A 72,089-nucleotide genomic window follows, 5' to 3' on the forward strand; every position below is an offset into this window, starting at 1 on the left:
GCTGTAATACACTATCATAAACTCAATAGTTTAAGAAGAGAAATCTATTTCTAGAAGCTCCAGTAGCATCGATGCTGCCACCTTCCCCAATGGGAAAGAAAAAAAATGAGAGGACTGAGTTGGTGTAAGTAAACTCAACCTTCACCTCCACATAGCATGATGCTAAATGTCAGTTAAGGTTACTAAAGCCGGGAAAAGCAGGCTTTCCACATAGCAGCAAAAGAAGTGACCTCATAAGGATGTAAATTTTAATGAATCTGTTCTGCTTTGTGGAAGAGCAGTAATAGAGGAAGAGGAAAGTTATTGCTTTTCCTTTGCAGCTCCCTGCTCTTAGTTGTTTCTCTCCGAGAGTGTATGGCTCTAACTCTTAAAATAGAAAAGCAGTGTTGGATTCTTGTAACCAAATTCGACTAGCACTCCACATAATGCTTATTCTTTAGAAGAGACGATAGGATTTTATTTGGTCAACGTTTACCTGCACTCTCTTGTTTCCAAGGTTAAATGCAAGGATGCAACACTTTGATAGTAATAATTTTGTAAAGATAAAAAGCTACTAAATCTGTTGCAAGCTGTGTGACATGCTTCATGTAAGAAGATTTTGTGGATGACATTCACCTTGACAACTCCATGTCACTAGTGAGGGGATAGGTGACATACCCAGGAGACACACTGTGAGAACAGGCAGCCTTCAAGTCAGTCTTATCTAATAGTCAAGTGGATTGTTTTGTTTGTATGTATGTTTGTGTGTGTGTGTGTGTGTGAGGGGGTCTTACAACCTGCGTGTATTGCTCTATATCTTTTCCTGTGTATGTGACGTGGTCTCTCTCACTAAACATGAAGCTTGCCACTTCACCGAGGTTGGCTGGCTAGGAAGGTCCTGAGATCTGTTTATCACTGTCTCCCAACTCTGAGGTTAGAAGCACATGTGGCCATACCCAGTTTTCACATAGGTGTTGGAAATTTGAAGTCAGATCTTCCTATGTTTACAGCATATTCTTTTATCTACTGAGTCACCTCCCTAATTCCTCAAAATGGGTCATAAACACATCAATTCACAGGCCATATTCTACCAAGAAAACTTTGAGTTATTTAGTGGAACAGATACTTGCAGAAAATAGTTCAAACATCTCATTATTAATTGCTTTACTAAGTCATAAGTGGACTGGAGACACTGTTCTGCAGTTAAGAGCACTGACTGCTCTTCCAGAGGACCTAGGTTGAATTCCCAGCACTGCCATGGCAGCCCATAACTGCCTATAATTCCAGTTCAGGGTATCTGATGTCTTCCTCTGACCTCTACAAGCACCAGAAACGCATGTGCTATATAGACATACATGCAGACAACACACACACACACACACACACACACACACACACACACACGACAGATATAAATCTAAAAATAATTTAATTTGCTTTATTAAGTCATAACTTTCTCATCCCAAAGTTTATCTATTTCCTTTAAGTGTATATGGTGATTGCCTGGGAGTAGAGAGGAGTAGGTGTTCTAAGGATTAATTACCTGATCCATGCTCTTAGTTTTTGCCATCTAACTGAAGAAACTGGAAGAGGTTTGGTATGAGACCAGCTGTGCAAAGTTTGCAGACGCACATATGATTTCAATTAGAAGACGATGTCAAACTTATGCTGTCAATGCAACTAGAGTAGAATTTCAAAATGAACATTGCAGATCCCATTAAATATTTGAATGAGTAACTAGGTTACAATTCTAATTTCATCTGTCTCTTTAAAGAAAATCAAATAATCTCAGTGCTTAAATAAGGGACCAATTTCACTTGTAAAATTACCCATAGGAAAGCATCAGTAATGAGCACAAATGCCATTTCCATGAGATAACAATTATATCAGAATTTCTTTTCTGTTTTCCCACAGGCAGAAAAATTCACAAATGAGAATAATGTATTATATATTTTTATGCACAGAAAGATGCTATTGGCATGTCTTGATTCTCGAACAGGAGGAATTGAATTCCTTAGATGATTTTGACACGATCCTTCTTGAGAACTAAAACAAATTCACACATGTGAAAGAGAGCACCAAAGCTTCCTGTCTCCAGCTGATGCTAACTACACAAATGCACTGCAAGTGCAGACTTTCTACTGAGTTTGAAACCATAGGGTGTATGTAGGTGGAGACTGCTTGCTTGTTTCCCAGTCGCCCAGCCCAAATAAACACAGAAACTATATTAACTGCAACACTGTTTGATCTATGAGCTCAGGATTCTTATTAACTAACTCTTAATATCTTAAATTAACCTATTTCTTTTAATCTGTGCATTGCCACGAGGCTGTGGCCTACCAGTAAGGTTCTGGAGGTGGCATCTTTTTCCTCTGGCAGCTATATGGCATCTCCTTCACTCTACCTACTTTCTATATCTCTGTTCGGATTTTCCGCTTGGCTTTTTTCTGCTAAGCCATTGGTCAAAACGTCTTTATTCATTAACCAATGGTAATAAAACATATTCATAGCATACAAAGGAGAATCCCACATCAGCATTCCTGGTGAGGATCCCCTCTGTCACATGATCCCCAGTACGATCTCAGTTTAAGAAAACAACACTGGTCCACACTTTCAAAATAAACTATGCTTTGAGGAAAATATTTTATAATTTTGATTTGGATTCATTGATAACTTACACTGAGTGAGTAATTAGAGCAAAGATAATTAATTTTATATGTTTCCCAGTATTTGAATTATATCAAGGCCTTTCTTCCATGGCAAGTGGCACATAACCAAGTGTGTACTTTACGTACCAAAGGAGGAAATCTAAGATTAGAAGATAACACATTGAGTATGAAGGAATAGATATCAGTCTCAGCATTTGCTCTGTGCAGTATGCCGTGCTTTGTTTCATGTGAATCATGCAGTTTAACTGTCACAGCAGGAGTTAAGTAATAGGTATCATTTCCATCTTGAATTAATAGAAGAAAATAAAGCTGTAACTGGTGAGTGAATATTCCCATATTCACATAACAAACACATGACAGACCTAGTCTGTAAACAGATCTGTAAGCCTTGGAGCTCAAATTCCCAATTTTTTGGTCACACTTCTTAGGAAATTCATTACTGAAACATCTAGAATTCTATTTTGTGGCCAATGGCATATGTTATTTCTGTGTAGTGGTTTTCTATGTCTGCAGAAGATGTTAACAGCAGTGTGACATACTTACACATATCCTGTGGCATTTGAAGAGCTGTATCCTTTAAACATATTTCAGTTGTGAACATGTAGAAACACAAAGTGAATTTGAAAAGACCTACTTCCCAAAACAAGGGTCTTCCCTCAAGTTCATTATAAATGCTTTGCAAAAGCAAAAAAAAAAAAAGCATAGTCAGTATCAGTGGGATACAACCATGTCTATTGAGGTGGTCACATAATTTATTGCAGTTTTCCTAGTTCAAATGTCGAGTAAGTCATAGAAACATGGGTCTTGAGTGCAGTCGTTAGATCGTGTGGACACAGATAAGCATCACTTAAAGACAGCCCTCACCATCTACCAGAGCACCAGACCCTGTCCAGATGAGTTGTTCTCTAGGTTCTCTCTCCTTCTGATATTAAGAACAAGTCAATGATTTTATTGTCAATGTTCTGTGGACTAGAAGAGATCATTTGTGCCAAGCGATTATCCTTCAAGAACTGTTTGCAAAAGTTGCAGTAATTTGATTTCATACAGTACTTTTAATTTTGATTATCATTCAGTTGAGTAAGTATTCTCATATCCTTTCTCATATGAAGAACGTTGTAGTTCAAGAATGCTTGGAGTTAGACAGTTCAGTGTAGACAACCTTTCATATTCTTTAAAGGGACAGCAGCTTAATTTTCTGGTTAAACACACATGTGTGCTGCCCTCTTCCCTGCTGTGCTTGGCTCTTCTTCTTAGCTTGTTTTCAGACAAAAGCGCTAGGAAGCTATTAAGAAACCTACACTACCATTTGCATCCACAGGTCCTTGACTTCCATCTTTGTCCTGTTGTCATTATCATTGCTTCTTGGTTTAAACATTTGAGAAGAAGCTTCTCATTTATTTTAGAAATTGTTCAGCCTTTTATCCCAGCACTTGAGAAGCAGAGGCAGGCAGATCACTGTGAACTGGAGGCCAGCCTGGTCTACAAGAGATAGTTCCAGGACAGCTAGGACTGTTACACAGAGAAATCCTGTCTCTAAAAAGAGAGAGAGAATAAAAGAGAAAAGAGAAATTATTCTAGCTTTAGCTCTGTTATGTAATAAAATGCCCAAAAAGCAGCTTAGGTGAGAGGTGGGTCTTTAGCTTACAATTCCATGCTACTACCCATTACTGTGGGGGAAATTAAGGCAGTAGAAGCTTGAGACAGCTGGACACATTGCTTCTACAGTTAAAAGGCAGAAAGATGCTGGGCAGTGGTGGCACAAATCTTTAATCCTAGCATTGGGGAGGCAGAGACAGGTGAAACATTGTGAGTTCTATGCCAGCCTTGTCTACAGAGTGAGTTCCTGAACATCCAGGATTACACAGAGGAACCAGGTCTCAAAACACAAAATCAAAAACAGAACAGAAAATAAACAAAGCAGAAAAATAAATGCTGGCACTCTTAAGCTTACTTGCTTATCCTCTGCTAGATCTCTCTATTGTAATATAGTTAAGAACCCGTGCCTAGGGGATGATGGTTCCCATGGTGGGATGGGTTTCCTATTAGCTTAAATAAGAGAATTCTCCATTAACATACTTACAGCTCAACCCTATGTAGACAGTCCCTCATTTTACTATCTTCCCAGGCAAGTCTAGACTGTGTCAAGCTGATGTTAAGGCTTAGCCATCACAGAACTTTGTGTCACTTACTACATCTAGCATTTCTTTGGTTTTTCCACAGTGCTAAGTGCTTGATGAAGATTGATTGATTTACCCTGTGCTCTTATCCTACCATAGATTGGAGATATCAGCATATAAATACAATTCTTACTTCAAAGCAAATAAAAGATAGTTAATTCCAGAGTCAAATATGAATGATCATGGTCTGGGAACACAAGTGTAGGTTGCAGCAGATTCCATGTTCCAATGTGGAAGCAGTTGCATGCAGTTTTTAGAGCAACATGACAAATCCCCACATCAGGATGCTTGTTAAATATGTTCTTGGAAATATTAAGTAGGTGATTACAGAAAAGTGAAAAAAAAACTCATTTGTAGATCTTCCAATGATATGTGATGACATTCTCAGCTCATTGGTGGAAAAGTAGAGTTCTATTAATATATTCCAAGACTCCTTTGATGTGGGAGTCCCTTCTGTGTGCTGTGATTACCATTAATAAATAAAGAAACTGCTTTGGACCTATAGCAAGGCAGAACTTACATAGGCAGGGAAAGCTAGGCTGAATGCTGGGAGAAAGAAGGGCAGAATCAGAGAGATGACATGGAGCCGCCACTGGAGACAGATGTGCTGAAACTTTATTGTTACGCCAAGACCTCGTGGTGGATTCACAGATTAATGGAGATGGGTTAAATTAATATGTAAGTGTTAGCAAATAAGAAACTACAGCTAATGGGCCAAGCAGTGATTTAATTAATACAGTTTCTGTATGATTATTTTTGAGTCTAAGATAGCCAGGCGGCCAGGAACCAACAAGCAGGTCTTCCTCCAAAAGTCTTTTATCTGTTATGACATCAGGACTTTATCTCCTTCAGCTCCTACAAGGGATGGGTGAGCAGCAAAGGATGGCAGTTTAGTAGGATAAGACAGTCCAATATAAAGTTAATTAGGCTCTTGGTCTGCAACATTGTAGCATTCCATTGTCTCCACATCATTCAAGTTCTCATTAGTCATTCAACTTCTTTCCAAAGTCAGTCAAACTTTCCCTAATTCAGAGGGAAGATTAGAAACACACACACACACACACACACACACACACACACTTGCACACACATACATACACATGTACATATATACTAAACACATGGAAGAGTTGTAAAAACTGTGCTGATGATTAAAATGCTGTACTTTACAAATGACTAGAGGCTGAAATAATTTGTATGGTTTCTGAAAAGATGGCAAAGAAGTTGGCACTGGATTTGCATGAAGAAATCTTTGGAATATTCATATTAATATTCATGTATTTACAATGGAAATTTACAATGGAAAGAGAGGCTCCTGAGGCCCACCCATAGCTGAAAATTCCCTATAACCCATGGATGACCCCATGCCTAAGAACATATAGGCAATACTAATTGGATGCAGGAATATACGATACTAAATACAAAGTTATAAAAGGAGTAACTAGTATTGGGAGAGAGATGTGATGGAGACTCTGAGCAGCATTGGTGGTGGTGAAATAAGAGTAGTTATGATCAAGATTCATTATGTACATGTATGGAATTTTCAATGAAAACAAAAATAAAGACTATAAAAAGAAAAATATTGATAAATTAAAGAAAATGCAGAGTGGTAAAGTAATGGATTAAACTTGGAAGAACTAACAATATGACTCAACATATAAACAATATGAAATCTTTCTTGTAGTCGGTGATAACAGAAAAACTTGGGGAAAATTTCAAGGTTTGACTACTTATCCTGGCACCAGTCTGATATTTATATGAAAGTAAAGGTGAAAAGTTATGTCTTATGTAACCTTTTAGTTTAAAGTATTGTCAGAATTATTCACTGTTGAGGGCTATATTTGACTTTGAGCAAATATAAATAATAGATTAAATACTAGGTCTGTCTTGCCCAAGGAAAATTTGAGGAGTAAGCATCAATGACGGGAGTAGGAGCTTTGCAATGTGTTCAAGGATTTGCCCTCTTTCTAACTTCTTGACTTAGCCTTCTAACTTTGTACCTTTCTTCTGCACAGTGGCAATATGGCTGCCCCATTACCAGGTATTATATCAGCACACCAAGCATGAAGAATAAAATTGCAGCAGGCTTCTCTCTTTATTTTTTTAAATCTATATGTATGTCTCTGTGTGGGTGTTTGCCATGTGTGTGGAAGTATCTGAAAGCCAGAGGAGCCCCTGAAGCTGAAGTTACAGGTTGTTATGAACCTTCTAATAATGGGTGCTAAAAACTGAACTGAGTTCTTCTGGGAGAGCATTAGGCACTTTTAATTACTGAGCCACCTCTCCAGCCCAGATTTCTTTCTTTACTTGAAAAGAATGCCAGTATCATAGATGGAGATTGGCAGCTCATTAGTTAAAGAGGTAAATGTCAACAGGATACCTTACTGTCTCAATCAAAATGCTTTATCAGTAAGTAAGATGGAGGAAAAGATACTGGATTGGTTCTAACAATGAATGACACAATGATCTTCAAACCTTATTACAGTACAGGTAATAACTATGACTTGGGAAATGTGTTAGATTCACCTTGACATGTCTGTTGCCATTTTGAAGTTACTATGATTGTCCAGAATGACCCCACCTGTATTTCCCATGGAGTTTCTTACAAAACTAAATACACAACAGAATGATGTGTGGAGACTTACAGCAAGGCTCTGGTCCCAGAGGCGTGGTTGACTCTTTACTTCCACCTTAAGATAAAATGGGTACATTCTAGGATGAAACAACTTTTGTCCTAAGCCATAAATATGGCACCAATTTGTGGGGAGCAGTGAGACCCCAGATCCTGGATTTCTTGGAAACAACTTGTTTTCCCCTGATCTGAGTGCCTACAGCTGCTCTGAGCACGAGACCTTCAGGAGTTCGTGATGGCAGGAGAGTGGTTTCTCGTGGGTTTGGCTGAGGTGTGGCTATCTCTATATATTCTGTCCTTGAACACAATAAAGGGAGCATTCTTGGGGCTTTGGTATCAGTGTTAAAAGGTGTGTATTCTCAACCTCCAGTCCCTTGCCCGAAGCTCGCGAACTGGGTTCTAGCGCACACAGCACAGACATGAGGGCGCGGTGCGCAGCACCAATTTTCTCCCAAATGTAGAGGTTTGATTTCCTAGTGTTGGAAAAAAAAAAGAATTATGTTGGTGTTCCTCAAGTAACACTGAACCAAACAAAAGCAGCTCAGTGAGACAGTTCTTTTTGCCAAAAAAAGATGATCGAGAACCCACAGTGGGCTAGCAAGGTCACAGGGACAGAAGTTCACATGGCTTTTATTCTAACATAGTTAGCGCCTGTGTCTTTTCCCTACTGTCTAAGGTCCATCCTCATAGTCATTCATAATTGACTTGTTAAAAAAAATCAGTGCATGTTCTTTCCCAATCCAGCTGGAGTTGATGAGCTCCCATTAGCTCAGGTAAACTGTTCAGTGGATGAACCCTTTATGGTCTTGACTTCTTTGCTCATATTCTCATTCCTTCTACTCTTCAACTGGACCTTGGGAGCTCAATCTAGTGCTCTGATGTGGGACTCTGCCTCTGTTTCCATCTCTTGTTAGATGAAGGTTCTATGGTGATATTTAAGATAATCATCAGTCTGGCCACTGGCGGTGGCACTGGGATTTATCTTTACTTCATGTACTGGCTTTGGGGTATACTGTTCTCAGCCTCAGTAGTAGGGAGGGCCTTGGACTTTCCCTCAAAGTAAAGTGCCCCTTACTCTCTCTTAAAATTAGAGGGGAGTGGGGTGGAATGGTGTGTGGAGGGAATTGGAGGAGGGGAGGGAGTAGGAATTTGAATGGGAATTTTTTTGTTAAAAAAATCTAATAATCCAACCTGGCTAGGCTCCCACGAAGCCAGAGCATGAAGTAGGATCAAAACCCAGTGCCATTGTCCTTCGCTTCTCATCAGCCCTCATTGTCCGCCGTATTCAGAGAGTCCGGTTTTATCCCATGCTTTTTCAGTCCCAGTCCAGCTAGACCTGGATGGAGGGGGGAGGACCTTGGACTTTCCACAGGGCAGGGAACCCTGACTGCTCTTCGGACTGGAGAGGATCGGGGAGAGGAGTAGGGAGAAGGGGGAGAGGAGTGGGAGGAGGGGGAGCGAAATGGGAGGCTGGGAGGAGGCGGGAATTTTTTTTTCAATATAAAAAAAAAAGACTTCCAAACCAAAAAAAAAAAATCTAATAATTAAAAAAGAAAACAAATAAAAAAACAGTGCAAAGGAAATTATGAAAGGGTGGGATTCGGTAGGCCCTTTATTTAAAGCAAAGCTTTGCTAGGTTGTGGAAATAGTTAAAACATTTCTATAAAGGCTCTACTATGTAGGGAGGTAAAGCGATTTGCATAAAGATCTTACAAGGAAGAAGAGATAGAAATTTTGTATTTCTTTTCCTAAACATGTGTTTTACAATGTTTGACAAAAAAGACTAATATTTAATGTTTCTTATACTAGTACCATAACTCTATCAACATGCTCCCCTATGTCTTCACTCCAGTAAATTGCATTCTGTGTAAACTTTGATATTTCTATTTCTTATTTTCCGGCTTATTCTGGCACCATTGAACTTGGCTTTTCTGGATTTTTTTCTCAGAATATATTTTGTGCGCATCACCCTCTATTTACTGTATGACACTAGGCAAAGGGGATATAGAAATTGATATGAAGTATAGAATGCCTTATTTACATATTTTTATTAGGTTTACTACACCTGTCCTGTCTGACTCTGCTGTCATGTGTTACTAGCAACTATTAGTTGTTGTGCAGGAACTCCACATAGAACTTAAACCCGCTGGAGTGTTCAGCTCAGTGTGAGGGACCGATAAATGGCCAAAGAGAGATGAATGTGGACCACTAATTCTTCACTGGCTTTCTAGGCTGGTAAAATGCAGATGTCATTTTCACAATGTGCTAGTCTTCATAGTTAGTTCTTGAAACACCTGCTGTTGAGTAATTGCCATCAAAATTTTCTTCCTTCCTTGCCGCTGAGGTGGATGGCTCCCAATGCCTCTTTCATTTTTCCTTCTCACTAACGCAGCTGAGTCCCAAAGCAAAGGTATTTTCTGAATCAGAATGCCTGTCCTGGATGAAAATGTACTTTACTTTTCATGTAGAGCAGTGGTTCTCAACCTTCTTAATGTTACGACCCTTTAATACAGTTGCTCGGGTTATAACCATTAATAATGATAAAATATTTTCAATGTTACTTTCTAATTGTAATTTTTCTACTGTTATAAATTGTAATGCACATTTCTCTGTTTTCTGATGGTCATAGACAACCTCTGTGAAAAGGTCATTTGACTCCCAAAAGGGTCACAACTCAAACATTGTGAATTGCTAGTGTAAAGTGTATCTCTACATACACTGTTACACTTCTGCATCACCCCTACGAGGATGCAATTCATTTGCTCTGTGGGACTTAAAGAATCCTTGGGGAAATACATAAGTAATAGAGGTTTTTGTTGGCCAGTGATTTGTTTCATGATAAAATTCACAATCACAATGGCCTGTAAGTTAAAATATGGTGCTACCACAAGGGTAACATTTGAAAGCTTTTGTAATTCAAGACTTAAATCACTTTCTTAGAGAATAGTTACATCATTCCCTTAAAGTATTTTTCATAGAAATTTAGCATTTTCTTCTCACAGTTACAAATCTTATAAAGAACGATTGATCAAATGAATTCACATTCTCTGGATTAATGGAAAGAAAAGCCCAGCTATTGATTAGTCTTTCTGTAGTCATTGTTTCAATTCTAATAGAGGAGACAGTTCATTTTCTGAAATGGACATACAAAAACACAATCTATTGGCATTGAAATAGTTTCTTACAGAGAGTGGGAATACAGTTACTGTTGTATGACTGCATATCATAGCACACAAAGAAAGGAAGAACTCAGTAGAACCTAAGCCAAATAGTACTTCCAAACAGAAGAGACTAGACAAAAAGTTCTAATGACTATACTGCTGGACACAGAAATTAAGAAGATGCTACTTACTAAGTGGCTTAACTGTCTTGTTTCTGATGTGTGTCATTTTGCATTCAGTTTGACTTGACTATTATCATTTTGACTTATATCTAACAATAGCATAATAGGAAACAATAATAAGTGATCTCTCTCTCTCTCTTTCTCTCTCTCTTTCTTTCCCACCTCCCCCTGACCAGGATGGTTACATCTTCATACTGGAAATGGAAATAAGGATTTAGTTACATATGGCAGATACTGAACTTTGGTGAAACTTCCCCTCAATTAGCTATGATTACAGTTGAACCATTTTATTTATTTGCTGAAATTATCAAAGTATTCAGAAACTGGTAGGCTTCTACAGCTGCCAGTGATGGATTAAATAAGAATGGTCCCCATAGGCTGATATATTTAACTGCCAGAGAGTGTTATTATTTAAAAGGATTAGAAGTACTGAGCAGTATGGCCTTATAGGGGGTAGGGTTTGAAGTTTCAAAAGGCCATGCCAAGTTCAGAATCTCTCTGCCTATGGATTATGATATAGTTCTCAACCGCTGTTCTTACTTGCATGCTGCCATGTTCTCCATCATGATGATAATGGACTAAACCTCTAAAATGGTAAGCAATGCCCCCAATTAAATGCTTTCTCTTATAACAGTTTCCTTGGTCATGGTATCTCCTCACAGTGCTAGAAGAGAGATTAAGATACTGGCCTTGTCTGGATGAGGGTCCCATGAGCTCAGAATCCTGGATATATCTCTTGAGTCTTTGAGTTTTCTCTTGGGATTTTTTTATTGTTCCATAGTATCTTTGGCAATTATTCTATGCTAAGAAAGGCTGACGTTTTAGTACTAACATCAGAGACTTACTAAAAATATAAGGTGTTGTACTCCTATTTTACTATAGGTCAGTAGGTGGGACCTAAATAATTCCCAAAATATTGGGAAGCTCACACACAGAAAATAAAGACATGGAGTTTATGTTATCCATACTTTTTAGGAATAAAACATGTTGAACATATAGATCATAATCTTCCTACCTGATACTTCTAACTCAGAATAGCCACTTGACTGATCTCTTATACCCATGACTTTATTTTAGTATGCTATTCATTTTATGACTAGATAAAGTTTTCCTGTCCTCTGCTCCCTAAACTTTTTTTCATGCTGCTGTTTAATGCATATTTTTGGATAACATTTCTTGATTTAGGTGGTCTGCATTCTCATTGCACTAGGTTCCTATGAACAGAATTGCAGTCCACACTGTATTAATGCAGGGTCTGCATGTTAGAGGTATTTCATAACATTGTGCTGAATCTTTATTGGTCTCTTTTTACTTTTACATTATGGAAATAAATCACATTTCAATAAGATTAAACTATAAAAAAGATTGAGGCTGGGTTTTAAATAATACTGTTTCTATTATAAGAGAAAATTAATTAAATACAATTCATAGCCTAAAAATGCTTAAAGACAGAAGTATATTTTAAAATAGAGCATTAATATGCAGTTATTTTAGTTAATAGTCCAAATAACCTCAGAGATAAGTGTATGTGAGAAATTTTATCTAAAATAGTAACTTTATTACATATCTACTTGGTATTTGTATTGGAAATATCTCAAAGAAATACAAATAAAAGGATATAATAAGAAACTCTGGAAGAAACTTCTAATATGTCTCTTTGTGAGCTGCACATAGAGATGATGATACAAATTTGACATTGTAGCCAACTCATAGGTTTTAGAAGACAATGATGCATCAACAATAAATGACTATGTATAGACACAGCAGACTAGGATTAGGCAGCTCAGCTCTCTCTCCAAGAAAGTAGTTACTGCTGAGCTGCCAGAAATGAATTTCATTCAGCCTCAAACAAAAACCAGATGCTTTTGTGTGTTTCTCAGTTTGAATCAAGAATATCCCATCTTCTTAGTAGTTTTGAGCTAATGACTGAAAAGATTGATTAGTTAGCCTCGTTTCTGTCACTAATACCCAAAGGGATGAACTTTATTAAGAGAGTCTCATCTGGCTATTTACCTTACAGATTTGGGGACTGAAAATCTGAGATCTGTTTGCTTCATCAATTTGGTCTGTAATGAGGGCTTTCCTAGTTTTATTATGCCACAATACATGACCTCATAGAGGTGTCAAGAGTAGGTTATATTTGTAAATGTATAAGAGCAAGTAATGAGAACAGAGCCCATGGATTTGAAAGAGAGCAAGGAATTGTATATGGGTGGGTTTGGAGGGAGGAAAGTGAAGGGAGCAATGCCGTAATTATATTAATCTCAAAAGGTCCTTCCTCAAAACACACTATTAAGTGTGTGTGTGTGTGTGTGTGTGTGTGTGTGTGTGTGTGTATGAGAGAGAGAGAGAGAGAGAGAGAGAGAGAGAGAGGAAGGTTGAATATGAAGCTTAGAGACTTCACTTATAAACTTAATCCTATAACAATCTACTCTCATGAGAATGATCTATGATTAACAAGATTACCAACCAATGGCATAATTACCTTCCCCTACCTCCCCACAAATCTTAGTTTAGAAATTGGGGGCCAGGCGTACAGCACATGTACTTTTGAGGAAACATTCAAGTTGAGCCATAGAATTGTTGTTATAATAGGTCCTCTCAGTCCTACCCACCCTTGTTGCAACGAGTTATCTCTTCTCCGGGAATTCTCACTGGCCTGAAAGAGACATTTTATATTCTGGGTTGATTTTCCATTCCATCAGCTTTATTTCTCTCACAAGTTATTCCCTTATCAACTTTATGCTCTTCTGTATATGATTTGGCACCTGCTTACTGGCAAAATATTCTGAAAAAAATAAGAGGACACTAATGGACAATGACAAAAATGGTCAAACTTGGAGGTACCTAGTTACTACTTAGTGTGGGTGGTGTGGCCTTTGGTCTGGCTCACTTCACTTGCTTCAGTTAACACAACTGCAAATCCATCCCTGCCCCAGTGCTCTCTGTTGAATAGGCTGAGGTATCTGTTTCACCTGCATCCCTGGGGTAGTTTCCTCCCAGCTTTGGTTTCTGAGAACAGTCCACAATGACCTCCTGGGTGCAATCCTGGAGTCTTGGAGCCTGTTTCCAGGGAGAGTTTCATATTCAGAGCAGTACTTTCAAATGTTAGCCAGACACTCAGACATGTGGATTTATAGTAAGCCTTTGATAAACAGATATATCCCAGTGTCTGTACTGACTTAGTATTTTTTTATTTTTGTTTTGGATATATTATATTTTCATGTCTAAAACTAGTTTACAGGATAAGAGCGTTCATCATGGAATTTTTCAGTATGCACCTGCATGTGCACACAGACAGACAGACAGACACACACACACATACCCAATTTTAGTCGATTCTCTGTTATCCTCCTGTTTTATTTCCCCACCAAACCCTTTTGTTCCTAGCATTCCCCTCTCTACTTTACCCTATTGTCCTCCTTATCTTCTGCCTTCAAACTTAAAAAGCAAAACATTTTCATTGCCTCTTTCAATTTTTATTTTTCTGGCTTTTTCCAATATTTATTTCCACAGGGATGCATTTACTTCAGAGATTAAGGACTCAAATATGAGAGAGAACTCAGTATTTGACTTTCTGGGACTAAGTTATTCTGGTTAATATAATGTTTCCCGGTTCCATACATTTCTTTAATTTCATAGTTTATTTTAAACTGGAATGCGTGCATCTTCTCCTTTCCCTTCTGTGCCATTCTTCATAGAGATCCTTTGCTAAGCAACTGGTATGCTTAGTCTCACAGAATTTGCAAGCCACACACCACTTTTCATACATTTGACCTTGTAGTTTGCTCTGAATATGTCTCCAATCTCTCACTCAGGATGCCACAGCAAACTGCTATAGCCTAGGTAACTTACAACCAACAAAATAGTATTTTCCATAGTTCTGATGGAATTCCAAGATCAAAATGCTGGCAAATTTGACATCTTATAAGAATTCGATTCCTCACCAAGGAACATCCTTCTGTGCTCATAGAAGACACAATGAAGGACATTTTAAAAAACAAAACAAAACAAAAACCCAACAGCACTGATCTCATTTTTTTCAGGCTCTGGCTTCATGACCTAGTTACCCCCAAGGGCTCCACCTGTTCACACTACCTCCATTGCGTCAAGACTTCAACAATACATCAAGGGAGCACAGCCATTCAGACATCATGATCTATCTTCCAGTGTACCTGAAGACTTCACCTTTCCCGTGAATTCTTAGTATAATCATTTTCATTTGAAACTTTTTAATTGTGTCCTGTAAATGATCTTATCATATCTGTTCTGCTGCACTATATCTAGGATATGCGTCTGGATTTATATTTATCTTACAGAAATATGGAAGCAAGCGCATAATAAATTATTGGAAGAAGAATATAGTAATTTAAGAAGGCATCTTTAATTTGAGACAATACCTAAGTGCGTATGTTCAGAAAGCAGTTGGGGATGAGACTTTCAATATACAGACTTGAGTGTCATTATTTCTTAGCACCTCAAGAAAATTTTAGAAAGCATAATTGGAGCTTAGTCTATTGTGAAATACATGCTGGAAAACAACAGTGTATGCATAGATTGTGCGAAGTTAAATGATTTGGAAAAACTCTAAGTGGGAAATTTCTAGCTATGTTCCTATAGTCCAGTAACCAGTTTCCTAGAAGTAAGAATAATGACAAATGTGACTAGGCCATCTCCAATGAGGTTTCAGTTTATTTTATTATTTTATTTATTTATTTATTTTTCTAAAAATGTGTAGCTCAGGCTGGCCTTGAACTCATGATCCTCCTGCCTTTGCCTCCTTCAGCCAATCCTACCTGCATGTGCCACCACAACCGGTGAGGTTTCATTTTAAAAGTAATTTGATTTTGTTTATTTTAATTAATGCATATGACTTAATCACGATTTCTAAAACATAAGTTGGGCTGTAATACTGGGTGTAGCTTGAGCATAGGAGACGTTCAAGCCCACTCCCACAGTGACACACTTCCTCCAACAAGGCCACACCTCCTAGTAGTGCCACTACCTTGATGGCCATTTTCTTTCAGACTACCACATTTCACTCCCTGGTCCCCAAATGTTTGTAACCATATAATGCAAAAATTCATTCAGTCCAACTTCAAAAGTCCACGTAATTTATCACAGTCTCAAACTTATTTAAAGTTTATTTTTTTAAACATTTTTCTCCACTCATATACAGGACAATAAAAATAAAACAAAAAAAATTAAAAAAAAGAAAACAGAAAAATAGTAGCCTTTTTAGAGATTCCTGAAAGTTCTTAACTATAATACCATACTAAATCAAAATTAAAAAAGAGATGACATACTTCCAACATATAATGAGACTGGATATACATTACCATTTCAAAGTATAGGGAAGGAAGTATAGTAAGGAAATACTGGCAAACTCCGAAGTCTGCATCTCCCTGTTTGATGTCAAAATGCTTGTCTAATCTCCAACTCCTTTCAGTTTTGTTGATTGCAACATACTTCTTTCTCTTGGGCTGGCTCCACTCCTCATTATTAGCTCTCCCCTGCAGGTATCCTATAACTCTGGTATCTCCAAAATTTTGGTGTCTCTAGGTCAAACTAGGCTTTACCTCAACAGCTTTATGAGTAGTTTATAAAAGTATAATAAATACAAAATTAGTTGCACATATTTAAAATGCAAATCTTTGTAAGTTTTGATACACATGACTTTTTATGCAGTAGAAACATGAATATAATAAAAGTAATGAACATATCAATTGCTTCCCAGAGTATCTTTTTTTTGTTAAAGTTACTTTTTTTTATTTTAATTTTTATTTTTTATTTTAACAAGTTTCCACCTCCTCCCAGCCTCCCATTTCCCTCCCCCTCCTCCCAACCTTCTCCCCCTCCTCCCACCCTTCTCCCCCTCCCCCCATTCCTTTCCCCCTCCCTCTCCAGTCCAAAGAGCAGTCAGGGTTTTCTGCCCTGTGGTAAGTCCTAGGTCCTCCCCCCTCCGTCCATATCTAGGAAGGTGAACATCCAAACTGGCTATGCTCCCACAAAGCCAGCACATTAAGCAGGATCAAAACCCCGTGCCATTGTCCTTTGTGTCTCATCAGCCCTCATTGTTCGCCATGTTCAGAGAGTCCAGTTTTGGGGAAACAGGAGGATTGGGATAAAGGAAGGTTGCACAGGGGAGCATGGAACCACAATTCTTAGTTAAGGGAGCCACTTTAGGGTTGACAAGAGACCTGACCCTAGAGGGGCTCCCAGGTGCCCAAGCCGAGGTCCCCAGTTAGTTCCTTGGGCAGCTGAGGATAGGGAACCTGAAATGACCCTATCCTAGAGCAATACTGACGAATATCTTGCATATCATCATAGAACCTTCATCTGGTGATGGATGGAGATAGAGACAGAGACCCACACTGGAGCACTGGACTGAGCTCCCAAGGTCCCAATGAGGAGCAGAAGGAGGGAGAACATGAGCAAAGAAGTCGGGACCACGAGGGGTGCACCCACCCACTGAGACAGTGGAGCTGATCTATTGGGAGCTCACCAAGGCCAGCTGGACTGTGACTGAAAAAGCATGGGACAAAACTGGATTCCCAGAGTATCTTTGTGGTGCTTTGTGGCTCTTTTTCCCCACCATCTGCTTGCTCGGCCAACTATCATGCAGCCATCAAACACTGTCATTTTATTAGATAGATGTTGTGGAATATTACATAAACAGTAATATTAGAGTGTTCTTTTTTAACCTGGCTAAGTTCATTATATATAACTTGATATGTATTCATGCTGTATAGTATGACAGTACATTATTCCTCCATATTTGTGAATAACAGTCACCTGTTCAGAAATATTTGACTTCCTTTTAGGTTTTAGTTATTACAAATAAAACTTCCATGTAATGTCTCACATAGATATGTACTTGCATATGGTTTTTATTTTGCATTAATACTTATCAGCATGATAAATGTGATTTACTTTCTAAGACTTGAGTGAGCAAACTTTTCTCCAAAGCTGGTGTCTTACATTTCATCTCTAACAACAGTATGTGGACTTTCCAGTTGCTGCAAATACTTTCATAGATTTTGGACAATCATTACTTTTGTGTCTTCTAATGGAAATGTGATGGTATTTAATTGTTGCTTTAATTTGCATTTCTACCAGAACTGGTCATATTAACATTTTTTCTTAAGCTTATTTTCTAACTACATACTTGTTCAAGTTTTTATTTATTTAGAAGTTTTTAATGAATAAGATTGTTATATAAAATAATGAGCTTCATAATGAAGCTTTCATACAAGTGTAAAACGCAGATGCATATGATTTCAATCATGATTACCATTATTCCCTCTTGATCCACCTCCTCTTTTCAGCTAAGTCCCATTCTACTCTTCTACTTTCATGACTTTTTGTTTATTTTTTTATGACTCAATGAATTTCATTAAGTTTGTTTCCAGGAGCTTGGCTAATGGGTTATTCTAGGAGTACGAACAACTTGACTGGGCTACAACAGTATAAAGCATCTCTCTGTCCCACAGCAGGGTTTACTTGCCTAAGGATCTCAGGGCATTCTCCAACAACTACCCCTTCACCCAGCTCTTACCTAATTTCTGAGTCTTATAGGTAACCGGAATATTTAATTTTACCTGTGATAACACTATTTTATTACTTAACAGTATTTTGCTATTTGATATTTCTTATTTTAACTGCCAAGGCTACTGCCTATATTGATTTAAAACTGATCTAAAAATTGTTTCTCCGTATGCTTTCTTAAGCAGGAATCATTCAGATCGGAAAATGTTTTGATAATGGTAAGAACAAGTGAGGCTGGACAAAAACCCACTAAACATTTTCTTAGTTGCGAACCTTTAGGTGCTTATTGTTTATTTAAAAGTAAATAAATATATGAACATTATATTTAATATTGATAAGTAAAACTTGACCAATGAAATCCTTAAAAAGATGAGGCCACTGTGGTCTGTTGAGTTCCTTTAAGGAGATTGTAGCATCTGGAATCTGGAATCGGGTAGTACATTAAAAGACCACCATCAAAGGTTGGAAATGGCACCATTAAAAAATTATAAGCAGAAGCTTATAAATTTTTATCACCTACTGCTTTTAATTAACCTTTAGAAGCTATTCATGTCTGAATGCACAGGTCCTGGCTTCTGAATAGTGGGGATTTCATACAGCTGTGCTGGTTAATCAGGATTAGTGGCTTCCTCTCTTCCACAGTGTGCCTATGACATTTCATTTCAAAAACACCGTTTCTATTCAGGGAACCACTAACTGAGTATAAAGATGGGCACTAGAAACAAAAAAGGTCTTTTTACTTTTATTTTTTAATTTACTTTTATTTGTTTATTTATTTATAGAAGGAAAGAAAGAAAACATATGTTCAATGGTGTGAGTGTAGAGGTCAGAGGGACAACCTTTGGAGGTCAGTTCTTTCTAAAATAAAGTCCTTTGATTATTGATATTTTTCTCTTTACCCCCAGACATTTAATAAAATTGCTAATTTTTAATGTGATTATGATAATTACATCAGCAATCAGAAAGCACTCTAGCAAAATCTATTTGAAACCTTTTGCAAGCACATAAAATACATCTTCCACAGTCAGTTTCGGAGCTTGTGTCCAAAGGAAAAAAAAAAACCTAGTGTTTTAAAGTAAATTAAATAGACAGTATTTTGGTTTTCTACTACTTCACATAAATATAGTTTCTCAAGGCAGAAGTGTAGGCACTTCTTGGGCAATCTTCTGCTTTGGGACTGACAGGATGTCACAGAACGGCCAGTTGTCATGAACTCTCATTTAGAGACCCAACTAGGAAAACTCTGCTTCTGGCCTTACTTGTAGTGCTGATAGCATTTGTTTCCATGTGCTTATGGGCCCAAATTCTTAGTTCTAGGGGTTGTGTGTGAATGTCTCTTTACCAAGATGGAACTGATAAAAATCTACCATAATGGAAAAGGCAGCATCTATTGTATTTACCATATTCTACTGGCTGGAAGCAAGGGGCTGATCTTAATAGCAACCTCAGAAAAGAGAGACAAACTTGATATGAGTACTAGGAAGCAAGGGCCATGACATTGCACCGAGGAGAACCTGGCATATATAACATCCACATTAACTGATAATTCATATTATTAGTTTGATCAGCAATATAGTGTGCTAAATAAATATGGGTTTAGATTCAGGTAGAACCATCATGTAAATCTAGTTTCCATAGAAACTGGATGTATGGGCTTGGTTAAAACATTTAACTGTCTCTTTTTACTGTTTTCTTCATCCATAAGGCGGAGAGAGAAATGAAGAACAAAATCAAATGTGATAATGGATGAGACATACTTATCACAGTGGGTGGCATGAAATGAGTTCACTTAATGACAGTAGCTAATCGTAACAATAATGGTAATTATAGTAGTATTGGTGGTAGGAATGACAATATCTCCTCCCAACACTTACTAGTTGAAAATAGATGTCTTTCTCCATTTCTCTTACCCATAGGTGGAGATTTCTTCAAAACATATTTTATATGCATTCCTAAAGAAACCAGTTATCATATGCTTGCCTGGAAAATATTCTTTCAAAAGGGAAAGAAAGTGTGTGTGGGGGGGGGGGGCGTTGTGTGCTATGAGTGTAGCTGTTCACAGAGGCAGCAGATCATACTGAAGTTGGAGTAACAGGTGGCTATGAATTTCCTGGTGTGGACGTTTGATATTTAACTCAAGTCCTCTATAGAGCAGCACATGCTTCTAACCGTCTCCTCAGTCCGAGCATACATTATAAATATTATATATATGCATATATATGAGTTACTTAACGTATTGAAGTAGATGAAATGCAGTATGGAATTTCGTGATCATCAGTTAAGTTACCATGTATACACCCAAAATGGACTTGGAATGACATGCATTAGTGTCATCAGGAGCTGTGGTACCTGGTGGGCATTGTGCTATATAACCCAGAATTTCTCAAAGGAGGATGAACACCAGTGTTAGTTATGTAGACTTTGGAAGTTTCACTCACCAAATATTGTACACAATATCTTGCAAATCTGGTAGGATTCATGAAAATGATTGACTCTGAAAAAAACTCACATTTTTTTAGGACTTATTTTAACATCATCTAGACTCTTATCTGTTTTTTCTCTACCAAAATCATGCCCAGTAACTATTCAAAAATCAGCAAAAAGAAGGATTTATAGAAGTTATCGTTCCCAATGTTCTGCTCTTAGAAATCATAGAGACCATACCCAGACTGTCAGCTGTGCCATCTGGGCATCTTTCAAAGCAAGTTACCTGGCTTTTGCACACACTCATTTCACTAGTTTTCCCTTTCTTTGGTCTCTACTCAGGGCATAGATGGAAGTCAACGACTTGAACGTCATTTTCAGTCACTTTTGGAAGTAAGTACTAGGAAGTAATGGCATACCCCAAACCAGCGGAGATCTCTTGGGTTAACTAAGAATAGCAAGGAAACACATTTCAATTATTCAATTTATCGCATGTTGAATACTACTAGTTTTGTAATACCAGCCTTCTGAAAACTTAACTTTTTCAATATCTAATGTAAACTGGAGTTGAATTCTCATGTGAAGAATAGTGAGCCTGGTTTCTCTGCAAACACTGTGCAGTGGTTTATGCATACGTTGTATATAATGTATTTAATGTGACTCTCAAGTCATGGTACTCAGTTTATCAAGGACAAGAATCTGTTTCCTTTTGCATGAGTACTACCTCATGCAGTGTGTCCATCCTTTCCCTAAAAGCCATCCAAGAGAGGCACAAGAAGTGACACTTAGACATAGCTTGTGTCACAGTGGATATTCAGGGCTGAATGTCTTCAGGGTGTCAAAACTTGATAAAATAATGGGATATCTGGTGTTTCTAATGAACCGAAGTCATTGATTCAGAGCCATTTAATGAAGAGTGATGACTTTTGGGATAGAGCGTTATGTGGCTAATATGGAGGTGGGAGGCTGATATAAAAATTATTATCATATTTTGCCTTTAAATTTTCTCTGAAGATGGTTACCAAAGATGCATTGCATATAAACTTTCATGCATGATGATATGGGGAGATGAACACATGTTGTGACTGACCCTTTTGAGTAGTCACTTCTCAACATGCAATCTAAGGAATTTGCTCAAAGTTAATTTTACTATTTTGTAGATGCTACATTGACCATGTTATGTGGTAGCTCATTTGATTGCCTTCTTAGTTGAAACATAAAAATATTTTAACTGCAGCCTTGTTTTAATCAAGGAAGCTAGGCACTATGTCCAAAGGTCGGGAAATGAATAGAATCCCTGAAAAGCCTTCTTAAAGAGAATAAGTAAATTATCATTTAATTGGGTAATTTAGAATCTGAGTTAGAGCTCATTAAATTAGCATTCATGAGCATGGGTGGTTTTACATAATTGTTCTATAGTTGTGATTTTTGCTTTTGAAAATGAAGGAAAAGTGAAAGATTTTATTATGGCCACCTTCAAGGAAAAGTACCTTTTTATAGCCTGCTTTTCCATTACGCTCCAAAACATATCCCCAAAACTATGCTATTTTTTCATTTGCCTTAAGTATTCCTGGGAATTACTATTTTTAGAAAAATTTAAAACTCATTCCACTTCTTTTAATGTTATAACTATATTGGTCTTTAAAGCTGTTGATAATGAAACTGTCTAAAACAGGACAGATGCCAATTTGTTTATCTAATATGCCTTCTGTGCACAAAGCATTCAGCATTAACTTTTTAAGAAAAATATTCATATGTTGCATAAGATTGCCAGAAATCCCTCATGTAGTTCTCATCTACCCCAATTCTGTGGGGATTATGGACTCTAACTTATCTAGGGAAATAAAACTTGAGAAAGTTCTGTGTTTTGTTGGCTATCACGAGGTCAAGTAATGATGGAGTCTAGTCTAGAACTGGACACAGACTGGGTATCAGCTTATGTCCTTGAGCATTGTTGACCAAGCCCATCTGAATTCATGAAGCTTTGTATTTCTCGCTGACACTTTGAGTTAGAAAAGATAATCCACATTTTATAGATACTCCTCTTTACTCCCTATTCCCACCTAAAATTTTTGGCATACTTTTCAAAGTATGTGAAGTAAAAGTATAATTAATCTTTCAATTATGTAGGACTTGTGAATTTCACCCTGAGACCATTGATGTTCATTTAGACCAGGGGGATTTGTATGGGCTAACCTATGGTTGTGGTTGATATTTAAATATAGTGGCAATCCTGTTTGATTTAACTCTCAACCTTCAGGATCTGACATGAGCTCCAGATAGAAAGAATCAGAATAAAATTGAAATAAAAGATGTTCTGAGTTGGTGTGTGGTAGATGATTGACTTATGTATGGAAAACCCTACACATTTTGTGTCAGATGTATATTGAGTGCTGTGTGAGAGTAGCTATAATGTATCTACTTGTTTCTTTATATTAATTTTGTTTCTTTAGATTAAAGACTAGAATATGTATTTAAGAAGCAGAATACGTTTTCTAATGTAACACATTTTCCTCTTTTTATGACTAGAAACTTTTTGACTCCACTTAAGGCATTTTTGATATTTTAAGATTACAAACATTTATTATTTTATACCTTCTAGAACTTTCATATTACATCGCTGTTTATCATGTAGCTTGCAGTAGGGATCATGATACCTTGAGAGGCCTTTTGTTCATTTCTGAAGAGAGAGGGGAATACATTGTATGAAAAATAACATATTTTACTATAATATATTATTAATTCTATGAAATTTTCATACAGTACTTTTTTTTATCATATTCACTTCCAGAGATTTCCAGGTCTACAAATACCTCCCACTGGCCTAAGTGCAATTAAAAAAAAAAAAGACAACCAACAAAAAGAAAGAAGAAAACAAACATTTGAATTCAATGTATGGTGCCCATGAACTCTTGAGCCTGGAGCCATTAACTGGAGCATGGTAAACCTACTAGGGGCCACAACCTGGATGAAAACTTACTCTCCATTTCCCAGTAGCTATCAGTTGTCAATAACTTGTCAGCTAGGGGAGGGACTTTGTACACAACCCTTTCTTCCTGCCTGGGACTGTTGTCTAGCTTGAGCTTAGATGGGTTTTGTGGGTGTTGCCACAATTAGGATGAGTTCATAGGTGCAATTTCCACGTTGTTTTAAAAAACATAGTTGTGTTTTAGTCAGCCACCACTTATGGCTTGTAACATCTTTTTCCTCCCTATTCTATGAGAATCTTTGAGCCTGGTGGGGTGAGTTATAATATAGATGTTTCATATAGACCTGAGAATTTCTCACTTTTTTATTCTCTGAATTTTGGTCAGTTTTGGGTCTCTGATAATTCTCAGAAAATTAAAAAGAAACTTTAAAAAGAAGCTTCTCTTCTGAGGGTTAAGATATGTACTAATCTATGAGCTATGAGGTAGAGGGTATGAGGATGGAGGTGGAGGAACCTTCCAAGGCAGGGGAGAGAGAACACAGTAATATAATGGGTTAAAGGAGTAGGAGGGGTCTGGAAGTGTTAAATGAAGTAGGGAATGGGAGGGCTGGGTAGAAGAGGGGGTACCAGAGAGATAACTAAGAATAAATACTTAGTCTTTAAAAACTGGTAAGAAAGCATAAATCTATTCATTTGTCATGGATCTTTACTACAGGGTACTCCTATGGTGTATCATTCTGTAATTCACGTTCTTCTGGAATTCATTATATAGTTTTGGCTATCTTGTAACTCATGTAATTTCTGCTGTTTGGTTCCTCCACTACTGGAATTACAGGCTTGAGCCATTATACCTTGCTGAAAGACATAACTATTTTTATGGTACTCATACTGTATATTGGATCTCTAGAATTGTCAAGGACTCTGTTTTAATGGAAATATATATCCCATTGCATCTGTTGTAAGAATTGACTTGCTTGTCTTTGTTTGTAATTAACACTTTCTATTTATAACACTTTATATATAGATATATAACACTTTATATATATATTCTCTTTATTTTTTGTTTTTCATTCAAATATGTTAACTATGCCAGCATCATTACTTATTTTCCTGCTATTTTTATATTTTTAGTGGCTATTAAACATTACAGATTCCCTCTTCTGAGTTTCCACTCTTATCACAATGAAAGATTGGAGTCATGGGGAAATAATTTAGACAATATTTAATACTGTTCTTTTATTTCATCAATGGAAGAGGACTTCCAAAGATGTTTAAAATCCTCATAAAGACCTCTGAGACTTAGTAATTACTAAGGGTGTTTTCCATTAGTTGACATTTCAGACATGTAATCATATTGTTAGCAGTCACATAGGTTGCTTTTTAATGGGAAAACAAAAACAATTTGTTCAGTGAAGCATTCAATGACATTCAAAAATATTTTAAAGTCAGTTTGACTACTTATATAACTTGATAATTTACTATGTGTAAATAAACAATCTCTCAAATCTCAAACTACTTGTACACATAGAAATAGACATTATGAGAGGGAAAAAATAAAAGTGTCCTATGTTATTGGTGAAGCCACATGCAATTCCTGTTTCATGACTCTTCACTGTATCTGCAGTGCACATATGCTTACTAATAAATAGGGAAAGAATAGACGACTCTGGAATATAAAAGATATTTGAGCATGGACAGAGACTCCCATTAAGTGGACTAAACTTTATTGTCAGCTAGCTGCTCATGTTTCCTTCCCAACTCTGTTTTTATTATTGCTGGCTATCAGTTCATATATAACCTCTATCTTGCCACCTATTGTTGTCTCTAACTAGATTCATTTTATATTAACTCTTGAATTTTCACAGCAGGACATGACATTTATTGGTTCCGGAATGCTGAGTAAATTGGAGTGCAACTTCAATATGTATAAAGCTGCCCACATATCTGAATAGCTAAGAAGTTATAAAGGTCAGTTATAATGAAAGTCAGAATTGGTAAATAGTAACAGAATATTCCCCAGAAGCAAAATTTAAAAAGATAGGAGTTTAATGACTTTAAATATCAGTTAAAACAGCAGGGAAAATATGTAGTATAGAGATTATCAAGGAAGAGATAGAATTAGAACCAATATGTTGTTTTTGATTTATTTAGTGACAATACACAAATCCACTGGGAATAATAGAACTTTACAGTCCAACCAATAGAAAATGATGAGAGAAGAAATAGATTGTATTGTCAAGAACAGTTATAACACTTTGCCTATAGTACTTTATAGCCATGGAAAAGGATAAAAGTTGTGCAAACTCATCTGTAAGATCTGTACTTAGCTTGAATATTAGAAAAATTGTATGAGCTCTACCCAAATCAAGAAAGAGTGAGAGATAAATACTGCCTAATAAGTGGCTTCATGTATTGCCCCATATTGTACATGTGAAAGAAATCTTGTCTTCAAAGAAAATAAATAAATAAATGGGCTGGGATGTAGTTTAGGGCTTGTGAACTTCGCTAGCACGCAAGAAACTCTAGGTTCAATACAAAGTCAAGAAGAAAAAAAGATTAAATAAATAAATAAAGTCAATGAGTGCTTAATTGTAATTTAAAAAAACATTTGTGTGATTAAATATATTTGAACATGAAATATCAGTAAGCTCATAACTATGCTGTGCTAAAATAAATGACATAAAATGTAACACCTAAAGTTTACTAATAGTGAAGAATAATAACATTTTGATATTTATCTGAAAAGTATGTTTTTCCTGAGCTTTAGTACTTTGTGAAATTACAAATGAAGCAGTATCTGTTCCTTGGCATCCAGGTTAAAAATGTATTGTCCTATCTTCCCTAAAGCTTTTCAGAATTGCAGCAAATGAAATGTCTGGTTACCTGGTAAACTCTGCTCTGTAATAAATGCGACGACAAGTTCATTTAATTCTGGCTGTGAAGGAGTTCCCTAGAGGCCAAGCGAACATGCTGAGTTAAACTAAAAGGATTTCAGCATCACTATCTAGCTCCACATTCTTTTTGATTCAATAATTCCATTAGGATCACAAAAATGGTTTAATGCAGATAAAATATCCCACATTACATGACATTGCAGAGAACTGGAATTTTTTTAAAAAGGTGGAATGCAATTTCAAATAAAACATTGAAGTATGCAATCTGCTTATATTTGTTATAAGTGAAAGTATCTTGATGTAAGTAGAACTTAGTGAGTATGAATGTTAATTCATCTTTATTTTCAGAGCTGTATAAAATGAAAAATCTCTATTGCAGCCATGTTTTCTAAATGCACTCTCTTGGAACAGTGTTTTCTGGACTAAGTGTGGCAGTAAATAGGAACCCAACAGCAGGAATAACAGCATGTGTGAGACCTGTGTAAAGTCAAGCCAGACAAAAATCCCAGAATGCTCAAGAAGAAGGAAGGGCAGAGACGGAGAGAAAAGAAAGAGATGTCTTGATTGAGGGAGCCAGTGAAGGGCTAGCTGGGATTTTTGTCTGGCTTGAGTTTACCTCTCCTGGAACCTGTATCAGATTTACATCTACATTCATACCTTCTGCTCCATCCCCACCTGTGGCTGTGGCTATCTACAATAAAAATGAGATCCAATTAAAATTCAAACTTTTATGGAACATACCATTTTCTACTCCACATGAAAACTGCTACAGTGAATCATGTTGAGGGAAAAAAAAATCTTTTTCATGGATTATAATGAGTGATTTGGTGGAGTAAAAGAGTGTCAGAGACATTTTATGTTGTTTTCAAGCACTTGTAAGCTAGTAATGTGTGCTACTATTGAGGAGTAATCTCGGGCAGTGGTCTTGGTTTTCAACCTTACAGTAAATTAAGATTAGGACAGGTAGGGGGTGTTAGGCAGAGTTGGTACATGCTGTTGAGTGTGAGCGGACACTGTTCATTCATTTCCCAGTCACGTAGATCAGAATAATCACACTGAAACTATATTAGTTGCAATACTGTTTGGCCAATGACTCAGGCATATTTCTAGCTAGCTCTTACATCCTAAATTAACCCATTTCTATCCATCTGTGTTTTGCCGTGATGCTGTGGCCTACTGGTAAGGTTCCTAAGGTTACAGTGTGTCCTTCTCATTTGGCAGCTACATGGCATCTCTCTACCTCTGCCTACTTTCTCTATATATCTCTGTTCTGATGTCCCTCTTGGCTTTACTCTGCTAATCCATTGGCCGAAACAGCTTTATTCAACAACCAATAAAAGCAACACATATACAAAAGGACATCCCACATCAGTTGTGCCAGAAGCTAGAGATTGCCTAAGCATTTCCAGAGCAGCAGGAAGCATATTCTAGAAGATACGGCATTTAATGACATTCATTTCTATTGACAGGTGGTTGAAAATTATTTGCAAATAATCTTGTCATAAAAGAAGACACATTTGTGATTTTATAAAATGTTCCATACTGAGACTGAATAATCATAATATCTAATTGCTAATAAGATGTACGATATAAGTCTTTACTTTTAGTCTCTAGTGTTATAGTACCTTGAAGAATGAAAAGGACCAAATGCTGAGAAAACCTCACCCATCAAATGCTCACCTTTAGAACTGGCTTTCATACTCACACGTATGTTGAAGTAGGTCATAGAAGTAAGAACAGATAGAGCTGGCATGATGTTTGTGTGGGCATAAACACCAGGTCACTATTATCCTACACCATTCTACATTTAAATGTGAATTTCTCCAAGTCTACAACCAAGACTTCTCCACAAGGCTTGAGCACAGCACATTAATAGCTGGCTGCTTTTGGTCACTTCCCTACCTTAACAGATGTGGTAATAAATTTTAGAATTTTAAGTTAGAATTCTATAGCTTACTGTGGTGAAAGTTGTCAATGTTGCTTATTCACAGAGAAAAGCGACCTATGACTACTTTACACAAAACAGTATATCAGGTATTTATTATAAATAAAGACCCAGTGCCCATCTTTAATGTTTTCTTGGTAGGTGAATAATTGAAATAAAATATGATTTCAAGTAACATAGAAAAATAATAATTGTGGTTCTAGCACCAGCTTTCACAGACATGTTGAGTGTGACCATGTGGTAACTGTTATTATTATTCTTTCTTATTGGAGGTGGGTGTGTTGGTCCCATCCTTGTTTTGGGGGACCCAGAGTTGCTCTTCCTCTGGTCAAGGGAGCCTGGGATGGTAACAGAAGTTGGTGGGATAAATCTTTCTCTGAATTTGTTTTATAAGTTCTTAAGTTCGACCTGAAAATGAGATTTGAAGTCCAGTGTTCTCTCTTGGCCCACTTGGTCTGAAAGTGTTTTGTGATGTCTGAGCCCCTTCTCTCCTGACTGTGCACATGGACTGACCCATGGCAGAGAAGCTGAAGGACCACATGAAGATGAATGAAAATGCAAACCTATGTATTGTGGTTATCTTATGCAAGTATATGATGTGGGGAGCATGTGCAATGGTCCACATGGAGGTTAGAGGGCAATTTTGTACAGTCTTGTCTCTCCTTCCACCTTCATGTGGGTCCCAAAGATCAAACTCAGGTCTCCAGGCATGTGCAGCACACATCCTGACCTGTTGAATCATCTCATGAGCCCCCAATGAATGGGACTACATCTGTTAGTGTTTCCTCCCTGATTCTGTGATGCCATAAGCCAGAGAAGACTTTTGCATAGTGAGCTCCACAGAACTCTATGTGATATTGCCACCAGGATATGTTAACTCTCTCTTTCTTCTCTAGATGGGAGAGTGGCGTGTGATAATTTAACTCAAATTATCTTCATTCTTGGGCCATAGTTTGACCTTCTATAAAACAGAGGATATGATAGTGAAGAGTACAATTGTCTGTCAAGAGGAATCATGCCAATTGGCCTTCCTCCCCACTATCAGTGCATGCCCTCAACGGTCTCTCTCCTCCCTCAGTAGTTAGAATAAGGTATGAGCTAAAAGATACTGTTGAGGTACATATTAATAGAATTGCCTACCGTCCAATTACATTGGTAAAATGCCTGATAGGAAAAAATGTATCAGATTATTGTTAATAGCTCTGTTACTTATCTATAAACAACGTGATAGATATATTCTAATACTGGTATCCTAAAGACCTCCAATCTTGGCAGAAATATGCTTAACTGTCCTTTATCCAAAACCTTTACTTGGTTGAAAAAATCATTTCTGATTTTCAGACCATCTTAAAAAATAAGTTTTGTAGTGAAAGATTTCTTCTATAGTCCTAATCCATATTTTGATACACTTCCAAGTAATAAAACATTCTTAGATTAGTTTATGTAAGGATTCAGTTTCTCACATGTTTTGAGAAATTACCACAGTATAATCTATTTTTCACACGAGGATGGTTGACAATTATAGATAGCAAACAAAGCTTTGTTCAGTTTAAAATATAAGTGTTAACTACAATATTTCTTTTTTGGCATTCTTTATACATCCTTCTTCCAGTCTGTCGCTAGACTAACCTAAATTTTTGAAATATCTATGCATGGGTTGTGTGCATATGTGTATGCATGTTCATGTGTGTGTGTGCAAATGTGTGTATATATGTACACACATGTTTAAGAACACAGGTATAGAGCCTGAACATTCATACTAGTGTCTTCCTTGCTTGTGATTTTCTTTTTTTCTTGAGCCACAGCCACTCCATAAATCTAGACAAGCTAACCAACTTCCTTCAGAGATTCCATCTCTGCATCCTGCTTTCTGGTTCTAGGATCACAATGAACAGCTTTTATTTAGTTCTGGGGATCTGAACTTTGGTACTCATGATTGTAGAGCATACACTTTATCCATTGAGCCATATGCACAGTCCTAAAATATTTAAAAAAAAGATCTTTAATATTTTTATTTTCAGCAACAAGTAACAATAGTATGTCTATGAAGTAGACTGATGGGTATATTAACTGTTGTGAAAGCTTTAAATAAGCGGTTCTTAACCTGTGGCTCATGACCCCCTTTGGGGTCACATATCAGACATTTACATTGTTATTCATAACAGTAGCAAAGTTACAGTTATGAAATAGTAATAAAGTAATTTTGTGATTCAGTCACCACAATACTAGAAACTATATCAAAGGGTTACAGCATTAGGAAATTTGAGAATCACTGCTTTAAATCAATTTAACTAATAAAAGTTACATATCAGAATCAACATTAATTTACAGAATCAACATAATTCCCATTGTGAGAACATTTAAAATTTAATATTTATGCAGTTCTAAAGTATGCAGTGGATCAATAATTATCATAGTATCAATTCAGCAAAGTAGATTATTAAAGCTTCTGCTTCCTATGTAGCTGAATATTTGGATCTTTTGACCAACATCAGTTCTTTATCCAGTAACCTCCTTCAGAACCTCTGGTACCTATATTCTTCTCTTTGCCTTGCAAATGCAGTTACTTTTGACATTCCATATAAGTGAGATCACTCAGTGTTTGTCTTTCTGCACCTGGAATGATTGTAAGATATAACACCCTAAGTCTGAAGATCAAACTTCAAAACTTAAAGCACTGTCTACTAACCCCATACCATTTTGTCTCTCTTAGAAGGTAAAACAATCCTAAGTAGAATAATTTTTATTTGGAGACTCCATATTGTTCAGTTTTCACTAAGTATGATTGAATGTGAATGGCAGGGAATGTATATAATAATGGAAGGAGGTGGGGTTATGGGGATTCCTACAGAGTTATTAGGAATGTTTTCTTTGTAAAAGAGGCACTTAAGCTGAGACCTGGGTTTTGTAGACTTCAACTGAGGAAAGAATCAGTGGTTTAGTGTTCCTGGTAGTGGTGAAGGTGAATTTCAAGGCATTCTGACAGCAGAGAGCTTGATGTTCCTCAAAAGCTAAGCAAGAGTGAATAACAGACATAAAAATGTCAAGATCACGGTTCTATGGGAAATGGTGAAATGGAACAGAAACTGGTCAGGGATATTCAGGACAGACTGTCATCTAGACCAATGATGTTTTTGTCTAATTTCTTCCATAGGCCACATACATTTTTTTTGTTCGTGTATCTGATACATATCTCATTTTCTATGATAAATATAATCTATATTTCCCAATGATTTGAAAATGTATCTCTGTAAAAAACATTACTAAGTATTAATAATAGAAGTCTTGCTTGTTTGTAGTCCAAACTTGGAAGCAACCATGCTATCTTTCAGCAAGATGATTCATAAGCTGTGATTTATCATATGTCCATATATCAGATAGTAGAACACAGTATTAAAGAGCAAAACTAGAAATGAGCTACTAAGCCATAAAGACCATGAAGAAACTTAAAATCACATTACCAAATAAAAGAGCCTAAACTGAAAGACTACAGACTGCATGATGCCTCCAAACATAAGAGAGTTTTGGAAAGACAAAACTTTGGGGCAGTAAGAGATCAGTGGTTGCTGGTACTTTGGAGAAGATAACAAGCAGGGTTTTTTAGAAAAAAAATTTATTCTGCATGATGATAAAATGATAGACATCATTATACATTTCAACACACAGAATATGTGATATTGAGTGAATTTTAATGAACACTATGAACGAGAGGTGATAATGGATTTCAGTGAATACACCAGCATGATGTGTGGTGTTGATAGCTGAGAGGGCTCAATGTATTGGAGAAAGTAAAGCTGTATGAGATTTTGAGGTATTTGGAATTTTTCTCCTCAGTTTTTCTGTGGAATTAAAAGTATTCTAAAGTGTTAAAGCTATGTCTTTCTAAGTGTAGTGGTTCATGCCTGTAATCTCAACACTCAGGAGTTTGAGGGAAGAGGGAGTACTCTTGTTTAGAGGCTAACTTGGGCTGCATAGTGACACACTCTTTTTTAAAGTACCCTGACACAAATGTTAGTTTCACTTTTTTCATAATTATAACTTAGGTCATGGGCTGTAGGTGTTGTGGATAAATGATTCCTGTTGATATAGGTCTTACCAAACAGTGAGTTATGTACATTGCAATAGATGTAGAAGAAGTTGAGATATGACATTCTTTAGACACTTTTTATGAGTTTTAGATATTTATCTAACCTTTCTAAAATGAATAGTTAATTAAATACGGCCACTACCTTTGCTATTTTCAATCCTCTTAAATCCAAAGATTAAAAAGTGAAAGATCTTTCAAGAAGGGAGAGATGGAAATAAGGAAATAGTGGGAACAGGAGAGAGAGAGAGAGAGAGAGAGAGAGAGAGAGAGAGATGCTGCAGTGTGAGAATTCTCCCTTTTGTACTGTGCCAACATAAATGGAAGTATCCAGAAAATCAATAAAAAACTCAACCTTTATTAGGAGTGGACATTTCAATGGTTGATTTTTCCAGTTGAAGTGATGTAAAAATTGATAGTTGATCTGTGTGATACATAGAAGGAAGTTCCTGAACTGGTAAATAATGGTAAGGGTAGAACTTGTGCTTGGTGGAAACTTTGGTTAGTAGAACTAGCTTGTGTGTAGCTTTCTTGGGAGACATTGCTTGTAGAAAACTGTGTGTTTAACATTGTGCCCGGGCACCCTGCACAGCTTTCCCTCTCATTTCACTCACCAGACACATCTTCTAAAAAGAAAGGAGTTTGCAGATATGCAACCGCAACCTCTCTGGAGAATGTGCCCTGATTTGTGGAATTTTATAGTTCTTATGGTTTAAATGCATCCATCAGGAGAATTTTCCCTACCCTGAAGTCATCAGTCAGATGAAACTGGCACTGATTCCTGCAACTGGTGTTGTTAGTCTAAGCATGCTACTGCATGAAAAGATCCTTTTTTCACAATCTCAGAAACAGGATGGGAATTATTTATTTTATTTTGTAGAAACTCCTGCTTTTTTATACAAGTTATTGGCTTTCTTTCATAGACTAAATTTTTTTTCAGTGTCTTTTTATGTGTCTTCCCATGAAATTCCTGTTTTGCTCTCCCTGGAATATGTCTAGTGTGCCTGCCCCCACCCACTAGTAACCTCCATTATTTTACGTCTTCTGCTAAAGCTAATATGTAATTTATCTGACAGGTGGCTAATTGGAGCTAGTCTAATTATAGATGTTCTGAACATGAAACAGTGGGTCGAGGTCATACCACTTAGAAGAAAGGGCTAGTTTTCCTGTTGCAATGCAGTGTCTACATGATCTTAGAATATCTTACTAACGTATTGAGTAGAGTGCTGGGGGGCTTCTAACATGAAACATGAACAGCATCAGGGTAATTAAAGTCAATACCAAATATTGTCATAATAACTTTGTATGTTATAAAGCACAGAAAACACTGTTTTCAAATGATTGAATTCTGAAGTTTACATCTCCTACAGACATGGCAGGTTTTGACACATTATTGATAGATGGAGTTAATCTGTGGAAAGGACTGAATTCATACCTCTTTTAAAAAATTTGCCTGCATAACCCGCAGAAAATGTTTCTTTAAGGTATAGCATCAGTCAGATTCAACAAGATGAAAGAAAGGGGAATTCTGGGACATAACACAGATAATAAACCTCTCTTCTAATTTTTCTACAATTTCCAGTCAGTTTTGCATTTCATAGATGCATATCTTGATTTATTATGATTCTAAACCTGGAAATCATTGCCATCTTTGAAATCAACTGAATATTCATATTTCTCACAAATGCCTCCTCATTTATTTTGTTGCTTGAAACAGAGTTAAGTTTGTTCCAAAATCTTTAACTTATCTGTCAAATGCTCAGAGCTATTTGGTCATATATGTGTGTGTGTGTGTGTGTGTGTGTGTGTGTGTGTGTGTGTGTGTATATATATATATATATATATATATATATATATATATATATATGGAAAATACAAGATTATCTAAAACATGTATGGGGGAGAGAAGAGGGAGGGAGAGAGAGTGGAAGAGAGGGAGAAAGGGAGAAAGGGAGGAAGGGATGAAGGCAGAGAGAGAGATAGAGATGAGAGAGAGAGAGAGAGAGAGAGAGAGAGAATCTGTATAAGGAATCTAACTCCCCTTAGAGGAAAACATGTTTAGTGTTATAGAGAAATGTATAAATTTCTCCCCAAAATATTTTCTTTTGTTAAAAGTGTGCTTTATTAATTACATGTGGTAATGCTACTGAAATGCTCTCAGTGGACTTTTATCTTTTTTTATTACTTTTTTCTCTTCATAGAATACTAGTAAGACTATAAAGCTATTTTTAAGCATCTTTGTAACATGGAAATTTAACATAATGACACTATTTACCCTCTAGACACTTTTAAGAGTGTAGATATTTCTGAGTGACAAATTGAGGGCTTATAAAAGAAATCTTAATGAATTATATATTAAGGAAAGTATAAAATTTCTTGTGCATAAGATTGTCTATTTTTGTAATTATCATATAAATGACTAATGTGACTAGTTGGAAGAAAAATAAGTATAAGGGTTCTATATAAATAAAACATCTCTCTCCTTCATAATTTCTCACTCCACACTAATCATCATGACAAATGGATTCACTATTTGGTTCAACTGAACACATTTCCAACATTTTTTTTTTTAACTTATCTAGGTAGCTCTCAGGAACACACAAGATTCAACACTAATGAATATTTACGCCCCACACGATCTCATGGGGTGAGTATATCATTAGTGGGAACATGGAACTTCCTCTGGCTTCCAGGATAAATGTCAATAAAACTAAAAGCCTGGTGAAATAGGAAGGCACACGAACTGCTTTCCTGGGCGACTATGGTTGCAGTTGTTCCAGGGGAACTGCGGCCCTTCAGGGAATTGGAGAAAACAGCTGCAGAATCCAAAGAGCTGCCTCTTTAAGGGGCGCATATCACTATTTCATGGAAACTTAAGATTGAATCTGTTATGACTGAGGAAACCAGGACAGCAGAGAGGGAAGCATGCATCTCTGGCCTGCAGGAGAAAATGGTAACGGAAACAGAAAGTCTGAGGGCAAAGGAGACTGCTCTAAGTGACTCTTGGGTTCTATCAATTACTGCTGCTATGCACCTGAACTTTTCATAGTTCTTTACGAAAGGTTAGCGCTATCACTCTCTCTGCTTCATTTGAAGCTGATTTTCGATAATGCACACTTCATATAGACTCTATATAGGTATAGAGAGATAATAATGCGTGTCTTTCAGCTTCTCAAGGTCTCATTCAAGTAGTATTGTTAGCTGTGATTTGGCCTTCTTGATTCTCTCCCTCTCTTTATTCATTAGGTTAATGCCGCATTTGGGCATGGAATCTTCAGGACTTGTTGGTTACTGCATAATGAGGAAGCAGGGCTGTAGAACCAGGAATAGAATTCCTGCATCGGGTGAACACGGTATTGGAAAAAAAAACACAAAGTAAGAAATATTTATTTTGGTTCATGGTTTCAGAAAATTTTAGTTTCTCATAGCAGAGAAAACAGGCAGTTCACTTCGGGGTAGCTGCACTGTATGACAGAGGTTGTACGCATGACGAAAGATCAAGAAACAGAGGAACGGGCTGAGCTGGGCGCTGACCTCAACCTTCAAAGGCTTGCTCACATTAACTACTTCTATCAACTAAGCCATGTTTTGTAAAAGTTCCACAGCTTCTCAAAGCTGAGTCCCCAGAGGAGCGGAGCGTGTTTAACATGCAGATTTAAGGAGGAAATACCAGATGCACATCACAACACGGAGGGAAGAAACACTTACACAAGTGTAGGCTGCCTCCGGGGCTTTCAGTGGACCGGGTGAATCGCTGCGCCCTCCTCTCTTTCCCATTTGTTGAGCTCCCTGGCATGTCGTTCCTGAGGACAGAAAGGCAAGTCCACAGGTGTTCAGAAACCTGTGGGCAGACAGGTAGAGAACTGATTCTGGAGGTGAAAAGAAGCTCAAATAGGCAGGGGCCATACGGTTCGCACTGTCTAAAGCTCTGTAAGCATGAGGAACAGCAGCCTCATTATCTTCTGCAATCGTCAAGTTCTGTCCGACACAGAGAATCAGCGTTATCTCTTCAATGCAAGTATTTTTCCTTTATTAGCGCTGTGACACTTTTCCTCTCAATTTCTCTCTAGTAACATAGAGATAAACAATCATATATGAACAAAGCTGCCAGGGGAAATCGAGCATGCAGTTACATTTGGGTTCACACATGCAACATATAATCTTTAATACAGGAATGCATGATGCAGCATTCGAAGCATACTGAAAAATGTGTGCTGTTTTGATCTAATTCAGGTTTACATGCTCTCTTTATCCAAAATCTGAGAATTTTGACTATGTAGTCACACTTTAAATAATAATGATTTATTTAAAAACCATGAACATTAAAATAGCATGAATAGGACACTATCTTAGAATCCATATTGTACATGGAAAAGCTACCTATAAAAAGACTCCTGTGATATAGGAGACTTTATACTTCAATCTTCTTGGATGTAAAATGCATATAAAGGGCAAATCTTGGGAGTTTACAGATGGAAATTTTGTGAGAAAGTGACCCCACTATGTCAAATAAAAAATACATTAATTTTTTTTTCAATTTTTAATTTAAATGGATGATCTCTGACTGGCCATACAAGCACCTTCATGCTCACCTTTGTTTGAATCATGGAAAAGCATTGAAGAACAAAAGTTGTCCTTTTCATGAGATATATACCTTTATCATTATTCTTCCCAAATTAATTCAATATTCAATATTTTTGTAGCTGTGTCATTTATATTAATTAAAAAATGTCACTGGTTCTTGTTATTGTCATTGTTTAAGATCAGTAATTCACATTTCTATCATTGATTTTTGGCTTAAGTTTGAAAAGAATATGGATTCCTAGATTTCTACACAAGTCACTCACATTATCTGTGTTCATAACTATATGCTGTTTGTTTTCTTCAAGAAATACTCGTAAATTTCATAACACAGTTAGCATTGTGATTGAATCTAAATACTGGACTTCCTCTGGAACCGGTATCAACTCTGTCACTAGTCTAGTTTGTATGCAGAACTCATGCCCAGACATTGTGCTGGAGACAGCACATATCTCTGAAATGCTGGTCACCAACTTCAGCAGCAGACCATGCTGAGTGAAAGTGTCCATCAGTCACAGACACCGCCACCTGGATCAGAGACAGCCATGAAATCCATCATGCCTGATTCTGCTGTCGCTGTGAAGTAGGCCAGCACTGAAGAAGGAAATAGAAATGAACTTGGATTCTGCTTTAAGCTCCCATCCACACAGAACTTACAGCACTTCTTAGCACTTCCTTAATTGAAGAGAACTTTACCAAATGCTCCTCACACACCTTAAGAGACTGAGGTCACAGGACAAAGAACCACATTTAAATCTAGAAAGAAAAGTGCATTCAGGGCATAATGACCAACATCAACCTCCCCAGAACAAGTTTCTCCATCAATCAAATGTCACTCTCTTCTAAGATGTGGATTTGGCCATTTGCCTTCTTCTCTCACTTGTTACCATTTGCATCTGTCCTTCTAGGGGTCAATGCTTTCTGTGGTGATTTCAGGCAAGACAATGGAATTGCCAGCTAAATCTGCAGGAACAGTTCGGGTATATGGTTTATGAAGGGAAGGGACTAATTTTGAAGTGTGTGTAAGAACTAAGGGCAGAAGAAATGCCTGTTTAAAATCAAATGTTTTCAGTTTTGTTATGAAGCAGGTTATGAAATGCTAGAATTATTTTCAGGGTAAAGCAGGGTCAATTAGAGCGTATAGATTTTCTGATGAGAAATATCTTGTTGATGGGATGAGCAGTGAATAGAACAACAGAAAACTCGCCCAGGTAACCAGAAATGGATGTCCTGTTGGTCTTTCTGAAGCTGGAACAAAGAGTCAGAGCAGAAAGGGCGGAACACTGAAAGCATCTAGGATACAGTCTGTGATCCAGAGATCACATGTGCCTGGATCTGTCAAAATGTCTCAACAAGAGGAGAGGAAGCTAAAGGAAAGGCATCAGGGAAATTGAAACGCCTTAAGTTTTAGTCATTCTTGTAGCTGGCTTTTACTATTGCTATAATAAAACTTTTACAAGGTGATATGCCATCCCTTCCAAATAGTGTAGTGTCTAGTTTTGTAGGGATTTATTTGAAAATAATTGCAGTTTATGGCAAAATGTGGGCTTTCTTTGTTTAGCAACAATAGGCATTTAATGAGAAACTGTTTTGTGTCAAGAGCTGTATTGAAATTATACTTTCATGGACAAGTAAGATCCTGGTCTATCCTCAGAGTTCATATCTTTGGGGAAGAAGACAGTTCATAGACATGGGATTGTAGAGATGTTGAATAAAATGTGAGGGAGACATAGATGAGGGCAAAGGAAACGCATTAGGAATTCGCTTAACTGAGCTGCAGAGTCCAGGCTGAAGGAACCTACCCAGCACCCAGGTGAAGGGAGGAGTGACAGCCTGAGAAAGGGCATTTCAGGGTGTGACCGCTAATGGTCCTTTCTGGACCTGCACTTCTAAGCACACCAATATAATTAATTCATTTCCCTACTCCCCCAAGTCCAACTTGTTAATAAGGAAAGTGGAGAAAAGTTAAAAACAATCAATTAACATCTAGAGATCTAAAAATCTCCATTAGCAAATGACTTAATGGGTGTGTGTGCTTCATTTAGCTAACTTCTTTGGAGAAAAAGCTACACTGTACAAGTACAATTCTAAACTAAATGAACAATATTTCTTAGAAGATCAATACTTTTAATATTTAAAGGCATTTCTTAGGATGTATTTTTTAAATGCTTATTTTGATTGCTTTCCCATTTCTAAAGACTATTATAATTTTGGGTGTTTATGGTTTTTTGGGTGCCCAGGACAAGTGCAGGCCAGTTTGTTCAAATTGACCATGCTTTGATCTGTTCTGTCAGTTCCTGGGCATTGCTTGCCTCCAGTTCTGTTTGGTTACCAGCCTCCAGGAGGTTTTCCAGCAACCGTTCTTCTGCTTATGGTCTGTTGTGGGATGGAACACTAGGAAACCACCCATTTATTCAGTGTTTTCCATTTTTTACCCTTTTATTGAAAATAGATTTTTTCTTTTTTTGTTTTGTTTAAGAGTATTTAATAGCAATGACAAATAGAACACTAGAATAATAACTAAACAAAATGTTTTATCAATATCCTTAATGAGAATTATAAACAAACAACAAAATATAGGTAGACTGGGTCTAATAGTTGATTAAAAAGATTTTTATCCTGAGTACTACATTATGATTAAGTGGGAATATGATGGCCCTAAAAAATTCTATAGAACTGAATAACTTTAGCTATAAATTCTGTATTGTATATTTAAAAACTATTTTTTTTTGAGACAGGGTTTCTCTGTGGCTTTGGAGCCTGTCCTGGAACTCGCTCTGTAGACCAGGCTGGTCTCGAACTCACAGAGATCCGCCTGCCTCTGCCTCCCGAGTGCTGGGATTAAAGGCGTGCGCCACCATCGCCCGGCTAAAATGTGTAGCCCAGGCTGGCCTCGAACTCGTGATCCTCCTGCCTCTGCCTCCTTCAGCAAATCCTACCGGCGTGCGCCACCACAACCGGCTAAAAACTATTAAGGAAATTATTTTGAATACTTTTACATTGAATAAATGAAAGTGATGACTTTTAACTTGATTTAAGTCTTATTCAATTGTTAAGTGTTTTGCAGTACTACCAGTTCATTTTCAATATGTGTAGTCTATATACCAGTTAAAATAGCCAATAAAAAGAAAAATTAATAAATATTACATCTCTAATTTTCATTTGCGGAATTATCTCTTGAAGATATATGTGTTTATGTAGATATGTTTTTGTCTACAAACACAGAAAATTGAGATGTTGTGAGGTAATCCTAACTAGGTACTGTTTATTTTTCTAAATTTTTAAATTTATTTATTTATTTAAAATTTCCACCTCCTCCCATCTTCCATTTCCCTTCCCTTCCCCTCTCCTCCTCCCCCTCACTCTCCAGTCCTAAGAAAAGTCAGGGTGCCCTGCCTTGTGGGAAGTTTAAGGCCCCCCACTCCATCCTAGGAAGGTGTACACCCAAACAGACTAGGCTCCCAAAAAGCCAGTACATGCAGTAGAATCGAAATCCAGTGTCATTATCATTGACTTCTCAGTCCGCCCTCATTGTCAGCCACATTCAGAGTCTGGTTTTATCGCATGCTCCTTCAGACCCAGTCCAGCTGGCCTTGTTGAGCTCCCATTAGAACAGTCCCACCATCTCTGTGGGTGGATGCACCCCTAGTGGTCCTGACTTCCTTGCTCATGTTCTCCCTCCTGCTCTTCATATGGCCTTTGGGAGCTCAGTCCAGTGCTCCAATATGGGTCTCTGTCTCTATCTTCATCCCTCGCCAGATGAAGGTTCTGGAAAATAGACTTTTTTCTTACATAATGCACTCTGATTATGCTTTTTCCTTCATCTAATCCTCCCAGTTCCTCCCCAAATCTCCTCTCTGTCTCTTATTAGAAAATAAAAATTGCTTCTTTGGGATTACAATGAAATAAAAATAAACAGATAATAAAATAAAATATAAGATAAAACAAAAACTAACACATTGAAATTGGAGGCAAAAATAAAGAAGGAAAAGAGTCCAAGGAAACTCATTAGAAACAGAGACCCACCTGTTCTCACACTGAGGCATCTCATACAATCCCTAAACTACAGGTCTCAAAAGTTCTGTGGGGTAAAAAGAGAGAAGAATAACATAAATAAAATAAAATAAAAATAAAGACAAGGATCCTTCAAAGATGCTATGAGTTCAATTTCTGTTGGCCTGCCCTACTGAGCATGCAGCCTAGGCTTCAGAGTAGTTTGTTTCCCCTGTGAGAATACCTTGGAGGAAACTAATTTTAAATATGAAAGTGGATATCAAATTAGATATTTCTTTTGTGTTAGGGATATGTGTCTACTTCTCCTTTCAGCTGTAGGTCCCCATCTGATGCAGAACCACGCAGGTGCTTACAGGGTGCCTTAGTCTCTCTGAGTTCTTATGTGCATTGATCATGTTGATTTAGATGACTTTATGTCCTTGGTGTGCTCCATCCTTGCTGGCTTTTAGACTCTTCCTGCTTCCTCTTCCATAGGGTTTCCTGAGCTATGAGTGGAGAGATTTGATGGGGACATTCCGTTTAGGGCTGAGTGTTTCAAGGTCTCTCACTCTGCATGATGTCTGACTATGAGTCTCTGTTATTTGTTCAAATCTGCTGAAGAAGGAAACTTCTCTAATATATGAGTAAAGCAGAATGTCATAAGGGATTGTTTTTATTGTTTTTTTTAAAGAACAGTAGTATAGTATTTGTTTTATGGAGACTGCATTGAATCTGTTGATTGCTTTTGGTATGATGACCAATTTTGCCATATCAGTCTTACCAATCCATGGGCATGAGAGAAATTTCCATCTTCTGATATTGTCTTCAGTTCGGTCTTCAATGTCTTAAAGATTTTATCATACAAGTCTTTCACTTGCTCAGTTAAAATTAACCCAAGATGAATTACATTATTTGAAGCTATTGCAAAAGATGTTGTCTCCAAGATCTTTTCCTCAGTTCATTTATCATTTATTGCATGGAGGGCCGCTTGTTCATGCCTGCTGCCTGGCTAGCCCAGCCCCAACACAACCACACAGGACTGTATTAATTAAATCATTGCTTGACCCATTAGCTCTAGTTTCTTTTATTTTTTATTTTTTATTTTTTTTCCTTTTTATCTTGGTATTTTTTTTATTGCGAAAAGAAGAAAAAAAACATAAACAAAAAACAAGTTTCCACCTCCTCCCAGCCTCCCATTTCCCTTCCCCTCCTCCCACCCTTCTCCCCCTCCTCCCTCCCTTCTCCCCCTCCTCCCACCCTTCTCCCCCTCCCCCCACTCCTCTCCCCCTCCCTCTCCAGTCCACAGAGCAGTCCGGGTTCCCTGCCCTGTGTTAAGTCCTAGGTCCTCTCCGTCCATATCTAGGAAGGTGAACATCCAAACTGGCTAGGCTCCCACAAAGCCAGCACATTAAGTAGGATCAAAACCCCCTGCCATTGTCCTTGGTGTCTCATCAGCCCTCATTGTTCGCCATGTTCAGAGAGTCCGGTTTTATCCCATGCTTTTTCGGTCACAGTCCAGCTGGCCTTGGTGAGCTCCCCGTAGATCAGCTCCTCTGTCTCAGTGGGTGGATGCACGCCTCGTGGTCCCGAATTCTTTGCTCATGTTCTTCCTCCTTCTGCTCCTCCTTGGGACCTTGGGAGCTCAGTCCAGTGCTCCTGTGTGGGTCACTGTCTCGATCTCTATCCATCACCAGATGAAGATTCTATGATGATATGCAAGATATTCGTCAGTATTGCTCTAGGATAGGGTCATTTCAGGTTCCCAATCCTCAGCTGCCCAAGGAACTAACTGGGAACCTCAACTTGGGCACTAGGGAGCCCCTCTAGGGTCAAGTCGCTTGCCCACCCTAAAGTGGCTCCCTTAACTAAGAATTGTGGTTCCGTGCTCCCCTATCCACCTTTCCTTTATCCCAATTCTCCCGTTTCCCAGGTCCCCCCTCCTTCCCTTCTACCTTTTCTCTCCCCATCTCCCCTTACCCCCATCCCACCCCCCCCCAAGATCCCATTTTCTCCCCGGAAATTTGGTCTACTTCCCTTAGCGAAGAGGACAACTATATGTTTTTCCTTCGGTTCACCTTCTTCCTTAGCTTCTTTAGGTTCACCTATTGTAGACTCCGTGGTCCTTATTTATGGCTAGAAACCAATTATGAGTGAGTACATCCCATATTCATCTTTTTGGGTCTGGGACACCTCACTCAGGATAGTGTTTTCTATTTCCATCCATTTGCATGCAAAATTCGAGAAGTCATTGTTTTTTACCGCAGCATAGTACTCTAGCGTGTATATATTCCAAACTTTCTTCATCCATTCTTCCATTGAAGGGCATCTAGGTTGTTTCCAGGTTCTGGCTATTACAAATAATACTGCTATGAACATAGTTGAACAAATGCTTTTGTCATTTGATAGAGCATCTCTTGGGTATATTCCCAAGAGTGGTATTGCTGGGTCCAGGGGTAAGTTGATCCCGAATTTCCTGAGAAACCGAAACACTGACTTCCACAGTGGTTGCACAAGATTGCATTCCTACCAGCAATGGATGAGGGTACCCGTTCTTCCACAGCCTCTCCAGCAAAGGTTATCCTTGGTGTTTTTGAGTTTAGCCATTCTGACAGGTGTAAGATGATATCTCAAAGTTGTTTTGATTTGCATTTCCCTGATTGCTAAGGAAGTTGAGCACGACCTTAAGTGTCTTTTGGCCATTTGAACTTCTTCTGTTGAGAATTCTCTGTTCAGTTCAGTGCCCCATTTTTTAATTGGGTTAATTAGCATTTTAAAGTCTAGTTTCTTGAGTTCTCTATATATTTTGGAGATCAGACCTTTGTCTGTTGAGGGGTTGGTGAAGATCTTCTCCAGGTCAGTAGGTTGCCTTTGTGTCTTAGTGACAGTGTACTTTGCTTTACAGAAGCTTCTCAGTTTAAGTAGGTCCCATTTATTCAATGTTGCCCTTAATGTCTGTGCTTCTGGGGTTATACATAGGAAGCGATCTCCTGTGCCGATCTGTTGTAGGGTATTTCCCACTTTCTCTTCTATCAGGTTCAGTGTGTTCGGACTGATATTGAGGTCTTTAATCCATTTGGACTTGAGTTTTGTGCACGGTGAGAGATATGGGTCTATTTTCATTCTTCTACAGGTTGACATCCAGTTGTGCCAGCACCATTTGTTGAAGATGCTTTCTTTCTTCCATTGCATATTTTTAGCTCCTTTATCGAAAATGAGGTGTTCATAGGTTTGTGGGATAAAATCCGGGTCTTCTATACGATTCCATTGGTCGACTTCTCTGTTTTTATGCCAGTACCACACTGTTTTCATCACTGTAGCTCTGTAATAGAGTTTGAAGTCAGGGATGGTAATGCCTCCAGAAGATCCTTTATTGTATAGGATTGTTTTGGCTATCCTGGGTTTTTTGTTTTTCCATATAACGTTGATTATTGTCTTCTCCAGATCTGTGAAGAATTTTGATGGGACCTTGATGGGGATTGCATTGAATGTATAAATTGCCTTAGGTAGAATTGCCATTTTTACTATGTTGATCCTCCCAATCCAAGAGCAAGGGAGGTCCATCCATTTTTTGGTATCCTCTTCAATTTCTTTCTTCAATGCCTTAAAGTTCTTGTCAAATAGATCTTTCACTTCCTTGGTTAGATTTACCCCCAGATAATTTATGCTGTTTGTGGCTATCGTGAATGGTGAAGCTTCTCTAATTTCCCTCTCTGCTTCCCTATCCTTTGTGTATAAGAGGGCAACTGATTTTTTGGAGTTGATCTTGTATCCTGCCACATTACTAAAGCTGTTTATCAGCTGTATAAGTTCTTTGGTGGAGTTTTGGGGGTCGCTTATGTACACTATCATATCATCTGCAAATAACGAAAGTTTAACTTCTTCCTTTCCAATTCGAATCCCCTTGATCCCATTATGTTGTCTTATTGCTATTGCTAGAACTTCAAGCACTATATTGAAGAGGTATGGTGAGAGTGGACAGCCTTGCCGTGTTCCTGAGTTAAGCGGGATGGCTTTGAGTTTCTCTCCGTTTAATTTGATGTTAGCTGTCGGCTTGCTGTATATAGCTTTTATTATATTTAGGTATGACCCTTGTATCCCTAATCTCTCCAAGACTTTTAACATAAATGGATGTTGAATTTTGTCAAATGCTTTTTCAGCATCTAATGAAATGATCATATGGTTTTTTTCTTTCAGTTTATTTATATGCTGGATTACATTGATAGATTTTCGTATGTTGAACCAGTCCTGCATCTGAGGGATGAAGCCTACTTGATCATAATGGATAATTTTTCGGATGTGTTCTTGGATTCGATTTGCCAGTATTTTGTTGAGGATTTTTGCGTCGATATTCATGAGTGAGATTGGCCTGTAGTTCTCTTTCCTGGTTGAGTCTTTGAGTGGTTTTGGTATCAGAGTAATTGTGGCTTCATAAAAGGAATTTGGTAATGACCCTTCTGATTCTATATTGTGGAATACATTAAGGAGTATAGGTATTAGGTCTTCTTGGAAGTTCTGGTAGAATTCTGCATTGAAACCATCTGGTCCTGGGCTTTTTTTGGTAGGGAGTAGCTCTAGTTTCTTATTGGCTAATTCTTACATCTTAATTTAACCCATTTCTATTAATCTGTGTATCACCAGGTAAAATTCCCAGCATCTGTCTCTGGCAGATTCATGGCATCTCTCTGCTCTGCCCTTCTTTCTCCCAGCATTCAGTTCTGTCTTCCATGCCTACCTAAATTCTGACCTATCAACAGGCCCAAAGCAGTTTCTTTACTAACAAATAAAAGAAACACAAAGACAGAAGGACCTCCTACACCCATCATTTATAGTTTTGAGGGTTATTCATTCTTATTCCATCCCATGCTAAGCTCTTACTGAAGTTGGCAGGGCTGGTATGAATAAGCGTTAAGAATTTAACTTAGGTTTTTCAAGTGAGTATTTGTGTCTTGGACCATTTGCTAGCACTTTTATGAGTGGTACCTTATAATCCAGTTGTTTAAGCCACTGGACTTAACCATCTTTTGTACTTCTATATTACTTGCCAGTTTCTTCCTGAATCCAAATCACCATCTCATCAGAAATTTTCTTCCTCTAAGTCTCTATCAAGACAAGACTGTGACTTTATGACTGCCATCACAAGAAAATATACACTCTTTTTTTGTATCAAGTGCTTAGTAGAAAGTGCTATTTTCAAATATACTCAAAGTTTCCAGAAGGATCTCTTTTGGGAAGGAACCTGTAGTAGCCTTAACAAAGAGTTTCAGCAATTTTTCTGGCTCAATATCTCTTTTCTTTTGAGACACCATTTTTGATAGACAACTAATTTATGCAAAATTGTATGATGCATTTATAATTAAATAGGACAAGATTTAATATATATTGTTACTTGCTTTTATAAAAAACAATGAAAATCCAAGGTTCACCCTTTTCTTCTCTACATAAAAAATATAAGTGTGGTTTAGCAAAGATTATGTTTCTGGTATAGATTTCCATTAGTAAGAGAGGGAAAAGACTAATCAATGATTTCCTTTTCTCTAGTCAACAGTGAGAGTAAAATTACATCAAGAGTGTGGGAAGATACAATTGTAGATTATGCTTTCCAAATGTCCCCTAGTTTTAAGATGGTTTCCATCCTAATGGTACAGATGTCTTTAGAATTGAACAGAAGTAGCATGGTGGTCAGCAATATCTCTTACAGATGGGACATAAAACCTTGGGTGTAATTTTGTCTGAGGCTTCCCTGACCCACAAGCTTCTTATCACCCATGGGCAGGGACTCAACCAGGTTATAGCATCACTTCCACTTTTTGGGTGCATTTCTCTGATCACCTGAGCCAGCAGAGCTATTTGCTTTCCTTCAGTTGCAGCATGAATGAGGAGATGGCAATGCTAGTTAAACATACAGTGGAACAAAAGGTGAGCAGGACTGGGATGGGATGGATAATATGGCTTGGCTGAGGATACAGTGCAGCCTGTCAATCATTCTTTTAGTGCTCTAAAAATGCTGTAATGAAATTTCCATTTTCTACACGTGTGGCTTCTAATTAGCTTTGAAATGATTTTGTGGTTTGGTTTAAAGTCTGACTTCTCTCTTCAGTAATTCCTTTGGGACTGGTTGTTCATTAAAAAAAAAAGGGAAAAAAAGAACATTTTGCATTTTTATAGTTCTGTGCACTGGACCATAGAGGAGCAGCAGATGTTGCTTGCTCTTTCCCACCCACGCATCCAAATGTGAATAATCTTGGTACTCCTGGCAAGCTTGCACCAAATATAGCATATTTTAGCACTGCAAAGACTCTATCCTACCAAGTGTTCATGAAGAGCCAATGCAAAGAGTGTACTAATGTTGAAATGAACACCATATACTCAATGGAATCTTCAACTTGGACTCAGGCAATCCTCAAACTGCCAATAAGCCTTGTGCAGTTGGCCAAATTTTGTATTCTTTGTAGGTTTCAATCTTCTCATATATAAATGGGAGATAATACTATATGTAATACTGTACTTGTCACATGCAGCACTATCTGTTGAATTTAAATTTTATTAGAATCATTTGAAACACCTCTACTGAGAACTGAGCGCTTTCTAATAGCATTTTATTTAATTTGGACTTCTGCAGATACCAACTTTTATCAATTCACTAAACCTTGAATTTTTTATGTTCTTTGAGTAATCCTTGACATAGCATGTTTCTTATATATCTATCCATCCTAAACATAGTTGAAGTAGTTGATTTTAGCTTTTTGATATTTAAAGTATTTCCTGATCATCTACTAAGTGCTGCAGCTAATGCAAAGATAAATTAAATAAGGGATCTTGGATCTCAAACTGTAATGATGCTGACAATGATGTCATGATATTTCTTTGAATACTTCATTTTACTCAATATTCATGTAAGGAAGTAGGAGGCTCAGGAGTCACTAGAGACTTAGTAGGAAGAGAAGATGACTTCAGCGAGAACCATGTCAGGCACTACTAAGATTAATTGTGTGATCTTAACCAATGAACACCATTGTTTCTTGATTCTGTGTTTTGTGACTGGTGAACTATTTTATTTATATTAATTCAGTGATTTCTGTATGTATTAGTAGAAAATACATACCTTTTGTAACACCCTTTTCTACTTTCCCCCCTTAGATTCCCGTGTAATTAATTTAACTTTAGTAAACTTTAACCATATACATAACACACATCTGATCCCATATGGGTCCACTAGGTCCTCTAGTACAAGGTAATGCAGAAATTGATTAGAAATGTCCTGAAGGCCTCAGAATTTTATAAAAATGTTAAGTGAAAGCAAAGGTTTAAAAATGACTCGTGACAACAAGCTAAGGAGATTATAAGGTGATGTCTTACTTGTTCTTTATATAACCAAACACCACTCCCTGCAGGTAGTCACCCAAATGGTACTCAAAGGAATCAAATCTGGCAGATGGATATGTTCTACTTTGTAGTATTTGGAAAATTAAAATATGTGCACTATACCATTGATACCTATTCATATTTTCAATGGGTAAACTGCTTAGAGTTTGCAAAAGATTGATTTGGTAATTACAGATTTACTAGAAGTTATGGCTATCGTGGGTATACCTGCACAAATACAGACAGTGGTTGAGCATATGTCTCTAAGGAAATGAAACAGTCTTTTGCTTATTATATTATAAAGCATATTATAGGTATACCACATAATCCTATAGGTCTGGAAGTTACAGAGAGATCAAATTGAACTATAAAGAACATTTTAAACAAGCAGAAAGGGATGAAAGGAGCCCCAGAAATAGATTGCATCATGCTCTATTAACCTTGAATTTTCTTAATGTTAATGAGAAAGAAACAGGAGCAGCAGAGAGACATTGGATTAAAAAAACAAACTTCTGCATTAAATCAGCTGGTGTATTTCAAGGATGTGTTGACCTCAGAATGGAAACCAGGAGATATGCTTCAATGGGAAAGGGGTTTTGTTCTTGTTTCCACAAGAAAAGAAAAACTATAGATACCATCAAAATTAATAAAGATTCAGTTTGAAAAGGAGAAAACTTTGGTAAAGAGAAATGGCAGCTTATCCACAGAGATAACAATTCTACAGGTTGTAAGGAAACCTCATAAGTGTTGGGACACGGTTCTGTTCTTGTCTTTGCAGGAAAATATTCATCTTCAGAAAGCCAGGAGACATTGGACATAAAGATGCTTAAAGAAGAAATGATAGCTATCCAGAAGAATCAGCAAGCAAAGAGAATTCTGACTTATGGTACCAATATCCTCTGCAGAGTAAGATCTTAATGACATATATGTAATAGTAGTCTTTGTTTATTAAAAATCAAAGCTGGCTTTGGAGTAGGACAGTGGCTATCCTTCTTTAAATCCAAGCATGTTGTTAATAGAAAGATTCAACATTTCTGTCTCATATCAGGATCCACCTGGTATGGGACAGAAAGAAGATAAAATTTAGGGACTACTGTTATCAAAACTCTGCTTTCAAAAATTTTTACTTCTTTCCATACCTATTTTTGTCTCTATGATATTTTTCATTGAATATTTGTCTATATAAATAATGTTTAAATTTTCCACAGTGAACAATTAATTTTTTTGTAGTAATCTTTAAAGTTTTCAGAATGAATATGGGGCTGTACAACAATTATTCTACCCAACTGATATGATGGCATTATGCTGATAGAACCACTTTAAGATTTATTTTGGATGACAAACTGCTCCAGATGATTGTAACTTGGCTGGCTGAAATGGTGTAACTTCTTACAATTTTTATGGGCAGAACTTTAAATAAAAACTTCAGAAAAACTCTATATACTACTGAGAGATTATCTGTAATTATACCAGACAGTAATCTTGAAACTTAACCATCATTTTATTTTCACAGTATCCCATAGAAATAACATTGTCCCTATGACTGCTGGAAGTAATTCTAGAAAACGATATCCCTTCTTCCAAAAAATGTTTGTCTTCAGGGCTAGGGACATTATTAGAGGTTGCTTATAACTGTTATAGGGTTGAGGTGGAAATGAAGTAGGTTCAGAGATCTCTCTTGAAAAAACAAAAGGGAATAAATGGGATGGGGTAGTTGGTATATTAGTGTGAACTTACTCATACTACTAATAATAGTGAGTAATAGTGAGAGTACTTGTGAACTATTACTTATATACAATTTATACTGGTACAGATTCTTATATATTGATATAAATTCAAATTTTATTTGTTATATAGAATATGCCCCTTTCTGTTTAAAATATTTGTATACCTATGCAAAGTTATTTTATCAAATTGTATGCATGCCTGTTTCTACCTCTGCTTAAGATATTTTGTATATTGATGTAATTTTAGAATATATTTAATCATATTGCACTATACATTTCTACCTCTGATCAAGATATTTCTATTTTGTTTACATTTGAGATCATTGTCCTTATTTGTTTAAAAAATTGTTTAATATTTTAATATAAAGCCTTAGTATTTAAGCTATATGGATATTAAGAATTCCAGGTCAATAGTCATCTATTTTTGTCATACTTATAGTTAGACTAATCAGGTTTATTTGATGCATAGATATTGAATTTCACATACATAGGTAATTTTCAAACACTTCAAAGAACTGTAGAATATGGCATTTAAATAACTTATGATTTTGTTTATGTGAGACATGACCACTTTTAACAGCATTGTACTACTCCCAAGAGAATGTTAGGCACCTAAGACACTCCACTTATTTTTCTCTTGGCAAAACTGGCCTTTGGGCAATGAATTGCCCCTGCCTCAACTACTGACAATATGCACAGTGTCCAGACTGGACAAGTAGGATACAATCAAAAAGACTCCCAAACCTTGCCAGGACAGGATACACAATTTTTCAAATTTTCCTGCCTCTGAAAATGGTTTGTCAGATACTCCAGGGATTAGCCAAAGTTGGTTGTCCCAACGTTGCAAATGAGACTTTGGGTGCTTGTCCAGATATCCAGTTGTCTCTGCCATTTCTTGCACCTTTTGGCAGTTGCTAGATTGTTCTTCCTGTTCACTCAAGTGATATAATTTCCCTTCTCAGGAAATAATATTTTAATGGGTTTGAAAACCCATTAAAATAGTCACAATTACTTTCCTCTCATGACTTAGCCAAGCCTATTTTAATATAAGACTTAGACTCCTTAGGATAGGATAACTATTGAAACATTAACAGTTATTTCTTGTTTGATGCTGTTCATGTTGGTTATAATTCTACTTTTACATATGTTTTTGCCTCTTCTTTTCCCTAGACAATACTTGATATTTGTTTCTATTGTATATAGTTTTGTATTAGGCTAGGAACTCTCTTATATAGACAAAAGGGGTAGTGCTTTGGGAACTCCTTCAGCCAATAGCTTTTAAGATACTAACCTACTTTGGGCATAGTCTCATGTAGTATAAATGCAGACAAAAAACATGTGTTGGTCTCTTGTCTGCTCGATTCAGTTCCAGATCCCAGTGTACACAGACAAGTGCTGATCTCTACTCTTTCTGTGAGTTTATCCCCAAATAAATAAACCTTTGTCATATTCCATTCCGGGCTATTGTGGAACTTGTTTGTATGCCAGCATCACTTTCTCAGGACTTTGGCCTGAATGATTCTGTTAGACTGCTTGGGGGGCAAGCCCCCTGGGATCCTCCTGGCCCTGCACTCCCAGCCATGAGATTACGTAAAGCACCCCTATACTACTCTGCCATGTTTTTTTTTTCTTTTTTAAATTGATTTTTATTGAGCTCTACATTTTTCTATGCTCCCCTCCCTGTCTCTCCCCTCCATCCCTCCCCCAAGGTCCCCATGTTCCAAATTTATGTGTTTCTTGAGGAACCTAAACCAGGTCCCCATGTTTGTGTGACAATCACTTTACTGACTATGCTATGCTTCCAAGACCCACAACATTTCCATACTTTTCATAGGAAAAAAAAGGAAACTGTTTTGCAACTTTGAAAAAGTACTTTGTCTGTCTCATTTAAGGTTCACCCTAAGCCATTTCTTTCTTCCTAGTGGTTCTATGTGGTTTTCTAGTCCCTTGGCATTGTCTCTGCCATGTCATGTTTTCATTCTAGGCTCTCCACTTCTCTCATAAATTTGGTTGTCCTTCTTGTTTCCTCTGAAACAGCTTCTGTCAGGACATTTAGAAATATCTCATCTGTCACATTGAGCATGGCAAATAATTTATCTGAAATTCTAGCTCTCTTTTAATTTTTGTTCTATTGCCTTTAATTTTACAAATTTCTATATTTGTACCTTTGTGGTATAGTTTAATCTATATAATCCTTAGTTTGTTTACACATTATTTCCACTGGTTTATCATTTTTCTTCTTTGAAATATTTATCTCTTTCATTTACTTCTGATTTTTATATGCAAATTTTCTTTACTTATCTATGAATCTTTAAGCATATGTAATGCTAAGTATGTGTGATTGTGTGTGTGTGTGCGTGCGTGCGCGCACATGTACGTGTGCTTATGCAGGTATCACAATGCACCTGCAGAGGTCAAAGGACAGATTCAGATGTCAGCCTTGTCTTCCACATTTTTCAAAGCAGGATATCCTGTTCACCCTTTATATGTCAAGCCAATTGGTTGGTGAGCTTCTAGGGATTTGCCTGTATCTGCCTCTTATTTTCCTTAAGGCACATTGAAGTTATCCATGTATGTTACCACGTTTGGCTTTACATGGACACTGGAATCTAAAATAAGTTCACCATATTTACACAGCATGCATTTTATCCACTTTCCAAGTCCTGTAATGGTATTTTATACAGCTGTATGTTAAGGTATTATGCATAAATGGATCACGGTATTATTGTTCTAATATTCTTTTATATATTTATTAAAATTTATTTGTTTTATGTCTTTATATGTTTATGCTTGCATGAGTTTGTATGTACTGCACACTGTACATACACAGGTATATACAGGGGCCAGAAGAGGGCATTGGATCTCTTGGGACTGGAGTTACAAGGAGTTATGAGCTGCCCTGCTTGAATTCTGGGAACCAAGCTTGGTCCTCTGGAAAAGTAGTAAGCCCTTAACTTCTGAGTATACACTCCAGCATTCTTTTAAAATGTGGGTCTTTCATAGGTATACACATGTGGCTTATGTGTACGTGTGTGTGCTAGTATGTATTCACATTCATGTGTTTGGAGGCCAAAGGGGAGCATTGGGTGTTCTCTCTCACTTCCCACCTCAATCCTTTAAGGCTAAGTCTTTTGCTAAGCCCGAGGCTGGTGATTTTCCATTAGACTCGTGACCAGTAAGCCCCAAGTACCTTTCAGTCTTCAACCCACCAGGTGTTAGGCTTATGAACATGCATGGGACCACCATTGGCTTTAATATGGGTGTTGGAATCCAAACTCTTGACTCTGTGTTTGTAAAGCAAGCAAATTAACACTGAGCTATCTCCTCAGTCTCCATTCTTATAGTCTTCAAAAATCAAACAACTCGATGTGATCTGACTTTAAATCATTGCTCCTTAAGAATACACATTCCTGACACTCTCGTTTTCAACCTTCATTACCTTAATTTGAACACACTTAGACATCTATAAATAAAGTGAATTCTTTGGCCGCAACTTCTATGAACACTTATTTGTAAGCTGTGCCTGAATTAAATATTCTGTTTTTCACCTTCATATATAGAATTCTTTACAGAACTGATCTAAATAGATTTTTGTTCTTTTTTGTTTGTATGTATAATGTATGTTGATATATCAGTGGTGTGTACATGCTTGAGGGTACATGTACATCGGTGAATGTGAATCTGTTTGTAGGTTACATGTCCAGGTATGTATCAAACGTTGTCCTCACTGATTTTGATAGGCATCAGAGATTAAGAGGTCTCATGTTCAGTAAAATGAAATGAGGAAATTTGCAGGCAAAGTATGAATCTGGAAATCATTATGATAAGTTAGGAACCCAGATTCAGACCAATGACATTTGTTCTCCAAAGTTCTCTGAGTTCTGGGATTATACAGCATGATACTGTGTCTGGTTTTGTTGTCATCATCTAATGTACAAACTCAGGTCTTCATGTAACAGGCATTTTGCACACGCGATTTTTAAAAATGAATTGCTTTCACAACCCAGCCTGTCTTCTTTTCTTATTAAACTGGAATATAAGCAGCAGATTTTATGATGAAGTTTTAATACATTGTTCAGATTGATTCCCCCTTCCCTAGACTTCTTCCCAGGTTTTCCCTTTTCCAATCCTCAGTGTGTCCTTCCATGTTTATATCACATGTGTTTTATTATCCCCCCAATTTTTCTGTAAGCCTGTTTTTCTTCTCTCATGATTTTCTTTTTTGTTCCATAATCTCCACCATAGTCACTCTCATACATGGTAGAAACTCGGACGCACATTTGAAAGAGAAGAAATGAAATTGGTCCGAGTTTGGGTTCCTTATTATAATGAGTTCCTGATTCATGCATTTCCTTCAAACCTCTTTTTCTAGCAGATGGATAAAATTCCATTGTATGCATTTATTCTCATGTTATCCTCCAAAACCATGTGCTTTTCTTCCAATAAAATGCATGATTAACTGTGAATTAATTTTGTGGAATGTAAGTCTAGCTTCGTTTTATCCTCCCCCTTCCTCTCATCTTTTCTTCCTTCTGTGTACGGATGTACAATTGTTCAAGTACTATTAGCTGAAAACATCTTTTTCCCCCCTCTACATTAAATTGCTTTTGCTTCTTTGACAAAGGTCACTTGATTATATTTTTGTAGCTCTATTTCTGGCTGTCTTTTCTGCTCCATTGATCTGTTTGTTTAGAGTTTTGGTAATTTCATAACATAGTGATAAAGCAAATCATGGAAGCCTGTCCTCCCAGCCCTCTGACATGACCCCTATTCAGTGTTGTGCTGGTGACTCAGAGCCTCTTACCCATTCACATCTATCCAATGATAAATTTGCTAATATCTACAGACAGTTTTCTGGAATTTTAACTAGGATTGCATTACATCCATGGATGAAGTAGATAACTGATACCTTTAAAATATATATTTTTTGGTTTATTTAATTACATCCTGACCACAGCTTCCCATCTCTCTACTCTTCCCAGTTCCCCACCAACACCTCCCGTCTACTCCAGAACCATTCCTTCTCCATTTCCCTTGGAATAAGAGTAGGCCTCCCAGGGATATCAGACAAGCATGGCATAAGAAGTTACAATAAGACTGGGTGCAAATCCTCATATCAAAGCTGAACGAGAACTGGTATCTTAACAGTGTTGAGATTTGCTATCCAGGAACACATATAATTTATATTTAGTTATACAGATTTAATTTTTCATTAGGGTTTTCTATACATATTTAATTAAATTTATGGTTTGTTTTAATGTTATGGCAGTGTTATTTAATGCCAATTAAATTCCAGTTAGTCATTGCTGGTAATAGGAAAAAATTGCTTTTGAAATAATAACTTTGTGTCCTCCAGCTATTTACAATTATGATGAGAATGGGAGATTATTTGTTGCTATTGAATATTTGGGATTTTACCCCGTAAGACAGAGTTTCTCTGTGTAGCTCTGGCTGTCCTGGAACTTGCTCTGTAGACCAGGTTGGACTCAGACTCAAAGAGTGTACTTCTGCCTTGTGAGTGCTGGGATTAAAGCCATATACCAACATGCCAAGCTGGGAGTTTTATACACAATCCAGTACATATTTGTACATTCATCTATAACATTCATTCATCTATAGCAAATACAATTTTACTGCTTTTTCATTGAGTGCATGTGTATGTGTGTGTTTTCATACGTTATTGTGTTATCTAGAATTTCAAATACACTGTTGACTACAACTGGAAAGGGACACATTCCTTCTTTGCTCCCCTTCACATTCAGACAAAATCTATTTTCTCTTGAAGTGTGATAGATGTTTTCTCATAGATTTTCTTTTTTTGTTATGAATAGTATGATCTGTTTCAATAGTTGGCTTATGTATACTTTAGTTTAATTGGTCAATGCAATGGGCTTTATTAATTGGATTTCAAATGCTTAACCTGACTACTTAGAATAAATGTGACTTCATTATGGGACATATTTTTATATGTTTTCAGTTAGATTTCACTGCATCTTGTTTGGAAATTTTCGAAACACATCATTGAAAAATGTTGACCTTCCTTTTTCAATCCTCAATTGTTTTCATATGATCTTATGATAATTCTGGTCTTATAGAGTGAATTAAAAATCATTTTATCTTCCTCTATATTCTGGAAAAGATTGTAAAAGCTTTGATAGAAATGAATAGTTTCTTCTTCATATAGTCATGACAATTTTATAAATTTTTGATGATTTTTAATTATTTAATTGTTTTAATTAAGATTTATCTAAAATTTTATTTTCTGTGTGTTGGAATTTGTTGGAGTCATTACACCTTGTTAATCACCAGTTTATAGACTTACATATTTATTTATTATTCTGTTAATGTGTATAAGATAAAAAGGCAGTGGGTTTGTTTAATTTCTAGCAGTAGATTATTTATTTTGGCTGTAGGTTTATTACTGATTTTTTTCAAATAACTTGTCTTTTGATTCATTGATTTTCCCTACTGTTTGTATTTTGAATTTCATTGGTTTTTGCATGAATTTACATTATTTATTTTTATTTATTTGCTTTCAATTTATATTTCTCTGTTTTCCTGAGGCAAAAGCTTAAATTGCTGACTTTAGATAATTTTTACCTCCTAATATCTGTTCAATTTATGATAAGAAAAAGAATTACAAAAGCATTCTATTTAACTATTTAGATGAATTTGTATAGAGAACTAACTATGGGACAATAAATAACTTTGATTATTATTTTTGAATAATGCTTGAATAACAGAAATCTGTGAATAATAGAAAACGAAACATATGCTGTATGGTCTTCTACTCTACAAAAAGAGAAATGGAATAACATAAATTGTGAAAATTAGTAGTAACTATAAACAATAAAGTAAAAACTAAAAGAAGAAAGGCTGACAAGATAGTACAATAGGTATAAGTGCTTAGCACAAGTCTGAGAACTTGAAGGTTTTGTTTTGTGTTGTTTTAAGACAGGGTCTCCCTGTGTAGCCCTGGCTGTCCTGGAACTTGCTATGTAGACAAAGCTGGCCTCCAACTACCAGTGCTGGGGTTGAAGGCATGTGTCACCACATACTGCAACTACTTGAGTTTTATGTTTGAAACCCACAACAGGAGACTCCCCCAATAGCACTACCAGCTGAAAAATGAGCATTTACTTGAGTGTGATGTGACATTTCATATTTAAGTCATAACATTATGCCCCAACCTCCAAAATCTCAGAGCCAATTCACAATACATTTGTAGTTATCTCACCTCTTAAGTCCCCACATTCTTAACAGTTCTAATATCACACAATATCTAAAGTCTAAACGCATAGCATATTCTGAGACTAAAGGCAAACTCTCCTCTGTGAGCCGTTGCAAAACAAAAAGTTGCATACATGTAAGATAAATCAGTAGAGTAAATATTCCTACTCCAAAAGGGAAGGATCAAGATAAAGGAGAGAAGTATGGATCAGAACAACACCAAAACTCTGCAGCCCATTGTATAATGATATACATGTTAGTAAGTACAGGCAGTCCTGTCCTTACAGCCCTACTGGCTGGAACAACGTGGCCCCTCTCTTTTTTGGCTCCCCTCATCACCTGTAGCTTTCTTTCCTAGGCATACCGTTCAAGAATTGGTCCTCATAAAACCAAGGTCATCTACTGTAGCTTAAGCTTCACTCTCACAGCTTTAAGTAGCTCCTTCATAAGAGCTGCCTGCAGGATGATGACCTGTGTACTCAAAGGTCTTATTGCTATTAAGGTGCCAATATAGTGACTACATCTTCCCCTGGATGAACTGACATGTAGAGATGTGACAGAGTTTTTCAAGGATGCTGGTACTCACCACACAAACATGATCCTTAAAATGTGGCAAAAGTCAAATCTTGAGGATCATCCCAATATGGAAGATGGGGTTTTACATGGAAATCTACTGCAGTGTTCTAGTTTCCATTAACTATTTTTTGTTATATAAAATAGCTTTAAAATACATTTTCAAATTTTCATTATAGCTGAAATTATTGCAGATTTTTGCCTAACACAAAAATATTCTATCTGTTTTCATAGATGACTCTTATATTTAAAAAGATTTGGGTCATGTTTTTACAGTATTCTGACATCTGAATTGCAGTTTCTTAGAGTTTCTTCAGTGGGTTTTCTGTGATGATATAGTTGCTATGGGATTCTTTGGCTTCCTTTTTTTTTCTTTTTCTATTTTAGATTTGTGAGCTGTGACTTTTCAACACTTTTGAGTTTTCTGGAAGCTATTAGATTTATAGTCACTAAATTTTCTCATCTTTATACAATCAAGTAATATGGTGATATGTTTTTGACACTGCAATTCATATTGTTAATGTGTGGTTTGATACATTAGTCTTTGTGCCATGATTTGTTTTATCAACTTCTGTGTTTATAATTATGTACTTTAAATTAATGTTTAATCTACTATAAGTCTATTAATATATATGAACATATCAGTATATTTTTGTACATATATACACATATATGTGCATGTGAGTTGGTCTGTGTGTACATACATTTACTATATAACATAAATATAAGTAAGATATATGTCACAGAAACACTTTCTCCATTTTTTTCTAGAGATAAGTATCTTTCAATTGAGACTCCTTTTAGATGATTACACAGAAATTGATTAAAATTTATTATGAGTCAAGGTTCTCTGGAAGAACAGAACTGATAGAAAACTACATATTAAAAGTGTTATTTATGAAATTGGCTTACACAATATGTATTGTGTAGTCCATCCTTTGCTGTATACACAGTACAGGGATGAGGAACCCAGTAGTTATTTAGTCCATGAGGCCAGATGTCTTAGTAGACCCAATCTGGTGTTGGTTAAAGACCTGGTGGATTCCTGGATAGCCACAGTTTTTCAGTCCACATAGGAAGACTAAAGAGGCTGATTTCCATTATCAGGGAGGGACAGCATTAGTAGCAGTAGCACCAGAATAGGATGGCCTAAGGCTTCATTTTATCTGGGCTATACGAAGAAGGCATTGTCAGTCCAGAGGAAGGTCTTTACTTGTCAGGAACTTCTAGTAAATAACCCCACAGAGCCGCCCACATGTGTATCTCTTAGTCAACTACAAATTCAGTCATTAAAAACAACTTTAACCATCACCATCTACCGTTTGTCGTCTTGACACTCAATCATCTCTCCTTACATCACAATTAGATTCTAAATGAAGACAATAACAATGCCAAGATTTCATCTAACCTAGCTATCTTTCATGTATCCAAAAATGCTCTGTTCTTTCCCAGGATAGATGCCAAAATTCCATGAGAAATGCAGACTCTGATAATATATTTATAACATGTAACTACTGATATCATCTCAATTGGTGTTATAAATAAATAAATGGCAAATAAATAAAGGCTCGGGCAGAAAGATTGTAAGAGCCTCAGGATCGGGGACTTTGTTGTGAGATTGTCTCCTAGTAACATTAGAAGCTATACCTCTAAAGTCTCACCAACATGACTATGCAAATGTAAGCTGAACAAGGAAGACACCACTAAATAGCCCAAACTGGATTGGGAAAAATCCCACAAAGCCTCAACTTTACACAAATAACTATAGACCACGAAGTAAAGCTGGACATTGGAGATGTTATCTTCCTCATGGAAAATCACACCAATTGATTGTCTCTGGATGGAAGTTTCTGTCCTGCCCAGTTCCATAACCATTCAGTCCCAAAGAAACACACAGTGGCTTATAATAACTATGAACTGTTTGGCTCAGGATTACCATTAACTTTTAATGAACCCATAATTCTTGTTTATGTTAGCCATGTGGCTTGGAACCTTTGTTAGTGAGGCATTCTCATCTTGCTTCCTCTGCTCCAGGCTGGTGACTGCAGACTGAGCCATTTCTCTGCCCAGAATTTAACTAGTCTGATTACACCATCTATACTTCCTACTTGGCTACTGGCCAATCAACATTTTTTTTCCGTTTTTTTTTTTTTTTCCTTTTGAGACAGGGTTTCTCTGTAGCTTTTTTGGTTCCTGTCCTGGAACTAGCTCTTGTACACCAGGCTGGCCTCGAACTCACAGAGATCCACCTGCCTCTGCCTCCCGAGTGCTGGGATTAAAGGCGTGCGCCACCACTGCCCTGCTCAATATTTTATTAAACCAATACAAGTGACAAATCTTTACAGGGTATAAGAACATTATTCCATAGCACATTCCTTCTTTTTTCAAAACAAGAACTCTGAACCTAATCTTTTTTGTTTAGCTTTTTTTCCCCTTACCATTATCAAAAACAACTTGTACCCAACACTTTAAACAAAGACAAACATTCATAATCTATTTTAGGGGGAATGTGAGTGTAGTTTTTTAGAATACTTTCTACAGATTGTAGGTGCTGATAATTTCATGGGGACCCAAAGAAAATTTAGAATTATGGTCAAGTCCTTAATGGAGTATTTTGTGAGGCTGAATCACCTCAACCAGTTACCATGAAGCTGTTCTGGATGTAGAACTCAGAGGAAACTGCAACAGAGGTCTGAAACATTGGATCATCTGGGCCATCCATTACCATTGAAGATTTTTCAGTGTGGGTTTTCCTTAATCAAACCTTATTTTTCTTAACCCAGAATGAATCCACAACCTCTCATTTCCTATGGAAACAAAAGCAAAACCTCTTCTCCAAAGTAACATATTATTTGACTTAAATTTTGAAGTCAAGATATTTTTAAAATATATACATTGAATTAATTCAACAGTATTTATAATCAAATATCTTTTTGCAGCTGTTGTTCCTTCCTTAGTCATCAAACAATTTAAAAACAACAACACAATAACCTACAGTATCCAGATCCTCTGTATATTTTCCATCTTTATGTGACTTTTCTTTTTACTCTATTTAATTAATTTTTATTTTGAATTTTTGTTTTTTTTTTTTGAGACAAAGTTTCTCTGTTTTCTTTGGCTGAACTGGATCACACTATGTAGACCAGGCTGGCCTGAAACTCACAGACATCCACCTTCCACTACTTTCCAAGTACTGGTATTAAAGGTGTGTGCCCTCACACCCAACTATATTTCTCTTTTTAGGGACTTTCTCTATCCTATTTCTTTTACCTCCCAAAACTATGTATATTTTTAAGCACACTGTAAACTGTTAGGAAGTTTTTTTTTCCTCTGAATCTGTCTTTACTGTATATGTCTATCTTTTTCTGATCACACAAGTCTTTAGTCTGCTAAGTGACAAGGCTAAGATTAAATCCATGGCTTTGGTGACGATCCACCCCATTCCTTGGCTTCCTGAGAGATTAGCTCCATGACTGAGGTACTGGAGGGGTCATATTTTCAACTACAACTCTGTGGAGTTTCTAGGTCCATGCCACCACCCAGAAGCATGCCCCCATCTACTCATAAACACCATTTCAATCTTTGGTGGCAGAACCTCTTAAAAGAGCTGCACCATTTTTTTCTACTAATGCTGAGTCAGGAAGCTTCTCTCAAAGAAGCCATGCCTCCACTAGCTTCTAGAGTCCTAGTGAGAAAATGTTTCTACCAAGAAGTAGTGCTGAACTCTGTTCTTTTATGTTTAGAATCCCCTTCTCAAGCTCTCTCTGGTTTTATGTGAATGTAGTTACCTCACATTGCTGCCCTTTGTGGATGGAGGTTTCTGTCCCAGCTGGTCCTGCACTCATTTATTGCCAAAGAAACACATAGAGTTTTTATAACAATTATAAACTATTTGGCCTATTAGCTTAAGCGTATTATTAACTAGATCTTACAACTTAAATTAGCCCGTAATTCTTGTCTATGCTAGCCATGTGGCTTGGAACGTTTTATCAATGAGGAATCTTACTTCCTCTGTGCCTGGCTGGTGGCTGCATGTTGAGCCTTTTCTCTTCTCAGAATTCTCCTACTCTGGTCACCCCAGTTGTCCAGTGCCAAAATCATAGGCATGAGAGACATTATAAGGACACAACAGGTTGTATTTATGACTATATATATATATATATATATATACACACAAATGCATATATACATTCAATAATAATAATGAAAGAGAGGCTATGAGTTAGAAAGAGAGTAAGGAGGGGTCTATGGGAGGGTCTGGACAGGGGAGGTAGGGGAGAAATGTTGAAATTAAATTATAGTCTCAAAAAAGTAAATCAAGAGAAGAAAACACCTGAATTTATTTAATATATGTATAAAAACACAAACATTTCTTAGAACATTAAAGGCAATTTCAACCCTTGTTTCTGCAATTGTCCTTAATTGGTGCTTCTACCTATTTTTTTTTTTTGCTCCAACTTTGTAACTCTTCTATTCTCAGTAACTGTCTCAGCAGGTCTTGGGTCATGTCTTGAGGAAAAAAAAACAGCATTTTCTGCATTAGTTATGTTCCTTATTGCTATGGCAATGCATCTGGCTATCAGTAACTCAAGAGAAAAGGATAGATCTTGGCTTGCAGCTTTAAAGGACATTAGAGTCCACCATGGTGGGGAGCACATGGTGGTTAGAGCAACAGGCTGTTGGTCACATTGCAACTGCAGTCAGGAGCAAAGAGAAAATAGGAAATGGAACTGGTATATAAGATCTCCCTACAGTTTCCTACTTCCTTCATCAAGTCTTTAACTCTGAAAAGTTTTACAAGCTTCCCACATAGCAACAACATCTGGGGATCAAGTATTCTCATACATAGGTCTAGGGAACTAATTGGTGTGGGAGAATGGTCTGTATTCTGTCAGTTATATTTTAAATAAATGATGATTTGCCAGTAGCTGAGAAGAAAGTATAGGTGGAAAAACCAGACAGGAAGTATAGGTGGGTCAATGAGAATAGAAGAATTCTGGGAAGAAGGAAGCCCATTCCTCTGCAATCCTGATCCATTCACGAAGAAGCAAGATGTGACTGCCTCACTGAAAAAGGTACCAAGCCATGTGGCTAACACAGATTAAAAATAATGGGCTAATTAATATAAGTTATAAGAGTTAATAAGAAGCCTGAGCTAATGGGCCAATCAGTATACAAATAATGTAGACCTCTGTCTCTGTGGGATTTCTTTGCGACCTAACAAATGTAGGAACAGCATAGGACAGAAAACTCAGACAACAAATGGCACCAACGTGTGGACGACTGTATCCACATAAAGCTGGAAGTGCTTGGGAAGTAATTCTAGACAGAAAAGAATAGAGTAAAGCAGGGCTTCTTGGTAGCAGCAGTTTCTCAGGTCTGCTCTGCTTGCCAGAGGCAAATGCTCTCATTTAAGAGAGGCTTCCTGACTCAGCTTTAGCTGCAAACCCTTGTAGCTCTTTTAAGAGGTCGTGCCATGAAACGCTTAACTGGTGTTGATTAAAAGGTGACTGCATGCTTCTTGGTCTTCAGCCATAACAGGAAAAAAGCCATGCCATTTTAAAATGCCAGCTTTCTGGGCTGTCTTAACAGCACAAACTCCGACTCTTTCAGGCAGAAGGTCCTGTTACAGAGCATTTGAAAATGGTTTGTGAGCAGACTGCTGCAGCTTGTTTGGTGGCAGGGACCTTGAAATGCCATAGAGTTGTGGCAATAAACATGGCTACAATTAGTACCTCTGTCATGAGGCTGGAATTTCTGAAAGCTAAGAAATGGGCTGGACCCAGCCGCCAAAGCCACGGCTTTAACCATTAACCCTACCCATATTGCTTAGCAAATTAAAGACTCATGTGGTCAGAAAAAGTGAGATATACAGTAAAGAGAAAGTCAGAGATGAAGAAAACCTCTAAATGGTTTACAGTGTATTAAAAATATATGCAGGCTTGGGAGTAAAAAAGAAAAAGGTTTTAGTTCTTAAAAAAAAAGAGAGAGTAGTTGGGTGTGGCGGCACACACCTTTAATTCCAACACTTGGAAGACAGAGGCAGGCAGACCTCTGTGAGTTCAGGGCATGGTGACACACACCTTTAATCCCAAAGCTTAAAAAGCAGAGACAGAAGGATCTCTGTGAATTCAAGGTATGGTGGCACACACCTTTAATCCCAGCACATGGGAGGGGGCAGAGGCAGGTGGTTCTCAGTGAGTTCAAGATCAGCCAGATCTACAGACGGAGTTCTAGGACAGTCAAGGATACACAGTGAACCTGTCTGAAAAAGCCAAAAATTAAAAGTAAAACTAAAAGAAATAGAGGTTAAAATAAAGCCATGAAAAGATGAAAAAGACAGAGTTTGGATATTGTATGTTATTATGCTCTCTTTGAATTGTTTGAATGCTGAGAAAGGAGCAACAGCTGCTAAAAGATATTTGTTTATAAATGCTGCTGAATTAACCCAAGATAGGTATTTTGAAAATACCTTGACGTCAAAATTGAAGTCAAAAGGTATGATACTTTGGAGGAGAGGATTTGTGTTTTTGTTTTTTTTTTTTTTTTTTTTTTTTTTTTTTTTTTTTTTTTTAGTTTTTTGAGACAGAGTTTCACTTTAGTTTTAGAGACTGTCCTGGAACTAGCTCTTGTCAACCATTCTGGCCTTAAACTCACTGAGATGCACCTGTCTCTGCCTTCTGAGTGCTGAAATTAAAGGCATGTGGCACCATCACCTGGCTTTTTAAAAATGGGTTCGTGTTAGCAATTGCTTTTGTTTCTACAGGAAATGAGAGGCTGTGATTCATTTTGAGTTAAGAAAAATCAGGTTTGATCAAGGAAGACCATTTGAGAAATCTCCAGTAGGAACAGATGGCCCAGATGTCAGACTTCTACATCCAGAAGAAATTCAAGATGCTGCCTGAGATGATCAAGCCCCACAGGATACTATAGTCAGGACTTGATCATAGTTCTAAATTTTGTTTAGGTCCCCATAAGATTACCAGTGCCTCCAACCAGCAGGAAGTAGCCTGGAAAACTACACCCACATTCCCATAAATAGACTATGGATATTTTCCTTCATTTAAAAAAAGAGGGAGAAGTGGTGTGGGAGAATGATCTGTATTCTGTCAATTATATTTTAAATAAACGCTGGTTGGCCAGTAGCCAGGCAGAAAGTATAGGCAGGACAACCAGACAGGAAGTATAGGCAGGACAACCAGACAGGAAGTAGAGGCAGGTCAATGAGAACAGGAGAATTCTGGGAAGAAGGAAGCCCATTCCTCTGCAGTCCTGATCCATCCACAGAAGAAGCAAGATGTGACTGCTTTGCTGAAAAAGGTACTGAGCCATGTGGCTAACACGGGTAAGAATAATGGGCTAATATATGTTACAAGAGTTAATAAACCTGAGCTAATGAGTCAATCCCTAACAACTGTGGGAACCTGGCAGGACAGAAAACTCAGACAACAGCTATTTGACAGTCAAACCACAATAATGTAATGTATAACATAAGAAATAAATAAAAAACATTATTTGATTTTTCTCTAATATTAAACCCTATGAATTAATTTTAATTCTACTTGGAGAGTGAAAAAATACATTTACTTGGGTAACTCTATGGTATGAGGTAATTCTATTACAATTTTAATCAGATACTAGGTCCCAATATTGATCTATAATGCAAGTTCCTGAAGATGAATGAGTCAAATTTCTAATCATTGTTTTCCTTCCTTTGCCTGTTGGCATGAAGTCACATAAGACTAAGTTGGAAGAAATAAGATACATTAATATGACTGATTCAAAGAGCTACTATAATGATTCTCTGAGTCATAGAGACTTTACTAAGAAGGTCTGGGGAAATGTCAGTGTTGTCTCTGAATAGAAGCTTCTGCTTGCTTGAATTCACACTACTATTTTTGAATGGTGTTAAGAGGGCATGTGATCAAGTACAATTCTTTTATTGTTTCTAATAAAAAACACAGGTAGCAGATGCATGGTAAACATCTTAAATATATTTTGCAGATTCACCCAAAGATCAATACTGATTATCCCATTAGGAACTATGAGCTGGCCCAGGAAATGAATTCTGGAATACTTCCATTTCTAATTGGTTTTGTCAAATACATTACATTCTGTCCAACAAACATTCATCACTGATGTATGTTTCTCATTAGTCATTCCCAATTTTACTAATTTACCCAGTGTTCAATGTCTGGAAGGATTAAGCACAGTTCCATTTCATTGCAAAACAAGCAAGCAAATAAACAAATAGCAACCCCCTCAAACAACAAGAACAAAAAAAATAGCCATGAAAATAAAATTGCATTTTAAGTCTGTTATAAATGTATAAGAATTTTTAGTTAGTGCAATGTAAGCTTAAAAATTTTTGATGTTGATAAAAAGTCAGTGTAGAGTTGAGTGACACTGAGGGTTGGTCTTCTGGCATGTCTTCCTTCCTGGTCTTTGCAATCTCCTTTCTAGCTCTTCATCATCATTCGTTTTTCATTGAAATATCTTTTCCATCCTGACTATGGATCTTGCTGTTGGCTTTGTTTTTAGACAACAGTCTCAGGACTGAATGGGCAGAAGTCACCATGATGCTCTGGAGCAGCAGATTGTTTTCAGTAGGGCAATTTGTGAGACTGACAAGAGCTGTTTGCCTTTCAGAGAGTAGCATCATGAAGGTTCACACTAATTTGAGTCCTTTCCTTCAAGAGTGAGGAAAGAAGAAATAAAAATCACTCTCCCACTGACATGTTTAAAAAGTCTTTAGAAAGAAAATGATCACTGTAACCAGAGTTATTTTTATTTTGAAATGGTTACACCAGATACCTTATCTAGGTATGGATTTTATGGACTAGTGGAAATATCATACAGTAAATAACATATTGTTTTGAGACTTTCTTGTGTGAAATCGAAAGTATTTCCAGGAACTGGATATGACAGGTGAATTTCAAAATTCAACTAAATGAAGTGAGTAGCTAAAATAGCCATGAAGACACATAATTTCAAACTGTTAGATGCACAGTATTTCCCATTACTATTACTGACTTTGCTATTTCCATGGATAAAACCTTTTATAAGATCATTTAATGCCTTAGTCCCAAAATAATCCTTATGTGCAGTACTTCCATCAGATAATGCATGTGAGTATACTGAGCTATAATCTGTTTTCCCCTGACTCAGTAATGTTGACATGCATACTGTTAAATCTGTGAATATTCTAACTCATGTTAGTGGTGCTTTCTTTCTCAGGAAACCAGTTTAGGAACTAATTCACATAGATTTCTTGTGATAATTTTTACTGAAATTAAAGGAAGACAATGTGTGTCTTTAGGTTTGTTAACAAGGGTTGAGCATGATCCTGCTCTTTCTTTTCAAAATAGCTCCCTTGCTGGAGAAATGTAGGACAACTGAAAGTGGGATGGATGATAAGTGCCAAGCAGAAACTTCACAAATGCTTTAAAAGTGAATTTTAATATCTCTTTAAGCATAGCAAATTTTGCTTATACTAAGCAATATAGCGGCTTTAGGCATCATCATTGCTATTTTCTACTTAAAAGACAGAACTATGTAAATTAACAAAGACTCTCTTTAGTTAATGGTTAACTCATTTTACTGCTGGAGAGCTAGTTTGCTAATGGGCAACTTATAACATTAAGTTGGGCGCCATTCTGTAACATGAGCCATTCTGTAACATTAAGCCTGCTTGTTGGTATTTCTGTCCTGCCAAGTTCCCACAGCCATTTAGCCCCAAAGTATCACAAAGAAGCCTACATTAGATATAAACTGATTGGCCCATTAGCTCAAGCTTCTTGTTAATTCTTATAACTTATATTAGCCCATTGTTCTTATCTATGTTAGCCACATGGCTTAGTACCTTTTTCAGTGGGCAGGTCACATCCTGCTTCTTTGATGATCTGGGCAGGACTGGGGAAGAATGTGCTTCCTTCTTCCCAGTTTCTTCTGTTCTCATCACCCTGCCTCTATTTCCTGTCTGGTTGACCTGCCTATACGTCCTGCCTGGCCAATCAGCATTTATTTAAAATATTATTGACAGAATACAGACAAATCTCTCACACCAGCAACTGAGACTTGAAAGATAATTGCACACATGCCTACCTTATTTATATGTAGAACCACTGATCTCATTAATAACTGTTCCCAAATGGTCAAAGCAGTGATAATCAGAGAGATTGAAACAGACACCCCCAACAAAGTATGTATTCGTTCAATATCAAATTAACACTTGTGGCAAGGGAAAGGAGTAAAGATGGTTTGTGTAAGATGTTCAAGAGCCTTCTGGAAGAGATCTATAACTGTGAGATCAATATTGTTTCTTATTAGTTTCTTTATTAACAGGCATTGAACACCAACAGATCATGTATGTAATAGATTGTAACAGCTAAATTTTCCATTTGTTCTAAAATCTATGGCAATGTAGTGAACTTACATGATGTAAATCTGATCAATAAAATGTGTGTTGAAAGAGATTCTGCTATGTTCAGATGTGACTCCATAATAACACTGCTCCTTCTTCTCACAGTTAGGCATGGACCCAAGGCAGAAGAATCAGATCTCTGAGGTTTAATTTCTGAAATGCCACACATTTTCTTAATTTCCTGTCTTGGAATAAAGCAAAATATTAGCCTATTTGCATTTTTACAAATTTATGTCTCTTTTACATTAACTCACATAACTGGAATCTCAAATTAATATGTTTCATTTTGTTTTGTTTAATTTATGTATATTTTAAACTATTAATTGAGTGTTTTCTGTGTCACAGCCATTATTGGAGATAATAGACCTGTGAGTTAAATGGTTATAAGCTAAAAGTGAAAACTAACATTGGATCATGGTACATCTGCAATTTGTAGGTTCAGAATTTGGTTCTGAGACAGTTTTTTGAGCAACATGTTTTGTCTCCTCTGCATTCAAAGGTAGTTGAATGCTTTCTTCTTTTTTTCATCTACTTGGCTACTCAGTAGTCTGAAACCTTAATATGTTTTGACTCTGTAGTTGAAGAATGCTGGTTTAGAATTGTTATATACTTTTAGGTTGTTGGAATATTTAACTGCAGGGATTTTTGTCTTCCACCATGTTCACATCACAGAGGGTTCTTCGTGTTTTTTCCTTCAATATTTTGTCTTAGAGGCTATCTTTCTTGGTGCAATATTATAAACCAGACATAAATGTTTTTTATCTAATTCAGAATCACATTTATAAAGAGTTGTGGGTTCTGTCTGCATCCACTTTCACTTGGCTTCTTTCTCTTGTAGCTGATCTTTTTATACAAAGACTGCCATCAAACAATGGAAACCTACATTTCCAGAGAGAGACACTGCCAGAAAAATATGTGTGATTTCAGACACAAAGGCTCTTTCTTTTTATTGAAGAAGCTGTGATAGACAGATAATAGATGTGAAATGATGAATACATTTTGTGATCCCCCCTTCTTTGAAATGAATTTTGCGTTCAGTTGATAAAACATTTAGACCTTCATTTGTGACATTAGGCTGATGATGAATGTGCATTAATGTGCACAGCATTTTGCTAAAGAAGCAGGAAGTAGCCGGGCGATGGTGGCGCACGCCTTTAATCCTAGCACTCGGGAGGCAGAGGCAGGCGGATCTCTGTGAGTTCGAGACCAGCCTGATCTACAGAGCTAGTTCCAGGGTAGGCTCCAAAGCCACAGAGAAACCCTGTCTCGAAAAAGCAAAAAAAAAAAAAAAAAAAAAAAAAAAAAAAAAAAAAAAAGAAGAAGAAGAAAGAAAAGAAGCAGGAAGTAATTTAGTAGATGAAGAACTTATGAAAAGCTAGATAAGCATTTTACAGACTCATTCTTGTGATCAAGCAAATAGCCTGCTTTTCTGACCATCATAATTGATATCCTTAATATTAGTTACAATTAGATGTCTGTGGTTTATTTTCTTCAGTGATTCTTGGATTTCAGAGGGAGGTAGGGTGTCATTTGAGAATCTAAAATAAGCTAAAGAACGTTCTCTCTCTCTCTCTCTAACACACACACACACACACACACATACACACTCTGCTTATTTTAAATATGCTTCAGGGTATTCTTAATTGTCCACACTCAACAACTCCAAGATCAAAAAAGACTTCTGATTTTGTACAAACACAGTGAGAGTTGTCTTTCAGATCAGTTCAAGACCTTCCTGAAACCCAGGAACTACTATACAAACTCTCAAGTTGAGGATGGGGTTGTAAAATGTTTTATAGCATTACTCTTAGATAAGTGCCTGGCTCCATATGCATCAGAGAGGCTTTCTCTAACAGCTGATGGAAGCAGATGCAGAGACCCACACCAGACATTCAGCAAAGCTTAAAGAACTCCTTAGAAAAGGGAGGGGGAGGGTTATATGAAACAGACAGATCAAAGACACTAGGAGAATATGGCCCAAAGAATCAATTAAGCAGGGTTCACTTCACAGGTGATCACAGACACTGATGCGATAATCAGGGAGCTCGCATGGGCTTGAGCTGGGTCCTCTGAATCTATGCTGTTTGTGGGACTCCCAACAGTGGAAATAAGGGTGTGTCTGACTCTTTTGTCACTTCATGGGACCCTTTTTCTTCTACTGGATTCCCTCATTCAGTCTTGATATGCAGGTTTGTACCCTGTCTCATTGTATCTTGTTATGCTGTTTGGTTGATAGCCTTGGGATGCCTGTCACTTTCTGAAGGAAAATGGAGGAGGAGTTGGTCTGGAAGGAGAGGAGATTGTGTGGTAGGGACTTGGCATAGGGGAGAGAGTGGAGGCTATGGTGAGGATTATAAATGGAGATTGTGCTTTAAATTTCCAGCCATGCAGACCTGAATAATCACCCAGAAATTATTCTAATTACCACACCATTTGACCAATATTTTAGGAATATTCCTAGCCAGCTCTTACATTTTAAATTAACCCATTTCTATTAATCTGTGTATTGCCATAAGGCTGTGGCCTACTGGTAAGGTTCCAGCATCTTTTTCCTTTGGCAGCTCCATGGCATCTCTCTGATTCTGCCTATTATGTATTTATATCTCTGTTCAGATTTCCTGCCTGGTTTTACTTTGCTAAGCCATTGGCTAAAATAGCTTAATTCATCAATAAATAAAAGCAACACATGTACAGAAGAACATTCCACATCAAAGGATATGTTGATGAGAGAAAATCAATAAATTTAAAAAAATAAATGAAAATGCAAGAGCAGTTGACTCAGAGGGTGAGTGATCAACTTACTTGCTGGACTGTCATCACTTCCTGGATTTTATTCTCCCAAGATCCACTGTGCCATCCAACCCCTCCACCACATCTTCCTTCTCATCAACAAGCCCTTCCCCACAACTTCAGGGGACTCCATAAGACCAGATAGAGCACACAGCAGTTAGAACAACACTCCCTCCATTGAAGTCCATATTTTGGTCTACAATCTTAGAAGAAGGCTTCAGATTTACTGGAATCCAGGCTGGATCTAGGGACCCAAGCCCCTTTACTACACTGCAGAGACTGACTTCCTATTAGACCCAATGACTGTAAAGTCACCAAAACACTTGGCCACTTAGGCCATAAGACCAGAGAAGGAACAGAAAGCAAAGGAACAAATCACCCATCTAACATAGACAAATTCAGGAATCAAAACCTAGTCCTATAATCATCCCAAATCCAGGTGCCTAAACACCAGTGTAAGAACACAATCAATAACAGAAAGAGCAATACACCACCCCAAGAATTGAGCTATCCTACAACAGAAAGACCTGAATGTTCCAAAGGTGCTGAAATACACACACACACAAAATGACCTTAAAAATAACGTCACAAAGATGTTAGTGGTCCTAAAAGACAAATGAAAAAGTTCATAAAAGAAATAGAGGAACAGTGAAACAAAAACATGAAGAAATCAATAAATCTCTTTAATAATGTAAAGAAAACCAAAAAAAAAAAGTTGACAGAAACAAATGCAACTCCGGAAGAACTGAAAATGTAAATAGAAGCAATAAAGAAAACATAAACAGA

This window comes from Microtus oregoni, unplaced genomic scaffold (assembly GCF_018167655.1).
Source record: "Microtus oregoni isolate MIOR12 unplaced genomic scaffold, Mior012 000021F_ref0000039, whole genome shotgun sequence".
Lineage (NCBI taxonomy): Eukaryota > Metazoa > Chordata > Mammalia > Rodentia > Cricetidae > Microtus > Microtus oregoni.